At 38.8% G+C, this 71,870-nt stretch overlaps 5 protein-coding genes and 1 pseudogene across 10 annotated transcripts; 3 read left to right on the plus strand and 3 right to left on the minus strand.

Moving 5' to 3' along the window:
• Positions 1-1,684: 1,684 nt before the first annotated feature.
• Positions 1,685-5,976, minus strand: LOC121755904 (pectin acetylesterase 10-like). The gene is made up of 12 exons (XM_042151348.1): positions 5,536-5,976; positions 5,036-5,118; positions 4,202-4,331; positions 4,013-4,086; positions 3,789-3,875; positions 3,580-3,704; positions 3,423-3,483; positions 2,867-2,920; positions 2,700-2,777; positions 2,506-2,611; positions 2,274-2,419; positions 1,685-2,020 (listed from the first exon to the last, which is right to left on the minus strand). The coding sequence occupies exons 1-12, from the start codon at positions 5,801-5,803 to the stop codon at positions 1,913-1,915; spliced, it is 1,320 nt and encodes a 439-aa protein (XP_042007282.1). The 5' UTR covers positions 5,804-5,976; the 3' UTR covers positions 1,685-1,912.
• Positions 5,977-11,245: 5,269 nt separating this feature from the next.
• Positions 11,246-15,401, plus strand: LOC121756143. Of its 6 annotated transcripts, none has more exons than XM_042151610.1 (6): positions 11,246-13,191; positions 13,279-13,336; positions 13,957-14,056; positions 14,159-14,264; positions 14,371-14,478; positions 14,637-15,401. In XM_042151610.1, exons 1-5 carry the CDS (start codon positions 13,068-13,070, stop codon positions 14,442-14,444), a joined length of 462 nt encoding a protein of 153 aa, XP_042007544.1. In that variant the 5' UTR covers positions 11,246-13,067; the 3' UTR covers positions 14,445-14,478; positions 14,637-15,401. The 6 variants fall into 6 exon arrangements, with proteins under 6 accessions (XP_042007544.1, XP_042007541.1, XP_042007540.1 ...); XM_042151607.1 differs by lacking the exon at positions 14,371-14,478 and having other exon boundaries at positions 11,247-11,529; positions 12,862-13,191; XM_042151606.1 differs by lacking the exon at positions 14,371-14,478 and having other exon boundaries at positions 11,247-11,529; positions 13,042-13,191.
• Positions 15,402-16,471: 1,070 nt separating this feature from the next.
• LOC121756142 (germin-like protein subfamily 2 member 1) lies at positions 16,472-18,243 on the plus strand. Its single transcript, XM_042151604.1, has 2 exons — positions 16,472-16,762; positions 17,502-18,243. Exons 1-2 carry the CDS (start codon positions 16,654-16,656, stop codon positions 18,038-18,040), a joined length of 648 nt encoding a protein of 215 aa, XP_042007538.1. The 5' UTR covers positions 16,472-16,653; the 3' UTR covers positions 18,041-18,243.
• A 13,706-nt stretch (positions 18,244-31,949) lies between these two features.
• LOC121753653 (glutamate--tRNA ligase, cytoplasmic-like) lies at positions 31,950-35,675 on the minus strand. The gene is made up of 6 exons (XM_042148886.1): positions 35,454-35,675; positions 34,813-34,909; positions 34,473-34,626; positions 33,128-34,248; positions 32,482-32,949; positions 31,950-32,378 (listed from the first exon to the last, which is right to left on the minus strand). The coding sequence occupies exons 1-6, from the start codon at positions 35,582-35,584 to the stop codon at positions 32,160-32,162; spliced, it is 2,190 nt and encodes a 729-aa protein (XP_042004820.1). The 5' UTR covers positions 35,585-35,675; the 3' UTR covers positions 31,950-32,159.
• Positions 35,676-48,808: 13,133 nt separating this feature from the next.
• Positions 48,809-51,738, plus strand: LOC121755073 (serine/arginine-rich splicing factor SC35-like). The gene is made up of 8 exons (XM_042150352.1): positions 48,809-48,964; positions 49,044-49,122; positions 49,468-49,547; positions 49,638-49,704; positions 49,909-49,986; positions 50,904-51,137; positions 51,228-51,441; positions 51,528-51,738. Exons 1-8 carry the CDS (start codon positions 48,889-48,891, stop codon positions 51,531-51,533), a joined length of 834 nt encoding a protein of 277 aa, XP_042006286.1. The 5' UTR covers positions 48,809-48,888; the 3' UTR covers positions 51,534-51,738.
• Positions 51,739-67,432: 15,694 nt separating this feature from the next.
• The window catches only part of LOC121754952, a 6,229-nt pseudogene continuing 1,791 nt past the window's right edge, over positions 67,433-71,870 (minus strand).

A 71,870-nucleotide genomic window follows, 5' to 3' on the forward strand; every position in this document is an offset into this window, starting at 1 on the left:
ATTTCGAAATAAATATTCTTCTTTCCTTCTTGAAATTTCCCTTTATGATATCAACAGTTTCCGGGCCACCAAATATTCATTTTATAGACATGGATATTGGACTTAGTTTGTTATGCCCCGGCTAATACTCTCTATAATTGGATTATTATTAATTAAATCATTTTTCTCATTCCTTAGGGATATAGTAAGTGTATGTAACTCCAGAGCTATCAAGCGTTACTTGCTTGGATTACTCGTAACTCGCTCAATTTATTCATAGGACATGCTACACCTGTTCATATTTCTCTTTAGCAATTGCCTTATGATCGATGAGTTGTACGTTCAACGTTTTAGCTACTTCACTTATTTCATGGTAATGTTATGTTCCGACTTAGGATGAGTTTTGGATATTGAAGTCAATTGCAATCTCGCGTTACCAAATGTGAAATATTATAGCATCAATATTTATATCGCCGGTGGAATTGCTAATCCATTCTCTATTTAAAAAAAGTGATTATTGATTATTTCACAATCCAAATTAAGCCTATGACAAAATAACTAATAGAGCTTGTGAATAAATAAGTAAACAAGTATTCATAAGATTCTCGTTATCTTTTTGTCTGATATTTCAACTTTAGTTTATGAGTTTGTGTATGGGAAGAGACAATTATTCCTCAAAGAAAATTTGGCAATAAAAGATTTGACTTTTTGGAAACAATTCATGAACAACATTTTTTAATAGGACCATGATTGGAATCAAATTAATTTGATCCTGTTGTCTGCTACGAAATTATATTCTTAATTAAACGTATATAGAACCGCCATATATGACTTATCTATCCACATACATTTTCTTTACACCACTTGTAGAGATGCTACAAAATTATTCACAATTAACGACAAATTAAGTTTTATTCTATTTAGATATTTGACTATTATTGTCACATTTATAGAGAGCCACAATAGGTTTTAGTGAAATCAAAATCCAAGATAATGAGAAAATAAATTTAAATTGTTTAATACAATGAGGATGAAGTATTAAGCGGATTCCCAACCTGTTATTATAAAATAGAGAATCAAAATTCTGAATATATGACATGTCAAAAAGTATCACAATCACAGCAAGAAAATAGAGTAAAAAGAGAGTGAATCCACAAAGTGAGACAAGTCATCTACCAAAACTACATATGTGAATACCAAAACAAGAAAGAGAATATCCAAGAGTAGCCGGTTCCCCTCAAAAGTAAGATCATGACCGATAAGATGAATATGAAAACTAGTTCATCTTGTCGGGCCGGAGTGTGGGGGCCGCCAAGGCGACGGAATCGCCTTTTTTACTACAATGAAAACTAGTTCATCTTAACCAACGCCTTCAAAATATAATCATAAAGAACATGGTCAGAGGGTTGTTGGTGTTGATACTAGCTTATCGACAACATCTTGATTGTAGGCTCATTTTTGTACATGTAACGATCCAACATGTCTTAACCATATGTAACAATTCCACTCTTAACCATAACATATATCAAACCTCCAATGCTAATATCTATTTTTAAATAAATAGGATTCCAGAATATGATCATATCAAATTGAAACTGTGAATGTGATTGTGAAGCTATAATGTCATGTCTATAAATTTTACAAAAACATTGATGAGGATATTAAGCATCACTTGTGCAAATTCCACAAACAGAATAACAATGAATAAAACAAAATTTCAAGATGAGATATCTTGATATCCTTTTGTTTCTGGGAGTTACAAATACATCTGAGACTTGAGATCACTATAATTGGTAGACCAATTCTTCCTTTCTACTCAGGCATTGTCTTATTGCCTTTGAATGAGTATTTTCTAAATATAAATGGGACTTGAGATCACTATATATATATCATATGTGACACAAAAAATGTAGGAGGAACATCACATTATTGTTCAATGGAATTGGAGGTTTTGACAAGTTCTATCACATGGATAGGGACAGTCGATCAACTTCACATATGCTCGATCAAAGTACCAATCCCCGACAGATTTCCCAATAGCCTGCAAATTACAGCACAAGACTTATAACTTCTTTCAAGAACAAACAAAATCAAATAATAAGAGAATTCACAAACATTTCCTGTATAGGCATATCTGTTTATGCTAAAGGCGGTATCGTAGTATATGTTTGTTCATGATTTATCAAGCGTTACTCGAGAAAATGTATGCACAAGTTATGGATGAGAAAGAAGCATGAAAAACAACAGAAGCCGCCTACTTTTAGCTGAATAATATGGTGGAATATGGTGCATACCTTGTTTCCGAGTTTAGGAGAATAATTAGAATACCACGTATCCTGCCTCTCGGATTGACAGTGAGTGAAACAAGAATTTAAGAATATCCCACTTTGTCGTGATGCTGCAAAGCCTTTTATTTGGTTCAGTATGTGATTCCTAAAACCTGCTCAGGAGTAGATACAATCTGTGGCATCAGACAAGCTCTATTGATTCGGAAGCAGCTAAGGAAACCTAAAGTATAATTAGCACCTTGCAAGAATTGGATCTGTGAAGCTGAACATTGACCGATATTGTTTCTACAAAGATGCCAGTTGCCATGGGGATCAGCTGACGGAGGAGCCAAGCTTTCTTGGACCTAAACACGTAAAAGAAAATATGCTCACATATTATAAAAAAAATGTCCGGGCGTTGAGAGATTTTACTGTAAAGAATTCCTTGCTTACCTGCCATGCATCATAGGCAGCATTTAGAATGAAGAGAGGGGTTCTTATGTTGTTTATTACATTCTGAGGAAAGAAACACTGCAAGGGGAAGTATAGATGTTGATTCAGATATATTAGTATTACCCAAATCATGAATCCGTGCAGAAATGACTGAGCAAGAGACTTACTGACGATGGATTGCGGTTGTTGGTACAAGTGCCTGGTAGGTTCCTTCTAGCACCCTGTTTTAATTTTATACTATTGTTTAGTCATTGCATCATCCAAGAACAAATATGAGATCACTACTTGGAATTCTCTACAAATATGGAAATGAGAACATCCCTTCGGATGCAAAGCAAATTTAGGCCAGGCTTCAAATTGTGCAAGCACACAGAAGGAGTCAATAAATGGCTCCTAAACGACATAATATGATCACGTACAATTTTCAAGAATGGAAGGATGCGATTAATGAAAACCATAAAGCTATCGATGTATGATAAGAGAAAATAGCTCTATGCTCTTGTCAGTTAGAGGTCAGGTGAAAAAGATGATGAACCTCAATAGTAAAAAGTATCGACATTTCGGCTAATTTAACAGATGCTCATACTTCACATGGAAAGGTCATGGAAGAGACAGCAAGTGGACCAAAGTCTAGTAGAAATCGAAGATTTGTTTGAGGCTAAGCACCTTTCAACTGATAAATATTTCCAGAGTCTAGATTTCAGGTGAAGGTAAGAATAATACCTGTAAGTTAACAACACCATTGAAGAAATTCCTCAAAGTGTGTCCACCGGAAACATCTGGACTGCAGAGAACGAATATATTGCAAAAGAGGACTTAGAAATATATGCATGCAGACATCTAGAAGTGTACAAAAGTATTAAGGATTTTTGGAAGTTACACATCCATAAACAGTCCACCGTCACTCAGGCACTTCACTTTTGTACTTGAGGGAAATAAACCTCTAAATCTGTCGCAGTGCAAAATAACAGCTAGACCACCAGCAGAGCAACCGGCCAGAAGTACCTGAACCACAAGTCGCATACAATCATTTACTGAGAGAGAATGCAATGAGAAAGGAACTGAAAACCACCAAGAAATCGTGATTACTTGGTTAGCATTGCGCATTCCTTTGGACATCAGTTCATCCATTGCAGCGTGATAGATGCGTTGCCCTCTAAAATGCAATCCCGCAGCCTGAATTAAAAAAGCGTTAAAGTTATATGGTCGAGATCTATGCATATGTAGTTCATATTCTAGTCGTGATTTGCACTTTCAGAAGTAACAATAGATGACATAGAAAATAGCAGTAGATAATGGTTTGGTATACATACCCTATTTTCACCATCCCCTGAAAACGAGGCTCCATCACAGTATCGTACCTTTACTCTGTTCCAGTTATAAAAATCTGTGTGGTAGACATAATAAAACTTATCAAACTGCAAGCTGAAGCAGGGAAAGATTTACAGATTTTACATGTCGATGTGATTGAAAAAATCAAGTAAGCTTAATCATATTTGTACCTGGATTTTCCCAAGCCTTATCACTAAGTATCCCAGTGAATGCAATTTGCCTTTCAAAATAATTTGATGACCCTCGGCGTGTCTTCTTGCGATAAACACACGTCCTAACATTGTTGCACCACCCTCCACCCTGTAGCAAATTTCAGAATATGAAACAGTAATAAATAAGGCATCTTCACTAGTTAATCTAGAGGAGTGGGATGATTGAGTGTGTATGCAATCAACGTCAGCAAAAGGAACCCGAATTTCATCAACTAGATGTACCTAAATCCTGGTGATGGTTCACTTTTTCAAGAAACATGGGACAACTAAGAAAAAAGGTAAAAACGTGAATGTAGATGCATCGATGATAAAATAGAATCCTCTTATGATGATTGATGGATGACCGAAAAAAGGGACTGATCAAATTCGATTTAGTCCGACTCATAATGAATTATCAAAGAATGACTGGTTATCAAATGAGTGAAAAACCAGAGACCTAAAACATCAGCAGTTTTTCCTCTAGAAGTAGAATAACGACAAGTGCTAACTGAACTTACGGCTAGTGTTTTCCTTTTAACTAAATTATACGAACTGACTAAACAAAATCTCAAAAGCAACTTGGTACCCCCAAGACATACGAATCAAAGAGTTATGACAACAAGATGACCAAGAAAGTAGTGTGTTGGCACCGCTAAGTGTCCAAGGCCAAAGATCTTAGATTCAAGTCCATCGTAGTGAGATCTTTAAACTTAATATTGCCATTAAAAAAAGATGACCAAGAAGATCAATCTAGCTTGCAGCAAAAAAAAAAGAAACAGATTAAAAAAGTGCAGCATTGTTACAGTTACAAACCTCTAAATTAACAATCCAACTATTTGCTCCGGACCCCCATCCACGATGATAGTGATAACCGGGTAATGTTCCATCTAGACACACTGCAAAGCCATTCAAGAAAGAAAGATGTCAGATTAGAAGCCTCAAGTTCTTGAATCTAGATTGCAAAAAAGGCCAACATATTCACTCAATAATGTAACCACACCAATATAGATTTTTTAAACATCGAGTTATTTGCTTAGCAAATCATACAGAAATCTGTTGGTGGCTATTGTTCTTGCCTCCAAAAAGGACCGGCAGAATCTATGCTAAAAAATGGCCCCTAAAGTTAGCAAAGATTTCTCATTTATCAAATTACACAACCCAAATTGCACACCAAATCAGTAATTAAAATGCCAATCTCAATCTAAACATATATATAACTGTAGCCTAAAACACAATTTCATTACAAGGGCTTTTCAAGACCAAGAAATAAATCCCAGATTTTGTAACACACACTGAGAGAGAGAGAGAGATACCAGCTCCTTTAGCAGCAGCTCCATGGATGAGAGTAAGGCCCACCATAAGAGCATTGGGAGGGGCAGCAGCATTAGCTATTCCATACACAGATTCCAAATAATGAAGAGATTCCAACAAGGAAGCATTTGTTTCATGCTGAGGTTGGAAGGCAGCTGCTGCAACTCCGCATTTGCAGAGTGAAAAAGCAGCAGAAGAAACCACAAGGAAAAAGGCGGTAAGCCTCTCCATCACCTCGATACAAGAAGACAAAGCAGCAGCAGCTAACATATATATACACACATGAATTGAATCCTCACCTCAACTCACTTTATGCGAAAAGATATTATTTTGGAAATGTGGGTATTTTGTTTCTGGCTAACAAAATTCATGTAACGAATCTGGTTTTGTGGGTGTGGAAATTGACATTGGTGTTTTCTTGGACTCCCAATTTAAATTCTTTTTTTTTTCATTTTTTCACTTGTCATTAATTTTGTCCATGTCTTATACGTCTACTTTTTTGGTATTGCAGATCTATTGAGTGTGGACAGTTGGATTGCATATTTCATTGCAAAAAATATTATATTTGCATGTAAACACATGTAGGAAAACAGTGACGCCATTTTTAGAATGTTGTTGGATTTAAGGCAAAGAATGTTGACGAAAGAGTCAAAAAGGGTCAATTGTGTTTGTATTTTAATTCATGTATCGTGTAAATAAAGATTCTTGTAAATAAATATTTAGTGGAGTGTATATTTAATTTATGTTAATTTCCTGAATTTGCTGAAGTAGGGATTCAGATTTGCTCATTTAGGTTTGGACTTTGGAGTTGAATGAATGGAATAAATGTTTCCATTTGAAATTTGTGGATTCCATAGCCATTGTCATTGAATTATTCTAGAATTTCAAATCTTGAATTACTTCAGAAATATTAAATGCCCAGATTTAATATATTCTAGCATTTATTTCACAACATCACATTATGCTGTCCAGGCAAGGTTTTTAAAATTATTACTATTAAAAAAAGTCACTAAAATGTAAACATAAAATTATTAATAAATATCAAAATATATTTGAGCTTTATTATAATTATTAAAGTATTATATCTACTGAAAGAGAACAGTCTTATTCCCGAATCAGAACTTCATCAATTAATGCCTTTAATCTAGAAACAAGCAAAGTATAGTAAAATTATCACACAGAATAATTATTAGAAGTGGTGCTTGTTTATATATAATCCATTAATTGCGGCTGATAATTTTTTGAATAATTTTAATAGGAATCCAAAGATGGTCTTCCCCAAACAGGTTCCCAGCTGTAAAATTAAATTCTCCTTTTTGTCCCAAACAGTCGGTGCTCTCACCACCGCCTAGGGCTTGTTTGAATTGTGCGTAACAACTTGGTATATCACACTATCTACAATAGCTGCAATATTTCTCTATAATAGTATCAATAATACCTGCAATATTTCCTAAAGAGTAAAAAAAACCTTTTAAATTCTTCTTGTTCATATTTAATTAAAATTCATGTTCAAAAAATAAAACTTTTATTAGTGGATGAAGAGTCTATAATAGCCATCCCCAAACAAGTAACTAGAGGAACTTATTTAGAAGACCGCATTCTTTATTTTATTTTTAATTTTTTTATATTATTTGTATGCATTCCAAAATTAAGTTACCAGTCATAATTTTATTTTATTTTTATTTTATTTTTTTAAATTAACACTAGAGAATAATAATAATAATAATAATAATAATAATAATAATAATAATAATAATAATAATAGTAATAATAATAATAAAGTGTAGCACTAGATTATGAAGTGAATGTCTTTTGCGGATCAAAGTTGACAGAAATAAAAACAGTAGAATACATAGTGTTCGAATCTAAGTTGAAAACTGTATCATATACCGTAGTAGTAGCTTAGAATCAGTATAATTACCAGTCATAATAATTATTGTTTCATTTTCTCATCTTTACTAACCTTTTTTATCTTCTTGTTTTTTGGATGTTTTGTATCAACATGTGAAATAATTTACTTGAATGTTCAGTGATGTTTAATTTTATAATTAGAAATATTTGTTATGAAGTATTGATACAGGCTCAGCTTAATTATATGCATCAAAATCTTTTAAGGCACAATTTATAAAACATGAAAATATTTTTATATCGTGTAAAATATAATACTATATCGAAACACTATATTTTTCAGTTCACACCATTATGCTATCTTATTTTAAAATTTCGTGCTGCAGACAAAAATATAAACTTTTTTCAACCTTTTCGTCTAAAAGTAATCATTGCAATATTGCTATCAACCATAGAAAAATATCCAAATAATATGTCGTAGTAATGTTAGTAATGATTCAATTTGTCAAATGATGATCATTGAAATTTGGGTTTTTAACGTGTTCTTTCAAATTATCTTTTCATTAGTTAGTGAAAATACATAACTTGATTTTGCAAAAATTTACTTGAATGTTCGACAGATATATTTTTTTCTAAATCATTTTAGTAATGAGCAATAAACAACTGTTACGGACTCAATTCCTATATCGGTTGTGAGAACAACTGATGTGGGGTATATAAACTAAACGAGCTCTCTCCTAATAGGCTAGTCTTTTGGGATGAGTTCTCATGTTTGGTCTGTATCAATAACACATCCGTGTCCACTTTTATACCGGATCGGGCTACTATTTAGGCCCGATATAATTCAAATCATTAGGCTCATAACCTCTGGCCGCTCCAAGAATTTGCTTATGCCAAATTGAATGAAACAAACCAACAAAATTATTATCCCCATTGTGTTATGTAATTTTTTAATCAAAATCTCGTATCACCAAGAATCATGGAAAAAAAATACTATCATACTTGAATTCAAAACTTAAAACAGAAAATAAAAACAGGCTCGTGTGAAGAAGTTTTTTATGCTCCCCCAATAGTTTGTCAATAGTAATAAGAAGTAGCACTGTTGTTGACAAATGGAAACAATAATTGTAAGGGGACATGCATGTGTATAGCTGCGTTTAACATCATTGTCAGTGTTAACTGGAAAAAAATAAATTATGATCAAGGACCAGCTAATTTTAATTAGTTGGGAATGAAATATCCAATTAAGGACCAATGAAATTCATCCACCTATGAACCACTTTGTGATGATGTTCTTTTATATCCAGCACAGACCAGATGTGGATATTTATGGCATCATTATTCATCATCAACAAAATTGACATTAGTCATGGACGCATCAATATCATCACATGCTCAGCGAAAATTATGGTCAGATAATCGGTCTTTAAAATAATTAGAATTCATATTAGATTATTAGATAATGACATTTGTAGTTCTTTTAATTGGGATATACATTTTTTTGTTAAGTTATATAGTTGAGCCAACCATTAACTCGATTGTGGACTAGACAAAATCTCATAGTCTAGACTCTAAATCTCAGGTAGTCAATATTAATTCGATTGTGGTCTCAAATATATAACCCTAAAACTATTGTATTTGTATGCAAACGGAGACGGGCCTATTAAATCTAATGCAGCCCACTTATTCATTTTCTAAGACCAGACCCTCGAGGCCCACCTATTTTTACATCTTTTTAGTTTGCTCATTTTAGCCTAATTTACTCTTCTCATCCTACAAAGTTGGTCATATTTTGACTTTTAACACAAATTTTAAGATACGTACAAAAATTAGTTATAAAATTTAGTAAAATTATGTTCTACTTTTAGAATATATTAAGAGTAAAGGCCAAATATGGTTCTAAACATATGTCGTTTTTATGATTTTGGTCCTAGGCATTATGTTTTGAATTATTGCATCTCATACATTTAAATTTAGGCCAGAATCAGTCCATTTTGGATGGCTCCGTTAGAAGTAATGGTCAAAAGCTATTTAGCAATTTTTGACCAGATTAAGCATTTTTATTGATTTTTTTAATTATTTCATAAAATAAAAATTATTATTCTAAAAATTGAAAAGTAAAAATTCAAAACCTTTCTCCCCTGCCGGCCATCCTGCCCCAAATTCATTGCCCAATGGGTACTCAACCGCCGCCCGACACCGTTTATCCTTACGGAACAGAAATATAATCTCCACTCATCTCTCTCACCTACAACCACTACACGGATCAATTCACCACATATCTAAGTCCCAAGCTCAGAATAAAGAACATGAACGCACAAAAAAAGATAAGTAAGCTTTTTCAAATTGTTTTTTCATTTCCTTTATGTTCCCTTTCATTCAAGTACTATTTAAGTGTATGCTCCTTTCAAATCCTAATTCAGTGGAGTAATTGGGGATTTAGCACAAACCCTAATTTAAACCCAAATTCAGTTGAAATGCTGGAAATTAATTAATGCGTATTGGAATTGTAATTGACAAGTGTCGTCGTCGCCGATGGAGCTGGGGGTGGTGCCAGGGGCGGATGGGAACGGGAGCGCGGCGGTGGCAGTAGCAGTGGGACGGACAGAGAAGCAGAGAAGCGAGGGTGATAAGGTACATGAGAAGAGAAAGAACAAGAGGTTCGAGAAGACGATCTGACACAGTAGAGGAAGGCGTACGCGGAGACGAGGCCGAGAATCAAGGGGAGATTCGCGAAGCGGTCAGAGCTAGAGGTGGAGTTTGTGACCTACGACGTTGTTCAGAGCTCCTAGTGAGATTCAATCAGATGATCTTCAACAAGGTATTTTTGGACCATTGATGATGATGATGATGATGATGATGATGATGATGAAGAAGAATATTTGTGTTTGTAAATATTGTATTCCTATTTTGTGAAGTTTTCTAGTATTTCTCTGAAGAAATGTTCGGAAGATGATGATGATGATGAAGGTTTTTTTTTGCATTTTACGTTTTGATTTATTTTTATGTATTTTAATTTCACTATTTAGCTAATAAAAATTAATGAAATAATTAGGGAGCTAATAATCGCACGTAATAATTTAATTGGGTCAAAATTGGTTTAAAAGACGTTGACCGTCTGCTTTTAACGGTTCTGTCCATTTTGGACTGATTCCGACCCGAGTTTAAATGTGTAGGATGTAATAATTCAAAACGTAATGTTAGGACCAAAATCATAAAAACACCATTTGTTTAGGACCATGTTTGACCTTTACTCATATATTAATTATATAATAAAATATGAGTAAGAATATGTTAGTGGAATATGAGATCTACAGAAATAATAAAAATAAAATTTGCTAAACTTTTTGGGAGAACGGAAATAGTATGTTACAAATTTTCTAGGACATATTGAATATATATTTTCGTTTTTTATCAAATCATTGATACATGAAAATGAATCGAAATTCTATATACTTGAATTTAAAAAAATTAAATTGTAAATTAATTCTAAATTCTGTATATAAAACAATTGATATGAGATTAATTTGAAGTTATAAATACACATACGCAATAAGCATACTATTCATACACAACACATACACATTTATTTAAAGTTATAGAGAAAATGAACAAACCTAGCTTTAATTTTTATAAATTTTATAAATATTAAAATATTTTTTCAATGTATTAAATTCAAAATAAATATACTGTAATAAATAAAACTAAGAACACTAAATGTGTATCTAATGCTGATAATGCTTATGAAATACATCTATCATTTCCGTATAATAATTATGTTCATAATATTTATAGTGAGCTAAGAAAATTACAATTATTATTGTTTCAAACTATGTGGTAAATATTCTTGAATGAAAGTGAATTTTATGCAAGTTTTCATAATTTCCAATCGGTCTAAGAAGGAAAATTGAAAAACAGAAAATGGGGTGAAATCCAATTCCTCTCTCCCATACTGTTCCCACTTCCCGCCGGCCACCAGTCTCCGGTCGCCTCGCCGCCGTTCGGCCGCTGAGTTGCCATTGCTGAGGCCGTCGTTGACTTAATTCTTCCATCGTCGTCACGCCGACCCAAGTCCTCCTTCCTATTCAATTTCAAAATCCCAATTTCAACTTCAAACTCAACCATTTCGCAAAATCTTGAAATTGGAGGTACGATTCTTCTCCTAACATGTCATTCGTGATTCTAATCCAGTATTGATGAATTATTTAGACGATTTTCGCCGTAAATTTTGAGATTTGGCGAGTCAAATTTGGGCGGGAAATGGCATTCCGGTATAGATTTGATGGCGATCGCGGAAGATAGAAGAGCAATTCAAACAGGGAATGGCTGTATTGTTGTAAAATCTGCTTCGATCGATGAAGAAGAAAGCTGCAATCTATACTAAATCTGAAAAACCAGATTACTTCAGCATCACTGAGTGTTACCGTGTTCCAAATGTTAACCCAATGCAATGATGTTCACACACTTCACACAATACACGCACACATCCTCACCCACGGCTGTTTCACCATTCCCGCCTTTTCAAACAAACTTATCAACTCCTACGCCCACTTCAACTCTCTACCTTCATCTCAAATCCTCTTTCACCAAATCAGGAACCCCTTGACCATTCACTGGAACTCTATAATCAAAGCATTTTCTCTGGGCTCCAATGCTATGCAAGTTATCAATTATTACAATGGCATGGTTACTTCTCACTCTTCTCGCCCCAATAGTATCACTTTCTCCTCTGTGCTTAAAGCATGTGGAGCAATTAATGCTGGAAATAAGTGTATGGAGATTCATGGCTCAATGATACGGTCTGGATTAAGTTCGGATACGCATGTATCGACCGATCTGATTCGGTCTTATGCTGCTTTTGGGGGATTGGTTAGCATGAGGAAGGTGTTCGATGAAATGACTGAAAGGGAGTTGGTCACTTGGAATCCACTGATTGGTCAAAGTATTTGCCAGTGCCCCGATATATCAACAACATTCACTAGTGTATCCGCCGTTCACTGTCAATTCTCCCTTCCAACTGTTAAACCATGTTTCTCTGAACTTAAGACAGAAAACTTCATAACTCCAAAAGTTTCTTCCACCGTGTTTTTCTTCAGTTGAACCGATGTTTACGGTTCTGCTCAATCACAAGCTTTACCCGTGTCCCGCACTGCAACTTCTTTGGGCAATTTATCTCAAACCTGAATATACCTTCTTTAATCCCTTATACTTAGCTAATGCTTAAGAATAGTTGTGAATGCCCCATAGAATCAATAACATTTACCAGTTCATCTTTTGGAACTTTTTCCCTTCACAAAATATTCTGTAACAACCTTATCATCCATAAAGCTGCACCAGTAACCTCATCAACTCTTGGTCCTGTAAAAAGTTGGAGGGGTCGGGGCTTTCTTTCTTGTTTTCTTGCTGAGATAAGGATATTATATGTCGTGGTTCAGTGTTGCAATATTTATGCATTATTTATGGTTGTATATGATCTGTAGATTGCGCATCTCTGTTGAAATTGTTGTGATCTATTATGAGAAACAAAACCTTGGGGGCTACTGGAACAGGATGTCAGGGAAGTAGAGAAGCACTTTACTCTGAGACACCAGAATAAATTAGTTGTGAATGCCTAGTAACGAGATTAACTAGTTCATCTGTTGGAACAATTTCCTTCACAGAATCTTTGGTCATCGCCTCATCATTCATGAAGTCTACCCCAGTAACATCGTCAGATCCTTGCTCTTCTTTCGTGAATGCATCACAGCCTCAACAGACTGCTGAAAAAAGTAGGCCCATTTCAACTAATGACCTGAATACACCATCTCAAGGTAAGTGAACTTTATCATTTACTTTATCTGGGTATTGACCTAAACTCCAGCCATGCAAAAGATTTATTCTTTTCTTCCATTTCAAAGCTTCAAGTGGCCTGCCAATAGTGACCGAGTTTACCAGTCAAAATATCAATGGACCACAGTAAGTTTGACTGACTTCACCACTACGGCTTTCAGTTTTCTATTTATTTCTATAATTTTGTAAAGAGTGAAGCTTGATGGTAAAAAAACAGGGCAATGAAAGAAAATGTGAGGGAAAAGAAAAATAAAGTAGCAGTGAGAATATTTACATGATTGGCATAAGCAGTGACTCGATAGTACACAAGCAAATGCAAGCTAATGATTATGTCCTATAGAATTTATTGTCATAGTCTGCAAGAAACACCAATAATATGTCACTACATATATGTTTTAGTCTCTATCCAGCTCTTAAGATAGACAGAAAGAAATAGTCGTTAGCATGAAAGTATCTGATTTTTCACTTGTAACGTTTTAAAATTTTGAGTTGTAAAATTTTGGCAATAACTGAAGAAGCTAAACATGATGAGTAATTATTATTCCCTGTAACATAAAAGTGGTATACTGATGTTCTTTATTTGTTTAGTTAAGAAAACAAAAAAAAATTGGATGATGTAATGGTGAGAAGATGGCAAGTAATGTATCAGCGACTTTTCAAATGATGAAAACTTCATTCAAAACACAATATGCCTTTGAATTGCCGTCTTTACCTTTCTCTTGATATTCCTGAATTGATGCTGATAGGTACACTCCTTCAAGCAATTCACTTGTGCAGTCCGCGACATCAATACTTCATGGAATACCCACTCAGGAGGAGCCTAATGGTAGAAGCAGTGAGACTAAGGCGAGTCCCCAATTTTCTTATATTTATGCATTGAGGTGCCCAAACCATTGAACTATCTCAAGAACAAAAAGATTGAATCGTGTATATCACAATTCTTGACAGTTGCAGGTTGAAGAAGCTAATGGTTCAGTAGCCCCTTTGCTGCCACGGAAGAACCCCAGGGATTGGGTCAATATCACCTCACTGTCACTTCATACGGCTCAAGGCAGTAAGCCTAAATCTAACTATCTTATTTCATGATGTTCATTATTTTGCCTTGCTGGAAAGGAACTTGATCTTCTAGGTAGAGACTAGAGAGTAGCTTTTTCTTTCAGCTGCTGAGATGTTTTCTGTGGTGAGTTATTGCTCTTTGGTGGTTCTGTATCAAAACATCGCACTGGAGCTATGAAGCTTATGTAAAACACTAGAAATCATACATAGGAGTAAGTACTTATGCTGCTCATCATTAGATTTACAAGACTGCTTCATAACAACTCAAAATAAGATTTTTGATCATCATCCATCAATGTAAAAGCATGAAAATTAACTTGTTATCTTCAACTCCGAAATATCTAAGATCCCGAAAATGCTTAATTTGCAGGCAAAGGTGATGAGGTCAAAGACAGTTGTAGTTCTGTACAAATTATGGAAATAAATGAAGACATGCATGCCCTGCTGAATCAGCACGAAGTTGAAGTCACTCCAACAACTGAAAGACGCAATGCTGATGTTTTAGCACTACTGCCAAAGCTTCCTCTGCTGGAGTTGAATATTACACAGAACCTTCACTGCGCGAGCTGGCAGCTAAGGAAATGGCAGAAGCAGGATTCTGCAGGCATGTGAAGGACTTTGTTGTGGGAAGGCAGGGTCATGGAAGCATCAAGTTTCTTGGAGAAACAGATGTCTGTTAGGAGTGAAGGGCGGAAGAGAGGCAGAGAGCACGGGATATGCTCTCCAATCACACTTAATAATTTGTAAATGCAGAATAGAGAGGAACGATCACTTGATTGAATGGAATGTAAAGAAATATCAATCCTCCGCAGAGATGGGGCACAGGTTAACAAGACGGCTGAGGTCACTCTGCTCAATGTCAAATGCATCAGCAAAAAGACAGGAAAGAAGTATGTCGAAGGGCCGCCAGTTGAGAGTTACAAAGAGATCTTGGTCAAAATGATTCGAGAACGTGGAGCGGAGTTTGATTCATACGATCCAGTTGAAGGGGAACTGAAATTTAGGGTTAAACTCTTTTAACTAGACTAATCTGAATTAGGATCATGTGGTTTCTTGGCTTAGTTTTGTCTACTAGTTAAACTAGTACTACTTGTTTTATAAATATATATTCTTATTAATCTTTGAGTTGCAAAAATGTGAAGGTTGTGAATACATTTGTTTCAACTTTCAGCTATAATTTCTAAATAGTTAGAAAATTAAAAGACAAACTTTTATCAAGACTCGACTTAAGAAGAAATGGGAATAGATGTAAACTTAATTCCATTTTAAAGAAAAATGATGCAGCATGTTTGACAATGGATCAATATAGGCAAGAATTGTGCAATATTTTGAAAATAACAGATGATGGTTAGTATGCATTGTACATTTCACGACGTGTGCATTCGTCCTCGAATGTATTCAATTAAAATTTGAGAAAACTTCTTTGGAAGACATTTTCATTTCGTTAAGTTTATTTCAAATTGAGAAGGCAAGAAGGCATGGATCAGATCAGGCTTTGATGTGCAACTCTGTTTCTAATTAAGTTTGTTAATTACACATTACACAAACATGAAAAGTCGTCGGGATGAGTTTGAGGCAATATATTATTATACTACGTCATTCAAATTTTATCTATCCAAATTCTCATTCACATCCAATTTATTTTCTTAATCACATTCTCAACTTCTTATGTTTTGTAAAAAATCACAATAAACTGGGATGAATTATTCTCTTTAGCTATTGTTATTCTTGTCTTTGTATGCTTTAATTTCATTTATTTTTGAATCTGTTTGGACAGGAATAGGTTTGGACAAAGATAAAGGCTTGGCATCATATATAATAAGCGAGATGTCTGCTTTTGATCACTTATGATTACTGTGATATTATCAATCTTCAAGTTAGTTTTCAACAAAAATCTAGAGAAATGAAAAACCAAAAAATAATATGAGCCTCAATTTGGTAATGAAGAATAATAAATCTGACTAATACAAAATGGGGTGGAAAAACTAGGTTTGAATGAAATACATACTAATACAAAATGGGGTAGAAAAACTGGGTTTGCCTTTTTCATGGTCAAAATACCCCAGAGTAAAAGGACTTGCATCTATCTGAGTCCTGCAATAAATTACAAACAAAAAATAAGTAAACATATAGTAATATAATTAATTATGATATATATATATATATATTCCATTGACCTCTATCCATTCTGTCTACAAAGGCAAGTTTCATGCTTTAGCAAACACCCTACCCCCTACCCACCTCTCCCAGTAAATCAAGTTTCTAGAAAAAATTTGAGTATAAATATAGCACCCATTTTGAGCTAAACCCTCAACTCAACCTCTTAGTCTTACTCATCATTACATACTTTTCAAGCATACATAAATTTAATTTTAAAATTCTCAGCTATGGGTGTTTGCAGGCTGCTTCTACTCACGGCTCTCTTCTTACTCACCTACACAGTTTCTGCTGATCCTGATATGCTTCAAGATCTTTGTGTTGCTGATCTCTCATCTCGTAATTCTCTCTCTCTCTCTCTCTACTTTTTTATGCGTTGTTGCAGTCACTAAGATATATTTACAATTAAGATGAATTAGTAGTAATCTATTAGGATTACTTCCTCAGATTTGTCAATTTCATCAGTTAAGCTGCCAATTGATTTAGATTAGTTGTCATTTAGGGTGCAAATTGCAATAAGTAATATATTTTTTTTGTGGTCTACTAATTAGCAATCAATAATAACGATATGTGTTGTTTGAAATTAATAAGACGCCATTAAAAGTTCAGTAGCTATAGTTGATCGGAAAATTATTGATTTGCATTAATTAAGGCTACAAGTAGCACCACCTTCTTTTGTCTAACTATAATTCAATCTTCTCACCAAATACAACCCAAGTCTGTAATCTCTCCTTAGCTCATTTATTATTGTGATTATTAGTATATAATTATTGATAAAAATACAGTTATAATGATGAAAAGTAGGAGTATAAAAGTTGCAACAACTTTATCAAAATGTACTATAAAAGTTACTCCATTTAATAAGCTATTTTTATAAGTTATGGAATTAACTAGAAGTCAACCAAAAGTTGCGATTTAAATGACAATGCTCTCTTATTCAACTCATAATCTCAATTTTCAACTCTTCCAACATTTCCATAAAAAATAATCTTAGTCTCCCAAAATTAGCTAGTATAGTAATAATAGTCCATTTGATCTGTCCTGCAAAATTAATCCACTTTTCATGTTCGAAAAATAGCGGTGAGAGTGAACGGGTTCACTTGCAAAGCAAACATAACGGCGGATGACTTCTTCTTTGCCGGAATCGGGAATCCGGGCCTCACCAACAACTCGATGGGGGCACTGGTGACCGGCGCCAACGTCCAGAGGATCCCAGGCCTCAACACGCTAGGCGTGTCCCTGGCGCGTATTGACTACGCGCCAGGGGGCCTGAACCCACCCCACACCCACCCACGCGCCACGGAGGTGGTGTTCGTGCTGGAGGGACAGCTGGACGTTGGATTCATCACCACGGCCAACGTGCTCATCTCCAAGACCATCAAGCAGGGGGACGTGTTCGCCTTCCCGAAGGGGCTCGTCCACTTCCAGAAGAACAACGGGATGGTCCCGGCCGCCGTCATCTCGGCCTTCAACAGCCAGCTCCCCGGCACGCAGTCCATCGCCACCACGCTCTTCGCTGCAACGCCGCCGGTGCCAGACAATGTCTTGGCCAAGGCCTTCATGGTTGGGACCGAGGAAGTGCAGGAAGTCAAATCCAGGTTTGCTCCTAAGAGCTAATCGACCAACTTCTACTGATTTGTGGATGGAATTATTTCCATTTTCAACCTTCTTTCATATTTTCATGTTTATGTTCTTGTTTTTTTTTATTTTGTTCTGTTTTTCTGGTTTTTGGTGGGTTTAATTGCAATGGCATTCGATACTTTGCTTTATGTTGTTAATTTGATGTAACGATGAATAATAAAACTTGCATTGTTGGTATATTTTAGGGATAAATTGTCATTCAAGTATATACATATATTAGTACAATTTTTGATTGAGCTTATAAGTTTTATCAGATGATAAGCAATACTCTCTCAGTTCCACCATAAATATTTAATAATTAAAATAAGAGAGAAAATAATATAGAGAAAATAATTATAGGATTGATCAGGAATTAACGAAAAAATATGATCTAAATAACAATTAACCCTAAAAATATCACAATCACTGATTGGTTAAGATATATCTATTTAATGTAATGATATACAAATCATTTGTGCATGATATCAGAAAATATAATGTGGCAAGTTGAATTATAAAATGAAATTATGATGGTCAAGAACTAGATGGTAAGAAATTAAAGTATCTCTAAAGATGTAGTACTAGCAAAGTAAGATAAATAATTGGCCTGCTGAGTTGAGCCTTTGAGGTGCTCTGTGGGGAGACAAAGATATGCTAATTTTATGGTGATTAAATTTCTATTATATAGTACTCCATGCCAAGTAACAAATAGAAACATTGCATGCTTTAATAATTGTCTTATTTCGGAGTAACTAATTTACGAATAATGATAATTATTAAATGATGATACATGCCTACTGTTAAACTTATATATAATCAAACAAGAATTCGTAACTAGAATCGAAAATTAAAACAAACACGTATTGGAACTCATTTCATACCTTCGCACTTATTACAAGTATTTCCTGCTAATTAACAACCTATTTCATACATAAACATATTAAGTGCCAATTAATTAAGCAAATATGAAACATGTTAATCCACTACAACTCTACTCTATTAAGGTACCTGTTGGGTATCGGTGGTGCACACCCGAACTCTACATTAGTATGATATTGTCCGCTTTGGGCAAAAGCCCTCACGGTTTTGCTCTTGGGGTACTCCCCAAAAGGCCTCATACTCTCCCCAATAGCCCATTTATATGCTTGCAACTCTTGTTCATTATCCGATGTGGGGTATGGTTTGCTTCACCACAATCTGAACCTCAAACCAAGACCACCAGACCAAGACCACATGTTTGTGCCCCATGTTACAGGTCACCAGGTCACCACAGGTCTTGGTCGAGCTCACACACCACATCGGAGAACTTGCAAGCGCAACCCACCGAACCCCGAGCCACACAGGCCCAGCCCCTGAACCAGGGCTCTGATACCACTGTTGGGTATCGGTGGTGCACACCCGAACTCTACATTAGTATGATATTGTCCGCTTTGGGCAAAAGCCCTCACGGTTTTGCTCTTGGGGTACTCCCCAAAAGGCCTCATTCTAATGGAGTTGGGATAGCCCATTTATATGCTTGCAACTCTTGTTCATTCTCCGATGTGGGATATGGTTTGCTTCACCACAATCCTCCCCTCAAACCAAGACCATCAGACCAAGACCACATGTTTGTGCCCCATGTTACAGGTCATCAGGTCACCACAGGTCTTGGTCGAGCTCACACACCACATCGGAGAACTTGCAAGCGCAACCCACCGAACCCCGAGCCACACAGGCCCAGCCCCTGAACCAGGGCTCTGATACCACTGTTGGGTATCGGTGGTGCACACCCGAACTCTACATTAGTATGATATTGTCCGCTTTGGACAAAAGCCCTCACGGTTTTGCTCTTGGGGTACTTCCCAAAAGGCCTCATACTAATGGAGTTGGGATAGTCCATTTATATGCTTGCAACTCTTGTTCATTCTCCGATGTGGGATATGGTTTGCTTCACCACAATCCTCCCCTCAAACCAAGACCACCAGACCAAGACCACATGTCTGTGCCCCCATGTTACAGGTCACCACAAGTCTTGGTCGAGCTCACGCAGAGACATCGGAGAACTTGCAAGCGCAACCCACCAAACCCCCAGCCACACAGGCCCAGCCCCTGAACCAGGGCTCTGATACCACTGTTGGGTATCGGTGGTGCACACCCGAACTCTACATTAGTATGATATTGTCCGCTTTGGGCAAAAGTCCTCACGGTTTTGCTCTTGGGGTACTCCCCAAAAGGCCTCATACTAATGGAGTTGGGATAGCCCATTTATATGCTTGCAACTCTTGTTCATTCTCCGATGTGGGATATGGTTTGCTTCACCACAATCCTCCCCTCAAACCAAGACCACCAGACCAAGACCACATGTTTGTGCCCCATGTTATAGGTCACCAGGTCACCACAGGTCTTGGTCGAGCTCACACACCACATCGGAGAACTTGCAAGCGCAACCCACCGAACCCCGAGCCACACAGGCCCAGCCCCTGAACTAAGGCTCTGATACCACTGTTGGGTATCGGTGGTGCACACCCGAACTCTACATTAGTATGATATTGTCCGCTTTGGACAAAAGCCCTCACGGTTTTGCTCTTGGGGTACTTCCCAAAAGGCCTCATACTAATGGAGTTGGGATAGTCCATTTATATGCTTGCAACTCTTGTTCATTCTCCGATGTGGGATATGGTTTGCTTCACCACAATCCTCCACTCAAACCAAGACCACCAGACCAAGACCACATGTCTGTGCCCCCATGTTACAGGTCACCACAAGTCTTGGTCGAGCTCACGCAGAGACATCAGAGAACTTGCAAGCGCAACCCACCGAACCCCGAGCCACACAGGCCCAGCCCCTGAACCAGGGCTCTGATACCACTGTTGGGTATCGGTGGTGCACACCCGAACTCTACATTAGTATGATATTGTCCGCTTTGGGCAAAAGTCCTCACGGTTTTGCTCTTGGGGTACTCCCCAAAAGGCCTCATACTAATGGAGTTGGGATAGCCCATTTATATGCTTGCAACTCTTGTTCATTCTCCGATGTGGGATATGGTTTGCTTCACCACAATCCTCCCCTCAAACCAAGACCACCAGACCAAGACCACATGTTTGTGCCCCATGTTATAGGTCACCAGGTCACCACAGGTCTTGGTCGAGCTCACACACCACATCGGAGAACTTGCAAGCGCAACCCACCGAACCCCGAGCCACACAGGCCCAGCCCCTGAACCAAGGCTCTGATACCACTGTTGGGTATCGGTGGTGCACACCCGAACTCTACATTAGTATGATATTGTCCGCTTTGGGCAAAAGCCCTCACGGTTTTGCTCTTGGGGTACTCCCCAAAAGGCCTCATACTAATGGAGTTGGGATAGCCCATTTATATGCTTGCAACTCTTGTTCATTCTCCGATGTGGGATATGGTTTGCTTCACCACAATCCTCCCCTCAAACCAAGACTACCAGACCAAGACCACATGTTTGTGCCCCATGTTACAGGTCACCAGGTCACCACAGGTCTTGGTCGAGCTCACGCAGAGACATCGGAGAACTTGCAAGCGCAACCCACCGAACCCCGAGCCACACAGGCCCAGCCCCTGAACCAGGGCTCTGATACCACTGTAGGGATCCGGTGGTGCACACCCGAACTCCACATTAGTATGATATTGGCCGCTTTGGGCAAAGCCCTCACGGTTTTGCTCTTGGGGTACTCCCCAAAAGGCCTCATACTAATGGAGTTGGGGTAGCTCATTTATATGCTTGCAACTCTTGTTCATTCTCCGATGTGGGATATGGTTTGCTACACCACAAACCTCCCCTCAAACCAAGACCACCAGACCAAAACAACATGTCTGTGCCCCATGTTACAGGTCACCAGGTCACCACAAGTCTTGGTCGAGCTCACGCAGAGGCATCGGAGAACTTGCAAGCGCAACCCACCGAACCCCGAGCCACACAGGCCCAGCCCCTGAACCAGGGCTCTGATACCACTGTTGGGTATCGGTGGTGCACACCCGAACTCTACATTAGTATGATATTGTCCGCTTTGGGCAAAAGCTCTCACGGTTTTGCTCTTGGGGTACTTCCCAAAAGGCCTCATACTAATGGAGTTTGGATAGTCCATTTATATGCTTGCAACTCTTGTTCATTCTCCGATATGGGATATGGTTTGCTTCACCACAGTACCGATTTTAGTGAATTGTTTCTCGTACACTAAAACACAATATCTAGCATTATCATCTACTCCAAATATTGAATAATCTCCCACCATTTAATTAACCCCTCAAAACTAAATACTACTACTACTACTTAATTACAAGAAACCGTCAAACAAGGAGCAATTCACTTTAACTGATAGATTTAGGAGTCAAATACAATCTTTTGCCTACTCTAATTAAGTACAAAAAATTCTTACACTGTATGATCAGTATAAAAACAACTCACAAGAAAGAATGTTTATTGTTTCAATCAAAATGATATAAAACGAGGATAACTCATTTCAAAACTTGAAATTAGTAAATTGCAAAAATGATACTCCATAAACGAGGATAAGAAACAACGTGCAAATATAATTTCAAATATATATACAAGGCTCTGCAAGCAAAATGTCGAAACATGATTTGTTAATTTAAAAATATTTGGGATTTAGAATATTACATGTATATGGATTAAGAAAAGGAGAGGCCATGCTGAGTTGCAGAATGGCATTTGGTTTTTGCAGTTACCAACAATCGGAGTGCGGACAAGTAATCCGTAATTAGGTGAGCTAAATACTAGTGGACAAACTTTGAGTGCTACTAAGCTGTATATAATTAACCTTAAATGATAGAACAAGGTGTGGGAATATTAGTAATTTATTTAATCAAATCCATTTGATTGAAAACAACAAATTAGTGGGTGTAATGTGGCCCATAACCCACCAACTTTTTTTGTAAGCATGCAGGAAAAACTACATACAAGTAAGGGTTCTTTCTTTTTTAAAGTTGCGATATGAATTTAACTTAAAGATGTTGCGTTACAAATTTTTAATTTTATCTTGTAGAATAGTACAATACATGTTGTTAATGAGAATATAAAAGATTTAAATAAATTAGAGATTGATTGAATGTTTTTGTAATATCCGAGATTTTGTGGTTTTTGGTTCTTTAAATTAATGAATGTCTTATGTGTTGTGCTTAATATATGGTGTGGAAATATTAATTGCTTTACACTATTGTTGCGGATGGGGTGTTTTTACCTAGCATTAAAAGTGATTAACTAATTAAGCTAGAATTAAAATCCTATATAACAAATTAAATCCCTCCCTCCCTAATTCTCTCGCCTTTTCAAAAAAAAAAAAACCCCTCCCCCTCTCCCCACTAATTTCTCAACCTCCCCCACTCCCTCTTAACCGATTCTTTTCCCCTTTTCCAATCTCTTTCCCTCTTCGGTCTCTCTCATTCTCTCGCTCGCTCTCTCTCTCGCAAAGTTACTCTCGCTCTGGTAAGTCTCCCTTCTTCTCCCTCTCGGTTTTTACCTTCCCTCTTACTCCCTCTCATTGATTCCTGATTTCATTAAGGTAGCAAACTCTCGCGTACCGTTTTGAAATCGGAATAGGGAAGCTTTGACCTACGTTTCGAACTATTCGGAGAAAGGTAACCCCTAACCCTTGTTAATTTCGAAACCTCATGCATATAGGACGTTTTGGAGGGTTTAGGTGCTGAATAGGTTGTGGGATGATGTGTCTGTGTGAAGCATGTCTTTGTTGGTAACTGACAGTGGGTTCCGACCCCTTTTTGACTGAGCAAACGATCTCCTTTCGGTACGATTTTTTTTTAACTGTATAATCTTGGATGTGTTTTCTGTGTGGTGTGTAATTTTCAGCCCCTTTGGATGTCGTATGAATTTATTATGATTTTTGCAAGTAATCTGCGCAGCTTCGCGAGTTGTATGTTTTTGGGAGATGTTTTCTTGTGCTTTTGGCGTGTTTCTGAATGCTATGTTTTTGTGATGTATGTGGGCGTGTTTGGCCAAGAGATGGCTCGGGGAAATCTGTGTTTGGCTCAAGGGTTTTGTGTGGGTTGGCCGAGAGATCTAGGGTCCTGATGGAGTACGTACTAAACAAGCCCATCAGCCTAAAGCCCAAGAAAGAGTATCAGTTCGGCATGACTAAAGAGTTCAGTTCGGCACAACCAAAGAGTTCGGCCCCAGCCTACAGCTCGGTAAAAGCCAACCAATCAAACTCTGCTCTCAGGTCGGCATCAAGCTCTACTCTCAGATCGGCAAAAGCTGCTCGGCAATAATTCAGCAGTTCGGTCTCAGTATTCGACCGAACTAGGAGATAGTGGACTCATGCAGGATTTCCACCTCCACTACACCCACGATCTATTTAGTGGTGTCAAGCAGTCATTAACTCATGCAGGATAGTGGACCCATGCAAGATCGCCACGATCTCCACGACATCCACTGCCTAGTAAATAGTGCTGCATGCCACGATCTTGGTTCAATGTATAAATAGAACCTAGATCAGATAGATAAAGTTAAGTTCTGTTAAGCTCTCTAGAGAAAAAGATCAAATAGCAAGTTTGTATTGTAAGCTGTAGAAAACAGATCAAGCAATACAACTCTGCCCTCTTTTCTTCCCGTGGACGTAGATTTACCTCAGTAAATCGAACCACGTAAATCTCTGTGTCGTGATCTGCATTTTCCTGCATTCATCACCATCAAAAATTCGCGGATTCATCACTGGCGCCGTCTGTGGGAAACAGAGAACCAAATTTGTGATAAAGCGAATTTTTGACCCTTTTTCCACCCCAAAAAAAAATGCATACCAGATCACACACTACCCGTAATACCGTTCGTGATAACCGTGAGGAAGCTAGTCCAGCTCGCAGGTCTGAAAAACGGCCTCGGGAGACATCTACTTCCGGTTCTCACGAAGAAGGAACAAGCCACTCCAGGAGAGATCGCACCGAGTCTTCCCAGCAGCCCGATTTAAATGAAGCTGTCAAGCTGTTCTTGGCCGAGAAGCAGGAGGAGTTCTTAACCTTCCTGCAGAAGAGCCAACAGCCGGAGAAGACAACGGCGGATTCTCCCTCCTCATCCAGACATGAAAGTCACTACCGCAGTAGTGACGTGTCTTCCAGGAGAAAGAATCCTCAACCCCGACATGTTCCTGTTCCTCCTCGGTACCGGAACCACAGGAGAACTCCCTCTCCTCCGTACCGAAGAGATGTCGGGTTCGCCATGTACGGAGCATTAAAGACTCCGTTCTCGGACGATATCACCCGAACTCCTTTGCCGCGGAACTACCGGACACCGTCAATGACTTATGACGGGCTAGTGGATCCTCATGACTTCTTGGGACGCTATCAGTATAATATGGCGAACCAGGGTCTCAATGAGGTCCATATGTGCAAGCTGTTCCCCGAGCTGCTTATCGGGAACGCGAGAAGGTGGTTCGATAGCCTCCCCCAAGGCAGCATTAGATCTTACCGAGATCTAATGGATGCTTTCCACAGGAGGTTCTTTCAGAAAGCGGAAGCCCGGATCACTTCGGCTCAGCTGCTTTCTATACGTCAAGATCGCGACGAAAAGATCAGCGACTTTTTGACGAGATTCCACAAGGAATGCCTACAAGTAGATGATCTCAATGATCTACTTGTCATTTCAGCATTCCAAAATGGAATCCAGCCCGGAGCTCTCTACAGAAAGCTCGTGGAATGCAGTCCGCAAACAGCTCAAGAGATGTGGGACATTGCGGACCAGTTCTCCCGTGCCGATGAGGCAGACCGTCGCAAACGGTCTTTAGACAGCTCATCCCGAGGAGACAGGAGGAAGCCCGATCATAGCGATCAGGGACATCCTCGCCGAACTCCTTTTGGCGATCAGGGACACCCTCGCCGAACTCCTTTCGAAAGGATTCAAAGGACTCCGGTGCAAGACCGATTGGGGCCACGTCTCAATCCTGAGAAGCCGCCCGCTCAGTTCGTACCATTGAACAAGTCAAGAGCGGAAATTTTCGAACTGCATTCCGATATGTTCGAAAAGCCAAGGCGGACGACGAAATCGGCCGCGCGCCGACCTCAGGATCAATATTGCTCCTTCCATCAAGACTACGGTCACGATACCGAGGAGTGCCGACATTTGGCTGCAGGTATTGATGCCCTTGTGAAAGCAGGGACGTTAAAAAAATACCAAAGCAAGCAGCCGAAAAAGAACAAAAAGCAGGGAGGTGCGAACTGCGCTCCTCAGGATCCGAAAAGGCAACAGGATCCCGAAGACGACAACGAGCCGCAATATGATGGAGTAATCCTAACTATTGACGCTCTCCCTGCCGGGAAGACTAAATCGTCTCTGAAGTCATAGAGCAGAAAAAGGCCTTTGACGAGCTCAAAAGTTATCTAGCCGAGCTTCCTATTCTCTCTGCTCCAACAGATGCCGAAGTGATTTTCTTATACTTAGCGGCATCCGATCAAACCATTAGCGCGGTGCTTGTACGAGAAGAAGGCATAAAGCAGTTTCCCATCTACTTTACAAGCCGAGCATTAAGAGGTCCAGAAACAAGGTATCAACCTCTGGAAAAAATTGCTCTGGCGTTAGTAAATGCAGCAAGGAGACTGCGGCCATACTTCTATGCTCACAAGGTATGCGTCTTAACCGATCTGCCTCTTCGGCAAGTTTTGACCAAACCAGAAGCATCAGGCAGAATCGCCAAATGGGCCATAGAGCTGGGAGAACACTCAATCGAGTACCTACCTCGAAAAGCCATCAAGGGACAAGCCTTGGCAGATTTTCTTGCAGAGGCCAAGTTCGATCAAGCAATCCCTGTCATTGCCGAACAGAAAAATTCTGCCAATGCCGAACTAGCACAGCCCTTGGAATCCGAAGAAGAGCCGCCGAACTGCTGGAGCGGATTCGTAGATGGAGCTTCAAATAAAACGGGAAGTGGAGCTGGTATTCTGCTTATCGCTCCCGACGGACACGAAGTAACCTACTCACTTCGGTTCCTATTCCCCACTACTAATAATGAAGCCGAGTACGAAGCCCTCCTGGCCGGACTCCAGTTAGCGCAAAGTCTGCTCGTCAAATCTCTCAAAGTCCATTGTGATTCACAAGTCATAGTAAATCACATGTTGGGTACAAGTGAAGCTCGTGACGAGAGAATGAAGAAGTATTTGGACAAAGCGCAAAGCATCAGCCGAAGTTTCTCCTATTTTCGGATAATCCGCATTCCCAGAGCGGAAAATAGCCGAGCAGATACCTTAAGTAAGTTGGCCTCAGATCCGAGCTCAAAGGCGGAAGAATTAATGCATCGAAGCATTGATGAAGCCGAGGTACATTCAGTATCCAGCTCGCCGAACTGGATGACGCCGATCTTGCAGTATCTGGATCAAGGACAATTGCCCGAGGATAAGAGAGAAGCTCGGAAGATCACGTGCCGAGCACTTCGGTACGAACTTCATGAAGGAGTCCTCTTTAGAAAGTCTTACCTCCAACCGTTATTGCGATGCGTAGGACCAGAAGAGACGGACTATATCCTCAGAGAAGTCCATGAAGGATCGTGCGGCAGCCACATCGGAGCTAGAGCTTTAGCTAAAAAAGTTCTAAGATGGGGATATTATTGGCCAACCTTGGTACAAGAAGCAGTGCAGCTCGTCAAGACATGCCCGAAGTGCCAAATCCATGCAAATATCCCAAGGATGCCGCAGACCGATCTATCCACTATGCAAAGCCCTTGGCCTTTTATGCAATGGGGTATAGACATAGTAGGACCACTACCACAAGCTCCTCGGCAAATAAAATTCCTAATCGTTGCCGTGGACTACTTTACAAAGTGGGTGGAAGCTGAACCATTAGCTACGATAACGAGCTCGAAGGCATTGGATTTCGTCTGGAAGAACATAGTGTGCCGATTTGGCATACCCCACATCCTCATCTCGGATAACGGGACTCAGTTCACCGACAAGACGTTCAAGAATTGGTGCCAAGAGCTGAATATTCAACAGCGGTTCACTTCGGTCTCTCATCCACAAGCAAACGGACAAACGGAGGTAACAAATCGTATCCTGGTGAAAGGGTTAAAAGCTCGGTTAGAACAAGCCAAAGGACAATGGGTAGAAAATCTCCCTCAAGTCCTATGGTCCTACCGAACTACACCCACAACCTCCAACGGTGAAACTCCGTACAGTCTTGTGTACGGCACTGAAGCCGTGATTCCGGTGGAGATCGGCATACCCAGTCCCCGAACTCTAAATTTCTCAGCAGAAATGAATGACGACGGACTGAGAGCCGAGCTAGATCTTGCCGAAGAAAGAAGAGAATTGGCATGCATAAAAGCAGCCAAGTACAAGGAGCAAGTAGCCCGGTATTACAACCAAAGGGTGAAGAAGCTGCAATTTCAAGTGGGAGATCTCGTCTTGAGAAACAACGAAGTAAGCCGAGCAGAAAAGCTGGGCAAGCTCGAACCCACATGGGAAGGTCCGTATCGGGTGTCAGAAGTCCTCGGCAAAGGGTCTTACAAATTGGCTCACATGTCAGGAGAACAGGTACCCCGAACATGGCACATTTCCAACCTCAAGAAGTTCCATCTGTAAGAGACAGTCCGGTCAGTCAGTCTTGAGTCCTGTTCGGTCAATGTGCTTTCTTTGGTTTGCTTGGTCTTTGTTTGTCTCTGTGCGTTTTTGTCTCTATGTGCTTTTTGTTTGTCTCTGTGCGTTTTGTCTAGGTGTGTTTTGTCTGTCTATGTGCGTGTCGTCTCTTACAAATGTTACTGAGGTATCTTGTTCTTCGAAGGCTGATCCCCTTCTTAGAACATATACAAGCCAACGATTGTGAGTCAAAGCTTCTAAAGAGGATACAAGACCACAATTCAGCTTAAACAAGCAGTTCGTCTAAAACGAGCTGCAATAAGCCAACGATTGTGAGTCAAAGCTTCTAAAGAGGATACAAGACCACAATTCAGCTTAAACAAGCAGTTCGTCTAAAACGAGCTGCAATAAGCCAACGATTGTGAGTCAAAGCTTCTAAAGAGGATACAAGACCACAATTCCGCTTAAGAAACAAGCACTTCGTCTGAAACGAACTGCAATAAGCCAACGATTGTGAAGTCCAAGCTTCTAAAGAGGATACAAGACCACAATTCGGCTTAAAAATCAAGCACTTCGTCTGAAACGAACTGCAACAAAAGTCTGATTCACGCGATAAAACTTGCCTGAATTAGGACAAGGGAAAGTCCGATCCACGCGATAAAACTCGCCGAATTAGGACAAGGGAAAGTCCGATCCCCAAATTAGGACAACGGAAAGTCCGATCCGAGCGATAAAACTCGCCAAATTAGGACACAAACCAAGTCCGGTCAAAGAAGAGTTTACTTCATAAGACCGAGGACAAACATCAACTTACCCTGTACCTTTATCCAGAATGCCGAAGTGATTCACTTCGCTTTTCGGGGGGGGTAGTGATGGAGTACGTACTAAACAAGCCCATCAGCCTAAAGCCCAAGAAAGAGTATCAGTTCGGCATGACTAAAGAGTTCAGTTCGGCACAACCAAAGAGTTCGGCCCCAGCCTACAGCTCGGTAAAAGCCAACCAATCAAACTCTGCTCTCAGGTCGGCATCAAGCTCTACTCTCAGATCGGCAAAAGCTGCTCGGCAATAATTCAGCAGTTCGGTCTCAGTATTCGACCGAACTAGGAGATAGTGGACTCATGCAGGATTTCCACCTCCACTACACCCACGATCTATTTAGTGGTGTCAAGCAGTCATTAACTCATGCAGGATAGTGGACCCATGCAAGATCGCCACGATCTCCACGACATCCACTACCTAAGTAAATGGTGCTGCATGCCACGATCTTGGTTCAATGTATAAATAGAACCTAGATCAGATAGATAGGGTTAAGTTCTGTTAAGCTCTCTAGAGAAAAAGATCAAATAGCAAGTCTGTATTGTAAGCTGTAGAAAACAGATCAAGCAATACAACTCTGCCCTCTTTTCTTCCCGTGGACGTAGATTTACCTCAGTAAATCGAACCACGTAAATCTCTGTGTCGTGATCTGCATTTTCCTGCATTCATCACCATCAGAAATTCGCGGATTCATCAGGTCCGGCCTAGGGCAGGCTGGTGGGAAGTTTTGAAGGGATGATCCCAGGTGTTTGGGTGTGTTTTGGGACGTAGAATGCGTGGTGGGAATGTCGTATAGGGTTTGAGAATCGGAAGTTGAAGGAAAGTGAGTGTACACGGGACCGCGCCAGGCGCCGCACCACAGCTGAGACGGTACCGTGCCGAGGTGCCGAACCAGCGGCCGAGGTGCCGAACAGATGGCCGAGATGCCGAGTAGACGGCCGAGGTGCCGAGCATAAGATGCCGAGGAGCCGAGCCAACGGCCGAGGTGCCGAGCATAAGATGCCGAGGAGCCGAGTCAACGGCCGAGGCGCCGAGCATAAGATGCCGAGGAGCCGAGCCAACGACCGAGGTGCCGAACCAGTGGCCGAGGTGCCGAACCAGCGGCCGAGGTGCCGAACAGACGGCCGAGGTGCCGAACCAGCGGCCGAGGTGCCGAACCGACGGCCGAGATGTCGAGTAGGCGGCCGAGGTGCCGAGCCAGCGGCCGAGGTACCGAGCCAGGTGGCCGAGGTGCCGAGCCAGGCGGCCGAGGCACCGAGCCATGTCAAGACGCCGATCCTTTTTTCCGAGTTGTTCCGAACCTTGTCCGAGCCAAGTGAGCCGTTTGCACAGTAAGGGTATGCCAGGACTTGGAGTGCTATGTTCGTGTGTCGTGTGCGCGTTTTGGGTACGTCGTTTGCGAGCGGGGTGTGTTTCGAACGTGTGACTTTGTGTGTTTGTTTTGTAACATGTGGTTAAGTGTATGTACGTGTAACGTGCTAGATGTTGAAGTCGTCCACGTAGGAATCATGCATTGTCGTTTAAACTCTCGTTTACCCTGACTCTAATCATGATACTATTTATCTTTCAAAAGGGTGATCGTTTACGAGGAAAGTGTGGTTGAAGAGAGTTATTTTAAAAGCTAAGCAATCGAGGTGGGCTTTCCTATCCTAATATACTGTGGGATATCTTTAATACGGACTTTGTTCCGGAAATGTTTTTATGGAGGTGAACTGTTTGTCTTGCCAACTGTTTTACTTTGAAACCTATCTGAAGTGGTTTACCACATATGTTTAATCGAATTCGGGTCAGTTGGGCTGCGAACCCTCAGGCTAGTGTACACGAGACTGGGTGCCATCTGAGAGCAAGTTGGCCGGTCTAGATGACCTGGGGTGTGGCCACGCCCCTTGTCATGGTTTGGATCAGATAGTGTATGATTGAGGGAATAAGGGTGGCAATATCGGAAAATGACTGCGCAGTCGAATTTATGAAATGTATTTTGTGTACTTGGGTTATTTTCATTATACTCAAAACCCCAACGTTACACTGTTATGGCATGACAAACTATGTTTTTGGCGTGTGTCCACTGAGTGCAATAAGTACTCAGCCCTGCATGTTGTTTTCTTAATGTGCAGGTTGAGCGGCGATGGGGAGGACGGATGTTGAGCAGTTAAAGCCAAAGTGTGTATTTATCTTTTGGATGGTGTCGTGTCGTCATACCCGGCATCATCTGTCTTTTGGTCTTTTCCGCTGCTTGTAAACCGTCACGATGTTTTCATTTAAAACTCTGAATACTTTAACTCAAGAATGTCGTCACAGTACTTTGTTTTGAATTGAATTTCCTTTTATTAAATGTTTTCGGGTCAAATATTCTCGTTCCCCCTTTCTTCCCCGCTTCTTTACTCCTCCCCTAGTCGCGGTCCACCGTACTTCCTATCCTTAGGAAATGCGGGCGTGACAGTTTTTGAGTGAATGATTGTTCTCACTTGAACTAAAAATTCTGCTTCCGTATACACTAACTTCCAATTGTTATGATAATCAAAATCGCCCACCAAATTGAAACAAGATGGATGACTGAAATGTCTACATAGCCAATTAAATACACAAAAAAATGCATGCTTAGGCAGGCACCATCCATACAAACACATGAGACCAGATTAAGAAAAATGATAACTTAAAAAGTTCATCAGACATAGGTAAAATATCAAGTAACTTCAGTGTGTTTGAACCTCTTTCCAAAAAGATTTTCTTCATACCCAGAGATATATTTCTGTTGAATTCTTACTTCGCTACCGTTTGTTGCTTCCCATCTGGAATGGCAAAGAGGACTATAGGCTTTGAAGGTCGAATTAGAGGAACATCACATCTGTAATAACCTTTCCTCTCCAGCTGTATAACGTCACCACGCTTCAAGTTCCGCATATCAGACTCTCCAAGAGCTGATGTCTCAGTTCTCGTACAGGGATTGACCACATCGGTGAAATCTTCATCTTCCTCAAGCTGTATGCATCAAACAAGTCAAATAAGATTAGAACAAATCGGCTGAAAGATAGCTTAACTAGCTAGTGAAGTGAAAAGTCAAATTAAACAGCGAAAGTATCACCTTCTTCTTTGTAATAAGATAATCAAAGTCAACCAACGTCAGTCTAACTAGCTCGTTGCCATCGGAAAGCCAGGTGAGCTTCAACTTTGTCTTCTTAACATTTCCTTCAAGATGCAAGACTCCTACCAGCTGAGTGACAACCCCATTTTCATCTTTCTTAATTTCCTTCACAATTGCATTACCCCAATCTTTTAGAGTTACTTCCTCATTGACAGAGATTGATTCAGCATCAGCATAATCTATCCATAACCTATTTGAATAAGTCACACCTTTCTCTCCAGCACCTTCATACTTTTTATGTTTTGGTAAAATGCGGACAAAAGGATCATTGGGTCCATCAGTTAGGATCAGTAATACACGCCGTTCCTCAATAACAGCTGTATGCCTGGGGCACACAGGATCAATTATCTTCTTGTTGATTGCCCAGAGTTTGTCCCACTCCATAAGATTCAGATTCTTTGATGCACCCTAATCAGTTCAGCAAGGCCAAAATTTAGACTATACATCACAGAAAATTATGGAAGAGGAAACAAAAACTTGTGCATTATAAATAAATCAAAATACGAATTTAGGATAAAATAGTTAGGATCCCCTATTGATAAAACTGTGTGCATCAGAAATTAAGATGGTACAAATTGCAGCTTACTTGTTCCAGAATAAACTGTATCAGTGCTTCAATCTTCAGACCTCTTCGCACTATTCCTTGAACAGTAGGAAAACGAGGATCATCCCAACTTTCAACCTTTCCATTTTGGACAAACCATAGAAGCTTGCGCTTGCTAAGAAGTGTATAAACCATATTCAGTCGACTAAATTCATAGATATGGACCTTTCTGAATCCCATATCTGTCTGAATTCTGTAATATTGATCATTACGGTCATGGTACTCACTTGATCTAAGAGCATGTGTGATACCTTCCACAGCATCAACAAATGGACAGCAGAAATCATATGTTGGATATACCTTATATTTAGCTCCAATCCTATGGTGAGGGGTCAAATTGCAGCGGTAATACACAGGATCCCTAAGTGATTTGTTTGGGTCCTGCATGTCCAATTTCCCACGGAGACAACATACCAAACCCCTCTCTGAACCGGCAATCATTTCCTTCCACAAATTTAAGTTCTCCTCCACACTGTTAATTCTGCACCTCGACTCTATGCCATCCATCCTTTCCTGCTGCATTTTCTCACGAGGAGTATCATCAACATAGGCTTTACCTTCACGAATCAATTTCTCAGCCATTTCCATGATCTGGGGGAAGTGATCTGATGTGTATGTTATAGCACTGAACTTGATCCCTAGAGTCTCAATATCTTTGAGCAGATTATCAACAAACTCACTACTTTCTTTGTCTGGATTCGTGTCATCAAAACGTATAATAACCTGTCCTTTGTAGCGCTCTGCAAAATACTGGTTTAACAATGCAGCTTTCGAATGACCGATATGGAGATAACCACTGGGTTCTGGTGCAAACCGCAATTTCACCTTTCCTACCTCAGCATCTGGAAGATCTACCTCAAAGGTCCGTGTACCAGCAGTTTCAGTGGTATGGACACCATTCTCCACAGTGTTGGACCGAGAATTAGAAGTTTGAGGTTCCTTCAACTTGGAAGCTGCTACCTTTGCGGGGCCTCTCTTCCCAAGAAATGTAGAGGCAAGTTCACTCAACTGTGCATCATATTCAGTAGATATTGAGTTAAACCACCGTACCAAATTTTGGTACTTCTTAGATTTCCTTAAACTTTCCCATCTCAGACCAGCTCCTGTAATGGACAAACAAGAACTTCAAATTTTTTATGATTTTAAGACATAAGCGCTTGTGTGCCATGATGCTACTATATAAAAATAGCAATCAGAGGCAAGATATATTATAAACTGAAAACATTTGTAATCAATTTCAACAAACATTGTAAAAACAAAATTTCAGATCATCTATATAAAACTGAAGAGACTCAAAAATAGTCTAATAGAAATGCAAAAACTTTACCAGCAAGACCAATCCAGACTGCAACATCTGCAATTGACAAGCTATAACCAGCGAGAAAGGTATTCAGCAGTAGATACTCATCCACAAAGCTGCATGCACCCTCGAACTCGGATCCAGATGCAAAAATGGGTGCATAATCTAGCCATTCATCGATCTACAAGACCCAAAATACAATTAAAAAGGCATCATGGAGATCTATATTCTATTATAACACAGAAAATCAGCAATTAAGATAATTGAAACAAGTAATATCATCGTGAAAAAAATGATATCAAGTATAATTAGAAAAAGAAAAGAAAAACAAAAGCTAGTAGTCAAGATAAGAATGCAGAAAACGCACCTGGCTTGCCTGATAAGCATCCCTTCCATAGAAACCAGGCAAACTTGATATTCTACCAATATACCTCAGAATCACATTAGTTCCATACAGCCTCTTCCTGGAGATAGAATTTCCACAGGAAATAGCAACAAAAATGTAAGTGCTAAAAGTGAGAGATGAGATTCATCCATATGCATAGAAATCAATCTTTCACAGTATTCAAAATCCAAATTGCAACCATCACTTATAATATCGTCATTATATCTGACGCTGCAGCTGGAATATTCTAACTCAAACCCTAACTTCACCAAATTAAAAAAAGGTGGTTTTCCTCTTCAATGCTACTCTTCTTCTATGAGGATGACGTGCATATGGTAACGCCACTTGTTCAATTTTCCAGATCCTCGACACACACACACACACACACACACACATAATTACTAAAATCTCAAAACCTAGATTCTATAAAGCGCAGTTCAGCCAATTGTTCATACCCCTCCCAACATAAAAAAAACAGCTCAACTAGCAGTCGATGTATGATGGATACTTCTTCATTTTTAACAAATTCCAACACTAGATTAAAAGACACAATGTAAGCTGAATAACAACAAAGGAATAGAAGAAAAAACAGCTGGATTTTCAGAGGAAGTCGGGAGAAATACCCGGCCTCTAGTAATAGAGTTGGCGGCGAGCCAGAGGGTAGGGATGGTTTAGAGTTGAGAGAGAAGCCGGAAATTTTGGCAGCAGCGATCGCATGGAGCGGTGGAGAATCGGCCGCAAACAGGAGCTCCATGGGTGGAGTAGTCGAGCCGCCGAAATTACCAAATGTAGACTTTTCAGAATTGTGAATTAGGGATTTTTACTTCGAAAGACTTTACGTTTTCCAAATTAAACTCACACTTATTTATATACTTTGCCTAAAGCTAATTGAGTCATAAATTACTGAGTATAATAAAAAAATGTAAATTTGTTGATATTATCCATTTATACTCCATAGTCCATACAGTACTATATTTCTTTGTTCAATTTATATTATCATAGTTTCCTTCATCGAGATTTGATCTCTTGACCGCCACCATGTAAGCGATAGATAGGCGACCACTTACGTGGCAGTGGAATAATTAATTTTCTTATTATTATTATTTTAATTAATTATCCTTAATATTCACTGTCTACTATAATGCACTTCATCTCTACCAAGTACCCACTACATCACTAAGTTTATCTAGCCGAGTTATGTTCAATATCCAGCGAAAAACTTTTTTTTTCCAGTTGCGTCGACCACTGCAAATGGAATTTTGTACTGGGTCTTCTCTCTTCGTCTCAATCTTTCATTCGTTCTTGCCAAATTTCTTCCTTCTTGGCATGCAATACTCCCAAAATTTCTCCCAAACTTCATCCCTGTGGATTTTATAACAACCGCATCAATTTTTTTTGATTGATTTCAAGCTTTGGCGAAGCTCAACAAAAATTAAGAAAGTGGGTTTCATATTTCATTAACATTTTTTTACATTTCTTAAAACATGTACTCACAATAAGATACTCTTATTATAGTATGGGGAGAGTATTTTCACAAAATTTGAAAAAAAAATTGCTTGGAGTGTTCACCTTTGCGTCGCATGAATTGATAGAAAATTTACATCTATAAACTACTACTATTAGACTATTACTAGAATTCATTCTACATCACGTGGAACAATTTTCATCGACTATACAGAGCATCCACAACCGTGCTCTTGCCAGCGGCACGGTTGTGGGCCCGGGCGGTACTATTCATGCATGCTCTCTGGCAAGAGCACAACACTCACAATTGTGCTCTTCCGCAAGGACGAGCACAATTAATATAAAATTCAATTAAACAAAAACATTTCCATAATATTAAAATCCATTTAAAAACCACAATAAATATTACAAATTACAAATAAAATTAAAAAATACATAATTAAAATCCTAAAAATTAAAAATTACATAATTAAACTCCTTAAAATTAAAAATTACATAATTAAAATCCTAAAAATTAAAAATTACATAATTAAACTCCTAATAAAACTACGCATCCGGCGGGATCAACCCCAATTGTTTTTGGAGACCTTTTATCATGGTCTCGTGTGTTTCAAGTTGCGTGGGGGTCATAGATGAAAATGGATATGAGAGAATGGAGATGAGAATGGATATTGGAGAATGATGATGAGAGTTGTGTAGTTTGATGTGAATTTTTGGGGTGAAATTGAGGGTATTTATAGATGAAAGTGTGTATTTTTGAGGTAAAAAATGAAAAAAATTAAAAAGGTGTAAAAAACGGTTATAAACGGATATATTTTTTTGGGAAGTGAATTTTTTTTTTATCGGTTTTTTTAATAAAAACCCGATTTTTTTAAAAAAAATAAAAAATGTTTAAACACAACGGCTATGCCGTTGATGAATGGGAGCACGCCACGTGTGCGTCCGCTGGCATGGACGTGCTCGATACATCGAGCAGCGCCGTGCCAGCGGCGCGAGCGCAGCGGCGGCGGATGGCGTTCGTGCCAGCGGCGCGGACGGCGGTGGCGACGGACGCCACCGCTGCGCATGCTCACAGAACTACGAATACGATGATGTCAATATTTTATATAACTAAAAACTTAGTAAAATAGTTAGTTAGTAAACATAATATATTTTGCAAAAAAAGAGAATACAATGCTCCGTATTTTAAAATAGGATTTACTCTTGATCTAGAATTTAAGTAATGATTTTGAACTATTTAGAAATCGACAAATTAAACTCGTAACCCGAGACTTTCGCTAGATCGATCCAGACAAAATAATTTTATTTATTTATTGTTGTTATGGAAATTTGATAAAAATGGTTATTTCAATTTGTACTAATTTATGTTGGGGAAGACTTCTTCCACCTCATAATCATACACAAAAACTAGCCAGCATGTGAATTCTTTTACAATACAAAATTCTTGAAAGAAGACTACATAGAAAACTTCAATAATATAAAAATCGTATATAATTAATTCATAATCCACAATTTTGATGACCATTTTTATTTCTTTTGAGAACCCTCAACTTTACTGTTTTTTGGATCATAGCCGAATATCTCATGAGCATCTAATGAATTAAACATACACAATCGAAAATGGTAGAGACTCCAAACTCCATTTTTTTCCATAAGGCACCATATTATAACATGAAAAAGGTTAATTTTGACCACATTATGAATAAGAACAATATATATTATAAAGAGAAATTCAAGAATTAAATCATGACTATAACCATGTCAAGCTCCTTCTTGAACGAGAGATGGAAGATGAGTGCGAAAGGACCGGAATACCCCACTGGTAGGAGAAGGCGATGGTGGGACACGCCTCGTCCATCTTCATCCTCTTCACGAACCCGCCATAAAACCTAGCAATCCTTCTCGACAGCGTGAGCACGATCGAGAATGGTTTCCAGTTCAGCCTTCTCGACCGCGACAGCTTCACGCCCTTGCGCCCCACCTTCTTCACCCTCTTCGCATCCTCGCTCTTAACCACATGTAGCCTATGGTATCCGCCACTTCTCCGACGATCACAACTCCAATATTCAAAATCCATTGTATATTTGCTGTTTGGATGAGGAAGAAGTAGTTTATTTAGATAAATGATCAACTTATATATATATATAGAAGAGTGGTGAGAGATATGAATGGAATCAAAATATGATTGGAAATAGCATATCCAAATGGAAGCACATGGTGAAGCCCTTTCGCCATATTATTTTGGAGCACATACTATTTTGTGGTAAAGATTGATAAAAATGTGACAGGTTTGATTCCTCAAACACATGGCTACCATCATATATTATTTGCATTATACATTGCATTTCGATTGAGTAATTAATAGTGCCGAAAATAGCAAGTATTATCAAATTGGATTTTAGCTTATTGATGTAGTGTAGTGTAGCTACCTATGATTTTTACCAGCTCACTATACTCAATATGTCAAAGTTTCCAGCTAGTCCATCTTTGAATAATTTCTCATGCCGTTAAAACACACATATATAAAGCAAAATAAACCATCACACTAAAAGTTAGTTTGGTACATGACATATATCCTCGATCCCACCCTAATTTTTGGTCACATATGATATATACACACACTCCATTTTTTTCTTCACGAATTTCAGTTAATTGTGTAATTATTCCATTATCAAGGTATATAGTTTTCCACATTTCCATCTATAGTAATAAACGCTAAATTTAACTAAGGTTTATTATATTGTTATTTAAAAAAATCTTATATTAATGAATGTTGGGACTTGGAATCCAACCCGATTTGTTGAGATAATGTAATGATTAATTGGTGGGTGGATGAATATATTATATGTAAAAGACATGTGAAATGATTGAAAGAGAGATTAATTAGTAATTGGATGGTTAGTCTTAGTCGGTAAATTATGGTGAAGATGAGGAATATCTGCACTAGTTTGTTTACTATGAAGAAGACAGTAGCTAAGTCTAAATTAATACGACTTGTGACGCCTGCGTTAGATCTATCTTTTGTTCGGCACCCTCATTTTATTTCACATGATCCCTGATGGGGTACGGACTAAACAAGCCCAACAGCAGTGACGGCCCATCAGCCCAAAGCCCAAGGAAGAGTATGAGTTCGGCATTACCAAAGAGTTCGGCCTCAGCCTACAGCTCGGTAAAAGCCAACCAATCAAGCTCTGCTCTCAAGTCGGCACCAAGCTCTCAGATCGGCAACCAAAGCAGTTCGGTCTCAGTAAGAGTTCGGCCTCAGCCTACAGCTCGGCAAAAGCCAACCAATCAAGCTCTGCTCTTAGGTCGGCATCAAGCTCTACTCTCAGATCGGCAACCAAAGCAGTTCGGTCTCAGTTTTCGACCGAACAAGGAGTTAGTGGACCCATACAGGATTTCCACAACTTCCAACATACCCACTACCACGTGGTGTCAACTCAGGCCACGATCGTAGGCCATGACCTACACGACATCCACGACTTAGTGGTGATGCAAGCCACGATCTTAGTTCATTGTATAAATAGAACTTAGATCAGATAGAAAAGGGTTAAGCTCTCTAGAGATAAAATACCACATAGCAAGTCTGTGTTGTAAGCTGTAATCCCAGATCAAGCAATACAATCTTGCCCTCCCTTCTTCCCGTGGACGTAGATTTACTTCAGTAAATCGAACCACGTAAATTCTTTGTGTCGTGATCTGTATTCTCATTCTCTACCAGCATTTACAAACATCAGAAATTCGCCGACTCATCACTGGCGCCGTCTGTGGGAACATAGAGAACAAAATTTGTGATAAAGCGAATTTTTGATCCATTTTTTCCACCCAAAAAATGCATACCAGATCGCAGAGTACCCGTATTCCCGCCCGTGAGAACCAGGAGGAAGCCAATCCATCCCACAGGTCTGGAAAACAGCCTAGGGATAAATCCACCACCAGTTCTCATGGCGAAGGAACAAGCCGCTCCAAAAATCGTCCCACCGAGTCTTCCCAGCAGCCTGATTTGAATGAGGCTGTCAAGCTGTTCTTGGCTGAGAAGCAGGATGAGTTCTTAGCCTTCCTGCAAAAGAGCCAACAGCCGAAGACGAAAACGGTAGATTCTCCTTCCTCGTCCAGACATGAAAGTCACTACCGCAGTAGTACCGTGTCTTCCAGGAAGAAGAATCCTCAACCCCGACATGTTCCTGTTCCTCCTCGGTACCGGAATCACAGGAGACCTCGATCTCCTCCATACCGAAGAGATGTCGGGTTCGCCATGTACGGAGCATTGAAGACTCCGTTCTCGGACGATATCACCCGAACTCCCCTTCCACAGAACTACCGAACTCCGTCGATGACTTATGACGGGTTGGTGGATCCTCATGACTTCCTGGGACGCTATCAGTATAATATGGCGAACCAGGGTCTCAATGAGGTCCATATGTGCAAGCTGTTCCCCGAGCTGCTCATCGGGAACGCCAGAAGGTGGTTCGACAGCCTTCCTCAAGGCAGCATTAGATCCTACCGAGATCTGATGGATGCTTTCCACAGGAGGTTCTTTCAGAAAGCGGAAGCCCGGAATACTTCGGCTCAGCTGCTTTCTATACGTCAAGGTCGCGACGAAAAGATCAGCGACTTCCTGACGAGATTCCATAAGGAATGCCTACAAGTAGATAATCTCAATGATCTACTTGTCATTTCGGCATTCCAAAATGGAATCCTGCCCGGAGCTCTCTACAGAAAGCTCGTGGAATGCAGTCCGCAAACAGCTCAAGAGATGTGGGACATTGCGGACCAGTTCTCCCGAGCCGATGAGGCAGACCGTCGAAAACGGTCTTTAGACAGCTCATCTAGAGGAGACGAAAAGAAGCCCGATCATAGCGATCAGAGGCTTCCTCGCCGAACACCTTCCCCACCAAAGGAGGGATAGCGGTCATCCGAGGTGATCGAAAAAGAGCAAGTGTGTTCGCAGATTGCGCTTAAAAGTGTCGAGCAATCAGTTCGGCACCATCAAGCATAGCAATCACAGCAGCCGGAGTCAGAGGCAGGCGAAATGACCGAAGTCACACCGGAGCCGAACTCAATGGTGTACGGCATTGAAGCCGTGATTCCGGTTTAGATCGGCATACCCAGTCCCCGAACTCAATTTCTCCTCAGAAATGAATGGTGACGGACTGAGAGCCGAACTAGATCTTGCCGAAGAAAGAAGAGAATTGGCCTGCATAAAAGCAGCCAAGTACAAGGAGCAAGTAGCCCGGTATTACAACCAAAGGGTGAAGAAGCTGCAATTTCAAGTGGGAGATCTCGTCTTGAGAAACAACGAAGTAAGCCGAGCAGAAAAGCTGGGCGAACTCGAACCCACATGGGAAGGTCCATATCGGGTGTCAGAAGTCCTCGGCAAAGGGTCTTACAAATTGACTCACGTGTCAGGAGCACAAGTACCCCGAACATGGTACGTTTCCAACCTCAAAAAGTTTCATTTGTAAGAGACAGTCCGGTCAGTCAGTCTTGAGTTCTGTTCGGTCAATGTGCTTTCTTTGGTTTGCTTGGTCTTTGTTTGTCTCTGTGCGTTTTATCTGTGCGTTTTGTCTGTCTATGTGCGTGTCGTCTCTTACAAATGTTACTGAGGTATCTTGTTCTTCGAAGGCTGATCCCCTTCTTAGAACATATACAAGCTAAACGATTGTGAGTCAAAGCTTCTAAAGAGGATACAAGACCACAATTCAGCTTAAACAAGCAGTTCGTCTGAAACGAGCTGCAACAAGCCAACGATTGTGAGTCAAAGCTTCTAAAGAGGATACAAGACCACAATTCAGCTTAAACAAGCAGTTCGTCTGAAACGAGCTGCAACAAGCCAACGATTGTGAGTCAAAGCTTCTAAAGAGGATACAAGACCACAATTCAGCTTAAACAAGCACTTCGTCTGAAACGAACTGCAATAAGCCAACGGTTGTGAAGTCCAAGCTTCCAAGGAAGATACAAGACCACAATTCGGCTTAAGAAATAAGCACTTCGTCTGAAACGAACTGCAATAAGGGAAAGTCCGATCCACGCGATAAACCTCGCCGAATTAGGACGACCAAGTTCGGTCAAAGAAGTTTACCTCATAAGACCGAGGACGACCATGTCTAGTCAAAGAGGTTTACTGCATAAGACCACTTCGGTTAACTGGGAAAGTCCGATCCACGCGATAAAACTCGCCGAATTAGGACAAGGGAAAGTTCGATCCCGGCGACAAAAATCGCCAAATTAGAACACAAACCGAGTCCGGTCAAAGATGTTTATTTCATCAGACCAAAGACGAGTCCGGTCAAAGATGTTTATTTCATCAGACCAAAGACGAGTCCGGTCAAAGATGTTTATTTCATCAGACCAAGGACCAAGTCCGGTCAAAGAAGTTTACTTCATAAGACCGAGGACAAGTACGATGAAATTTTTCGCTAAGCTGTAAATACAGTGTTAGAAGCGAAAACAAAATTTCATTTTTCAAATCTTGTTCGGCACACAACTCCGCTACCCTACGAGATGGCGTTACGCTATTACAAAGGACTATTCTACTGTCCAGGGTTGCTAAAGTTGAGCCATCTATTCACAAAATCCTCGTGAAGCTGAGTTCGGGCGTTCCAGGCAGCCGCAGAATAAGCAGGTCGACGAGATGCTCTAATCGACCTGCCACCTCTTCTCTGAGCCCGGGAAGCCCTAGCACCTCGGCGGCGAAGAGTCTCTTCACGAAGCATTTGCCGATCTTGCTCACTCATAACCACAGCTCCTCTGCGAACTTCAGTCCGTCCTCGACTTGACGTCTCCGGTTGTCCCTGAGTTCGTTGCTGACTTGGAGTAGGGTTTTGAGCGAGTGAATCAGAGGTTTGAGCTGGAGTACTAGCATCTGTTGGCGGGAAATGCCGGAGGAATCTCTCAATTGAGGGACGCCGGGCAAGAACTATGTCGTACCGAGAGGCCCAGCGCCGCAATGATGTCACGACTTGTTGGCAAGCCGAGCTCTCCAGCGCATTGTTCCTCCGGAGTACATTATATTCCTCCCACAGTTCGTCAACTCGACTCTGAACATCTGATATGGTCATTCCCCCGCGCACACGGATGTAATCCTCGTACGCAGTCCTCTCAGCAATGGTCGTATTCAGCTCGGCCTCCAGATCATTCTTATCGGACTCTAAGTCCTTATTATCGGCATCCAGCTTCACTAAACGAGCCAGAAGCTCGTCATTCTTCGTCTGATCGGCTATAGCTCTTTTCTCAGCTTCGTCTAAAGCCGAAGAGTACAGCCGTTTCCAGTGAAGTATCTCCATCTCCTTGAGTACAAAGCAGCTATATTAGTTCGGCAGCTGTACCGAGCAGATAGTAAAATACAACAGGAATAAAGGCGAGTACGAAAAGCTATACGAAGACAAGTGTAGAGATTTTTTCATTCACAAGGAAAATTTTTTACACTAAGAGGGCTTCAAGGCCACCGTACAAGGAAGAAACTAGACTAAGAGAAGGGAGACGAAATCATACTCCGCCAGCTTCGTCTCCGGCTCCTTGGTCTGGTTCAGCTTCTTTCTCCTGAGCTACCTCAGCCTCGGCCTCGCATCCTGCCGGCCTCGCCTCCGCCTCCTGATCGGCTTCCTTCTCCGGATGCCCGGCCCGCTCGACTTCGGCCTCCCGCTCCAGCGGCTCGGCCTCACCCTCTCCGTTGTAAGTCGAAGCGGGTGAAACGGGTCCCACGGAGGCAAAGATAGCCTCCAGGTTCTCGTCCCGATCAGCTCGACAACTCCGGACTCGGTCTGCAGAAAGCAGGACCGAGGATGAAGCGAGCTCCTCAAGGAGCGGCAGATTCTGAAGCCGAGCTGCTATCTCTCGGCTGTACAGAGGCAGCACGACGTCGGCCCCCTGCTCGCCCTTATCGGCAATTAGCCTTACCAGACTACCGACAAAGGCCGAGAACTGGCTGCTCAAAAAGAGTTTCTCCGTGTAAACACGGAGAGCCTCCCCTTGGGCAACCACGGCAGCAGCATCCCTCCGTTTCGTCTGCTCTCGCTGGATGACGAGCTGGTTTTTGGCAAACTGAGCTTCATCCTGGGCCGAAATCCTAGCAGCTCTGGCCTTCTCAAAGTTAGCCTCAGCCTGTTCGGCCCGATGACAAGCAGCCGCCAACTTCCTCTGCATCTCAGCATAGTCATTGGACGCTTTGGAGAGTTCGACGGCGACGAGCTTGGAGAGCATATCGTTCCTCTGAAAATGAATAAAGAAAAAAGTCAACAAAGGGGCCACAAAAAATACAGGAAAAAAAAGCAAGGCCAGAAAATCAAGAAGAGAATTCACCTCGGCGAAGTCCGTGGGCCATAAAAACGGCTCACAGATATGTTCCGAAGGAGGCGCCAAGACCACGTCTTTCTCTGGCGCTCTCGGGGGCTTCTGGGCGTTCCCCTTCCCCTTTGCCGAAGTCGACTCCGGCTTCTTCGGATCCGAAGAGGTTTTTTGCCTTTTCGGAGTCCTCTCGGCATCAGACGCCGAGCTGGTGGTTTTCGGCCTCTCCGGCTCCTTGGACTCCGAAGATTTTCGGGTAGCCTTGTTCAGCATGTACACTGCCAAAAAGCAAGAAAGCAAGGTTAGTTTTCTTCGTTAAAGCAGTAGAGCATAAAGATAAAGAGAAATCCTCACCCTCGGCCTCTTCGTCCGAAGACGAGATGTCGAACACGACGTCGCCCTTGACGAGCTCAGACTCCGTGTATCGTTTCCTAACTATGGGAATCTTGTTGAGCTCGCCATCGAGCTCGGCCAATGGTTCTAACCGAGGATGAGGAATCACGGACTTCGGCCCTCTCCATGGGAAGCCCGGAGCCGCTGTCCTATTATAAAAAAAGAAGCGGTTTTGCCATTTCGGCCACTTGGTTTTGCAGAATGCCCTAAAAGACTGTAAGGGGATCAAGTAAAACCAAGATCCCTTCCTTTTAAATTGGAAAAAATTAAGGATTGCCCGCAGAGACAGATCCTTATCTAGCCTACGGAGTTCGGCAGCAAAAGCCGACAAGTGCCTCCAAGAATTCGGAGTCACCTGACCTAAAGGGAGTTGAAAAAAATCAAGAAGCTCTACAAAAGGTGGGGGAAGAGGGAAACGAAGCCCGCATTCTAAGCAGGCTTCGTAAATGGTGGCATAACCCTCCGGCGGGTCGTTAGCCCTATGATCATCGTCGGGAACCACCGCCTTCCCCCCGGGAAGAAGATATTTTTCGTGTAGAGATATCACGGTGTCCTTACTCAAGACGCTGTGAAAGTATTCTACGGTCTTCTCTCCGGACTCTTTCCGGCTAGAAGACCCCTTGCCCCCTTTCCTACCGCTACCTAACTCGGAAGAAGAAGAAGAAGACATGGTTCTTACTCTTTGCAAAATCTGAAGAAATTCTGAAGAAATTCTTGAAAGCGGAAGGAAATTTTTACGCAAAGGAGATAGAGTGCAGAAGAAGCAGTCGCAAAAGTGCTTCAATGATGAAGAAGGGAGGTATTTATCAGATTCGGCGAAGATTTCAAAATCGTCGCACCGTTTCGAATCCCACCTTTTCAGGATTCAACGGCCGGATTTTACTGTCGCATTTAATGCAGTCACGTGCACGGCACGTCCCCTGACGTCAGCCTCCCCCGTACCTTTATCCAGAATGCCGAAGTGACTCGCTTCGCCGAAGTGATTCACTTCGTCTTTCGGGGGGGGTAGTGATGGGGTACGGACTAAACAAGCCCAACAGCAGTGACGGCCCATCAGCCCAAAGCCCAAGGAAGAGTATGAGTTCGGCATTACCAAAGAGTTCGGCCTCAGCCTACAGCTCGGTAAAAGCCAACCAATCAAGCTCTGCTCTCAAGTCGGCACCAAGCTCTCAGATCGGCAACCAAAGCAGTTCGGTCTCAGTAAGAGTTCGGCCTCAGCCTACAGCTCGGCAAAAGCCAACCAATCAAGCTCTGCTCTTAGGTCGGCATCAAGCTCTACTCTCAGATCGGCAACCAAAGCAGTTCGGTCTCAGTTTTCGACCGAACAAGGAGTTAGTGGACCCATACAGGATTTCCACAACTTCCAACATACCCACTACCACGTGGTGTCAACTCAGGCCACGATCGTAGGCCATGACCTACACGACATCCACGACTTAGTGGTGATGCAAGCCACGATCTTAGTTCATTGTATAAATAGAACTTAGATCAGATAGAAAAGGGTTAAGCTCTCTAGAGATAAAATACCACATAGCAAGTCTGTGTTGTAAGCTGTAATCCCAGATCAAGCAATACAATCTTGCCCTCCCTTCTTCCCGTGGACGTAGATTTACTTCAGTAAATCGAACCACGTAAATTCTTTGTGTCGTGATCTGTATTCTCATTCTCTACCAGCATTTACAAATATCAGAAATTCGCCGACTCATCAATCCCCATACTTATATCGCAATAATTTCTTTTAATTTTCGTTTTCTTTTCTAAAATATTTTACATCTAATTAGATGAAATATTCGAGGACAGTGGCGACTACGTACATATTCGAAGAGTGGTGCATATTCTTTTCTGACACCCAGCTTATAAAAAAACTTCAAGATCAAGTGAGTTAAGCCTCAAAAGATTATAAGAAATTTCTTAAGGAACTTGTGAGTTTGGACAAAACATGCTGGAAAAAGTTTTGTTGGTGTGAGCAGAAATGGATGAGCCAAAATACTCCAAAAAGATATATAGAAATTCTGAATATGCATGTATAAGACTCCATGTATAAAAAGTAGACTAGTAGTTTTATAATTTCGGGACGTCCACCAAAATTAGACCAAATCAAAATTTGAAAAGTTTTCCCGAGCGACGAAGCGAACAAGAACATGCAAGTTAGGGGCCCCTAATTTGTAACAGAACATGAGACGATAGATGCGAGTGAGTTCGAGAGGGAACTACGACATCACCATACTACCCTTATGTTCCGACGAAAACGTGTTCTACTATATTTCCATGGGGAATACATAGATTGCACGAACCAAATTATTTATAGATTGTAACCTCCACATAAGAAGCTTCTTATGATCTTTTGACTCGATGATTAGTCATATGCCCTCTACTACATGCATATCATATATTGTACTTTCTTTATATCCTACGGCCTAGTGGGTGATATGCCCGGTTTCTTGGGCGCTATATCAGCCAGGTGCTTTAAGTACCGCGACGGACCGCCACCAGCCTTGGCGGTGCCCAGGAGCGACAGGTTTATGAACCTACCACCATGGGTTGTCCTGAGGCGTAGCGGTGGAGACTATGAGGAGGGGCAGAGAGTGATGGCGCTCACGATCCCGAGGAGGAGGCTGACCCGATGGAGAATGGCTCACGACCCCATCATTTTATTAGTTATATCCTTGTTTATTATAGCCAACCATCAACACTTTTCCTTTGTACATGGTCACACTATAACATGCATATGATTCATCACCAAAATCCTAAATATGACTCGATTACTATACAGAAATAAAATTGCACGCCATGATTATGATTATTTATGAGTCAAATAATTAAATCATGAGGAAAAGCCTCTCATTTATACCTGTACATTTGAATTCATCAAACTTAATTAATACTCAACCCATCATTTTGCAATTTTAGTATTTTCCATAGTAATAGAGTCGTTTCACTTTTTAGTAAAAATCAACACATTTCTTCTCACTTACTATACTCTCTATTCATGTCCCTACCTTTTTTATTTCTTACTTTATTATTCATTTACTTAACTCACTTAACACAGTCTTTTTCTTAAATCGAGTGCTGAAAAGAAATGTCTTCACTATTATAGAACAAAGGGAACAAAGGGAGTAGTAACTTCACCAATATTACCCACTTGCAGGTTGGAGTCAAGCTCTGGGCATGTTTAAACATATTTTTAATAGTATCACATTTAGGAGACGTTCCTCATTATATTATATAGAAGTACAATTTCAATCACTCAAAAATTTATTTGTAAATGTAAAATTGTGATTTTGCCATTCATTTTTAAATTCTAATCTAGTCCAAGCCGATTGAAATGTCAAATATAAATGGATGAATATTCGAATTCCAGATTAAATTTTTAAATAATCCAAATGTTATAAAAAAATCCAAATATTTATAATAAATCCTACCAAACTGAAGATTTAATAAATTTCTAAAAATCCGTAGTAATATTAATCATTATATATTATAGGTTAGAAATATTTAAATAAAATATTATTGAATAAAATGTTATCTTTAAATAATATTTAATTAATTTTTATATTAAATATAATTTGAATATTTCAGATTTGTTTGGTTTCAGAACAACCACTTCACTTATGATAATCAATAATTCAAACCAAAAGAAATTCTATTTGATCCGATTTCGAAATATTCAAATCGAAAATTTTTATTTCGACTCAATTTGGTAATCTAATTCGGATTTACAAATATTTGTTCAGTGTTATTCGTTTATCCTAAGTTTGATTTACTTACTAATTTTATCCAATTTTGGGTAAATGATGACGATGATGATGATGTTAGCGTGCGTGCACAAGCCTACAAAAGTAAATTCTTTTGAAAATAGAAGAAAAATTAGCGAATCCCTAATTTCGAATTTCCCCTTCCGATTGAATCGAAGCCATGTCGCACTTCGGCAGATCTGGGCCGCCGGACATCCGAGACACCTTCTCCCTTCTTGTCCTCAATATCACTTTTCGTATTACATTCATCCCCTTCCTCACTTGCCTTTTGTTGCTAATTCATCTCGTTTTTCTGATATTCGTGGAATTATTCAGGTACTACGGCGGATGATTTGTTTCCACTCTTTGATAAGTATGGAAAAGTGGTGGATGTGTTCATACCCAGGGACCGTAGGTAATGCTTTTGTATGTTTGCATAATCTGTATAAGTTTGGTTGAAGTTTGGTTGGGAATCATTTTTTTTTGTGGTTGTATTAGAACATTGTTTGAGTGATAAATCAAATGGTGTAAAAAAATTTTGCTGGATTATGTAAACGCCTCTAAATGCTTGTATTAATGTAATTGATACATGTGAGTACAGGAACTATTTTTGTGATTTCAAATTGTTCATCTCTGTACAAGTGTAGTTTTACAGTGTCAATTTGTGAGCTGAACTGTTGAACACCTCATACATGTAATGTAATATTCGTGTTGAATGTCTTTAAATATGTTTTGCAAAATGTGTTATTTCTTATATCAGAACGGGGGACTCGAAGGGCTTTGCATTTGTACGATATAAATACCAAGATGAAGCTCAGAAGGCTGTTGAGAAGCTAGATGGTGAGTTGGAATTGTTTTTTGCGATGGTTTGTATGATAGTGTAAATTTCCACTTCTCTGTCATCTGAGAATGATATACTGTGGGGTGCAGGAAGAGTTGTTGATGGGAGAGAAATAATGGTTCAGTTTGCTAAATATGGGCCCAATGCTGAACGGATGTGAGATTTCTTTTCTTCCCTTTTAAAGTTGCAATTTTAAGTTTTGAATATGGGGGTTTGGTTGAATTATCTCTATGATTTCATATTTTGTTTGGTGCGCCTCTCAATGTTGAGAACTTGAGTTACAAGTATTAAACTTTCATTCAGATATCATAGGTTCCTCCAGAATACCCAAGTCTAACAAATATTTCTGATTTTGATCAGTCATAGAGGTAGGATTGAGGAACCTGTTTCCAGGTTGAGGTCCAGAGGGAAGTCAAGAAGCCGCAGTCCTCGCCCGAGGTAGGGAACTTTGGTTTTATGCTTATCTGTGATCATTGGAAATAATAATTTGTTTCATAAGGTGTGTGTGTGTATTGATTTGTCTAAATGGATGTTGATACTTGTTCTACTGGATAATCACTATTGCTTATTTGTTTTAATTTAGTACTCCCTCCGTTCCGGCATTCCCCCATAGTTCAGGTGTTTCTTTTCGCCATAGAGTTTAAGAACAAAAAATGTTTAGTGTTAGGGAGAGAAAAGTAAGACAGAGGAAAAAGTAGATAGAATATAAAGTAGAAAAGTGAATAAAGTAAGAGAGAGAATGAGAATATAAAGTAGAAAAGTGAATAAAGTAAGAGAGAGAATGAAGTAGGAAATGAGAGGTGAGTTAATGATTACCATATAGGGATATGACTCAACTATGAAGGAATTTCTCAAAATGGAAAATGACTCAACTATGGTGGAATGGATGGAGTATTATGAATGCCTACTTTTAATTATTAGTCAAAATCGATAATGACTTTTTCTCTACTGCTGGACAGTTAGCAGTGATTATCTAAGCTTATTGTAGACATCTTATATGCCCCAACATCTTTATAAGATGTTTCAAGAGCTTATAAGTTAGAGAGATAGAGAGAAAGAATCATGAATGAGGGCGAGATGAAATGGGAAGGTTATATGATAGACATAACAAGAATAATGGGGTTATTTTTATAAATTGGTTATTGCTCATAAGATGATGCAAAAAATAAGATGCGTTGAGAAATTTATCTCTTTAGGAGCTGAAGAGCTGTTGGAGCTTATGTTTAGATCTTAATATCTTATAAGCAGTTTAGGAACTTATTTCGGCAAACATTTATCAGGAGCTTATAAGCAGTGTTGTTTCTGACCTAATGTCTTGCATTCCTCAAGAGCTTAATGCACTGGATTCATTACAGGGACAGGGACAGGGATAGGGACAGGGCTCGCAGTAGGAGAAGCGACAGTAGAAGTAGAGATATAAGCGAGCGTGACTATCCTCGTGACAGGCACAGGGATAAGCGATATCGGAGCAGGAGTAGGTCTCGAAGCCGGAGCCTTAGTGGAAGTCCTGGTTATCGTAGAGAACGTGGAAGAGGCAAATATGATAATGAAGATGATGAGAGACGTAGACGAAGTCCGTCTTATAGAAGGTATATCTTTTAACACAATCCAACATCTGAGTTTCATTAGTTTCTACTCTTTAAAATTTATTTTTGATTGTGCTTTGTTGTATATGAAAGTGCTTCTCCTATTCGGCGAAGTCCCAGTCCTCGTAGGAGTCCATCTCCAAACAAAACACCTCCTTCTAGGGATGGAAGTCCTACCTTGGATAAATACAAAAAACAACCTACCACATCGATTAGCCCCCCTCCACGCAGTCGACCTGATTCTCCGAGTCCCCCTCCACGTGGTCATCGTGTTTCTCGGAGCCCCTCTCCACATTCTGACGCTGATGTAAGTATTTTAAACTTCTTCCTATACTGTTTGTCAGAATTGTCTTCCCCAGACATGTTCAACCTTCCCTGCTATGTTTTGGCCAGGAATGAAGGAGCGAACTTCTTCTTGTGGTATCGTTTTCTTGGTGCTGGCGATGCGTAACTTGATCTATCTTGTAATTACCTATGTGTGGCGGTAGTGGACCTATCCTTCTGTCTTATGTTAGATTCTGCGCCTGCTTAAAATAGTAATGTATCAATCTAAACTCAATACCTTTCTGAGGTGGTTTAATTTATGTTTTCAGTAGTTTTATCATTTTATGTGTTTCTAATTAAGTTTCAAATTATGTTCTTACCTAAATAAAAGTTATTGATAACTTCACTTATATAGAACCCTTTTACCAGCCTTGTATAGTTTGTGTTCCTGAGGATAGTTGCTGGTTGACAAGATGATGCTTGCAGCTATCGAAGCTTCATTTAGATGATGCAGTAGATGTTGATGCAGCTTTTGTATTTCTCTTTCCCAGTAACATTTCAGACCACTTGACGCATAGGTATCTCTTTCCCATTAACATGTTTGTCGATGTTCCTATGCTTGAGGGTGGTAAGATGTTGAACCTTTTTGGTGTGTGAGTTGATATGCTTCTTAATTGTGGTTGTTAGTTGGAAAGGTTAGTATTTGAGAGGTGTGAGTAATGCCATTGTTATTCTATATTCGACTCTATTTTCTACGACGCAAGGAATCTAGTATCAAAAGCCTAAAGGAACACATGTAATCATCCAATTAAGTGCTAGTTTGAGAGAGAGAGTGTGTGATTATATAAAATGGAAGTCGGCATCATGTTGCATATCATAATGTAATCCCGTTGATTACTACATTTTCTGTGACGAAGTTGTTTGTGTTACGTCTTACCTAACTTGCATATGTTATCACTGTTATTCTATCCACTAATAAGACAAATCTTGGAAATTTTCCAGTGCCTTGTATCACGTTCCTTATGATAGATACTAGTAGTACAATTTATTTGTTGATGTATTTGATGTGAATCCGGGTGTCCCAAAGAAAAATCAAAGAACCGGATTTGAGGACAAATCCTTTCACAAATGAGAGGATGATGTGAATCCGGGTATTCACAATCATAGAATACAACGATGTCGAGGGTCATGGGTTGATTGAGGTCTGAGAAAAGGGTGGAGACGTGTCAAGGTGCCAAGCCAAATTCAGAGGTATGATTCAAACTGGAATTTTACTGTGAAGATAAAATCCAAATGCACTCCTCAGACCACCATTGTCTTCATCGTCAAAAGAGCTTCGCGTGAGTATCTTGCATGCCTCAATCGTAGCCCGGATGAGGAAGTTATGATTGTTTTAAGAAAGTCGCGCAATGCAGAAAGAAACGCGCGAGCGGGCGTTTTTCTCGAAAGATTAATTTTTGTCCAGAAACTTCACGCGGTCGGGCGAAATGAGCCTAGGGGAAACGCCCGGTCGGGCGTTTTGTCCGGGATGTGTCTTTTGACCGAGAATTATTTTATTTTGCTCCTTTTTTTTCTCTTGTTTAAATACCCATGTCTAGGGTTTTTGTGAGGGGACTTTGAATGATATTGTAAGAACAAAGACTCTATTTGTGAGCACTCATCTTCATTTTTTAAGATTTATCAAAATCCCTTGTGGTTGCATTTCAATCTATTGTCGGGCTTAGGTTGAATGTTAAGGTATGCTTTACTAGTTCTTGTGTTGCTAGTTTTGTGGAGCCATTAGGTTTTTGTTTGTGAAAGTAGCCATTGGGTTTTCTTTCTTGAGCTTGAATCTAAATCATAACACTTATCATCTTCTTCTTCTTTTCCATCTTTTTATTATCATATTTTTTGTTCGGGTTTTGGATATTATTGCAAGAACAAATCCGGGCAACATATGTTTCTTGAATTCTTAAGATTCACATTAATTTATAAGGTTTATTATACTTTGTACGACAAACACACACCCTATTATCTGATGCGGTACAAGTGTCATTTAATCCACACGCCATCACTAAAATTAACTAAATCAATGACATAATTATTTCTTCATGTCTACGATAGTAGTACTATTTTAATTTCTTGCATCTCTCACTCACGCATATTCAAATTTTTTACTTACTATCTCGTGTAAAGTCAATGCTATAAATTAATTTATTTGAGTTTTAACTTCCTCATTCTTTAGGAAGTTATATTCAAATCAACACACTTAAGTGAGATGAACGCTGTGCGTGTACTCCTAATGTAATCATCGATATACTTACTACACATAGAGCACACTTGATCACGTTGTCTACTTGTTATATCATCATTCAACGGACATCTGTTAAAACATTCTCATAATTGAGATGCGTCTGCCCTCTTTGAAATAGCAATTGTCGCACTATGCATTCACAAATTTGAACCCATTTCTGCTCGTGTATTCAAAAGATATACTTATTTAAATTACTTTTTGTTTATACCTGGATAATATTTTGTAATACTTTAATATATATATTTAATGAAGTTGGCTAAAGTTGTAACCGTGAATAACTAACACAAAAGTTGAATGCAACAAATATACTTTTATTTTAATATATTTGCGACAAATTGAGAAATAAATTTAAAAATAGCATGTCAGTTACAACCATATAAATGGATATGTAGTTCTAAAAATCTAATAATAGAACTTTTGAAGAAAAGACTTACTGATTAAGTTATGCAATTACATATGAAAGTCCTATATTTTCTCCTATATACCCAATATGTAATGTGTAGGAATAGTTCATTTACACAATTGAAGCTACAAAACGGTCAAATGACTTTGGTCTCACTTGCCATTAATTAATGGTGTAGAATAGTAAGAACCAAAACCACATTGAAAATGAAAAAGGTGGTTAAATAGTAGTATTAACTTGATGAAAAATATTAGACCAAATATTTAGGAAATATAAAAGTAGTTGCATACACGGAATTTCTCGTGGGAAACAGTGAATAAGTCACAATTGTAATTAATTATATGAATGGAATGGTGTGAATAAAAATGAATTGACTCACGATTCCTGCCACCTTTACTGCATAATAGAGTATTCCTTTACTTGGATTTCACATTTTTTAGGTTGGACTTTATGCAAAATCCAATGCAAAGTTGAAATTTGGCATGAATCCCTATGTTCTTTCCCCTTACTTTTCTTCTCACCCAAAAAGGAACACCATCAAATCCTTGGGTGTCTTGCACTTTCCCAACTGTTTGCAATTGTATACTTACTCAATTTGCATAATGATTATGAATTCTATTTAAATAATATTACTATCTCCCCTATTGTCAAATTAATTTAATTAATCCTTATTAGTACTTAGGGTCTTGAGCACAACGGACGCATTGTCAGCAAATTTCTGGAGTAAGATCTGAACAGATTAAATGCTACTACTACTACTACTATAAAATAATGGAGCTTTTACTTTGATCATATCTTTAAACATGACTATTAAATTTCATACTACAAAAAATTAAATCAAATTAAATGATGGCTTCCTCATTGCCGTGTACTCTGACGTATGTGGAATCCAAATCATAACCAATAAAAAGAAACAAAAAAAATTTAAAATAAAAATTGTTAGTTTGTTTTCATTGAGGGCTGCATTTCACAATTGTCATTATTTCACACCCTTTTCATTTTCATCCATCCCATCATAATTAACAAAAAAGAATTCAACCATATCCATAATAATCACTTCAACTAATTCTAATAATTGAATACAAGAATACTTATTTCAGCCTCCGATCATGTCAAATTAAATATTAAAAAAAACTAGAATAAACTTAGGATGTAACTTACCTTTACAAGCATAACAAAATAAGAAGAAAATAAAAATAGTGATAAATTAAAATGAAGAAAAGATCAGAAACAAGAAGATTGGCGGGAATTGTAGTAGTAGTAGCAGTAGTTATAGGCGTTTAGGCGGAGGAAGAGCCTCCTTCGCCTAGTGGAGAAGAAGAGGCCGTTTTTGAGCTTGAACCAAATCTTCTTCCTCAGCCTTCTCGCGCTTCTGAAGCGAACGGAGATGGCCTTTTTCACTCTGAAGTAGGATGTTTTGATTCTATCGGAGACGCTCTGCTTCCTTGAAAACGTGTAGCTTCGCAGGAAGAGCTGCCTCTTCTCCAGCTCTCTGTATCCGATCTCGCTCCGAAACACGCAGATTTGCGGCTCCATCTGAATAATTTAGAGAGAGAGAGAGAAGAGAGAGACGGATCTAGGAAGGAGAAGGGTTGATCGGTTTATATATAAAAGGGGGAGATGGGTTTATTTGTTTGTTGGCGGTTTTATTTATTTATTTATTATGCTTCCACTTTAATTTTGGGGGCTGTGTTTATAATTGTGTTTCTTATACAGGTGTGTTTTCCTTTTTTCTGAAATTAGGAAAATCGTATTTTTGAGATAGTATTTTGAATATTTGATTCTTGTGATATTTTAAATTTATTTTTTCATGAAAATCTGAAATATTTTATTGACGGTATTTGGTGAATTAAAGTAACAATTTTTTGTTAGCGGTCGGCTCGATAATTAATTTGACAACTATTTATTAAGGTAAAAAAAGAGAGCTGAGTATCTTATTTAATTCGAAGAATAATTGAAGTATAGTAACCATTTTGATATAAAATTTTACTCCATTTAGCATTTTTTTATTCATGCATACACTATTGTTTGGTAAGGTTTTGGAAATTTAACAATATTTCGTGGTATACTCTCTCCGTCCGCGAATAGGAGTCTCATTTCTTTCCGTCACGAGTTTTAAGAAATGTTAAGAAAAGTGGGTGGAAGAAAAATAATGGAATATGGGTCCTACATGTAAGTATTAGTTGTAAATAATATATGAGTGAAATGACTTAGTAGAATATGGAGGCCTCTTTACCATTTATGGTAATTATGAACCGGGACACTTATTTGTGGACGGACTAAAATGGCAAAACGTGACTCTTATTTGCGGATGGAGGGAGTAAATCACAATCTTTAAAACTTATCAAGTCTCTAGATCATTTTAATTTGTTATGAAGTCTCTAGATCATTTTAATTTGTTATGATATTACCAATTTACCATTAGATCTCCTTTTGCAATTGAATCGTGACGTACGTGTAAAGACGATTTGATGGGCATTTTGGTCCTTCTATTTATGTACAATGTACAATGAATACGTTACATAGTTAGAGTTGGTAAATAGTATATTAATATAGGCAAGAGAAAATCTTGTGCCAAGGATTTAATTTGCTTCCAGTCTTAATAATACTATTAATTAGGATTGGACCACAATCCCCTTAATGTCTTATTCTGTTTCCTAAAGAAGTTTCTGATAAGAAATAAATAAGGGGGAGCAAAAGAAAAAGGTTTTGAATTTTATAAATTTAAGGACTCTTTTATTCAAGAAAATGTACGAAATGTAAAAATATTATCCATTGGAACCTAATTAATCATACAAGAGTTTAGAAAAAAAAATTCATATCTAACGATATGGTTATAGGAATTACTTTATAAAATTTTATTTCGTTTTAATTCGAATTTTCACCTTTGAAACAATCTTAAATAAGATTTTATCCTCTTTATTAGAAAAGCAACACTTTCTATGAAACATCTACTTCTCTATAGTAGTAGTAGTATGAAATTTTATATCATGGGCAAAAGGGAATATTCTCTTTTCTTGGCAGTGAGCGAATTAAAATTCTCCCTATATCTATATGATAGTGTCATGTAAATAAATATGTATATCTAGCATTATTATATTATGATATAATAATTTTAAAATAAGAAACTTAACTTAATATTTTTATGTTAGGCCTAATGGTGATGAATAAATAGCTTTCATGATGGAAGTAGTTAAATAATTTTTGAATATTATATATATTTAAGAAGTTAAAATATGTTAAACAATGTAGTATCATTGAATTATTAAAGAAAGTAAGTGACACACTTGTACTAAACAAAACGCTTCATGGATAAGGATTCGTGAACAAAGATTTCTTTTGCGGGCAAGAAAGAGATTCCCACAAAAAAAGTCAAAAATTAAGTGACATAATTGAAAATGAACATAATAAATGAGAAAAATGTTACAACCTACATAACTCATGTGTCTTCTCAAATTCTATGTCCAATCAAAATTCGTTAATTAAAAAGCTATCTTAATGCTTAGCTTAAACAAATTATCTGACCAACGTTAAAAGTCGTCCAAATCTCCAACTAACAGAGCGTTATGACGCAGTTAACATTGTTTGCTAAGTTACTCTTTTAATAAATACTATACTACTACTATTTTCCAAAGTAAGTTTTGAATATATCTTATGTCAAGTGATTGTAGTATTTTTAATTTTTAGTCCTCAAGAATTTTACCACAAGGTTTCTTTAACAATAGTTTAGAAAAAAATACAAAATGATCCAAACTTTCATATTTATCTAGTTTGCTTAAGTGAGTTTCAATGTAGAGAAATGCACAAAAATATTCTAAATCCACATTTTTTTTCACAATTCTTAATTTTGTTTTTTTATAAACACTTGAATAGGGTAGTAATAAAATACAAACTCTAAATATTGTACAAATTTAAAACTATGATATGGACTGTCAGAAAATGTCATTAGATGACAAAATAATAGCAATAGAAAATTTCAATACAATGTCAACACATCATCAACCGTTGACACCGTGTTGATATTTTTTGTTGTTATTATTTTGTCATCCGTTGACATTTTTTAACAGTTCAGGTCATAATTTGGAGTTTGTACGATATTTAGAGTTTACATTTGATTACATCCGCGCTTAAATATATATATATATATATATATATAAGTGATTTGTATTGGGAGTGAATCATTGACAAAAAAATGTACAAATAATTTGATTGAAGAAAACAAATGAATTCAAAGTCATGACATTCATTTATGGAGCTAACTTGACTGACTAAGAAGGATATTTTTCATGTCACCTACCAATCTTGTTTTACCCCTTTTTTAATCCTTTATGTTTTGCGTATTGACATCATTTCATATAAAGAGTCTACCGAAAGTTAAAGCATAGTAAAATTAATTAATCCAACGTGTTTCAAAGTTCAAACTCCCAAATCACATGGTAAACTGGCGAAGAAGTAATTTTGCAAGAAATGTCAAAATATAAAACAAAATGTCAAACCCCAAAACATCATATTTCAAGCGCCAAATGTAACAATTCACAATAGTTGTACATTAATTATTCAGCACCTAACATTTGGTCAAACTAAGTAGCCTATCCTATAAGTGCAGGCTAATCCTTTTATTTAAACATAATCATTTTGATCCTACCACAACAAGATAGAAATCCTACATTTATTTTCCAAACCAACTAGCATTTAATTTCTATTCATTTCAGAAAACGATTGGGCTTCACCCATGACATCTTCACATGCACATACAATTGACAAATTTTACTCCATTGGTTTCCTTAAAAATAGAATTTTTTTTGGTCCGTTATCTAAAAATCGAAACTTTCAGTTTAAGAAATTTTCTTTCTATCCAAAAAGATAGGATTTATTTTCTACTAACACACTTTTATTTCTATTTCTTTCTTACTTTACTAATTTTGCATTGAAAACCCGTGTTGTTTCAAAAGTTCCTATATTAGGAGACGGAGAGAGTAGGACACTACTTTTAAAATAATTATTATGATAAGCAGGGCTGTCGATTTTCGATATGATACAAAAATCTAAATATTAATAGGTTTGGGTCAAGTCGGGTTTGAGTCTTTATGAGTTTGACCCATTAGGAATTCAGATTCAGTACTATTGTGTTGGGTTCGGATAACCTTAAATAATTAAGTATTATCTTAATCATACTTATATTTTTTTAAATTACTATAATTTAGTTTTATTCTCTAGATTCACGTAAGTTAGGTTTAAATCATGTAATATCAGGTTCAAGTCTTTGTCGTGTTGTGTCAATCCATATTACATTGTGTCGTATTTGGGTTTGAAGGTAGTAGGTCGAGTTTGTGTACAAGTTGAGAATTTGTATAATAAGTTGGATTTGAGTTATGCCTTATTGGGTTGGATTATTATCAATTTGATCCGATAACGACCTAATCCACATGATTTGCCACCACACTAGCTAGAATAAACACCAAAAAATCTCCCACATATATATATCCATGTAGGTGAATCAAACCATCAACTTACTAATTGAAGTAAAAAATGAAAATTTGGAAGATTTTTAGAAACACTACTTATTACATGATATATAGCAGAAAAATCATGAATAGGTGGGAAAACTTAAAATTTGAGTTTAAGTACCAAAAACTCATTTAAAGTAGTAAAGAGATAATCAAGACAGATGCAACCAACCACATCCACGAAGTATGCTTTGTTTATTAATTAAACTTCACCATATTACAATAATTCATTAATCACATTCAAGATAAAATTATAATATATGCATTGTGCATCAAGATTGTTGGGACACAATGTCCGAATTAATAATGCGATTGAAACCGGCCTTAATTATTATGGTGCAAAAAGGTCTATTTAATTTGTAACATGATATTTTTTCTCAATTCTATGGTCACTTGTCACACTTGATCAAGCTAATATAAGCACATTTTCATTGGGGAGCATAGGTCCCAACATTATTAATATTGTTCTTCTTGTTATTATAGTACTACTTCAAATTTTATAAGTTCTCAAAAGTTTCTCAACGTTATTATTTATTACAGGGAAATAAACAATAGTGTTTGCCAGAAATAATAGTTCATTGCAGGATGGTTTCAATTCATATGCTCACTCACTTTATGTATGTATAGTGTTTGGCCAGAAGTAATATATTGTGGGCTGTTTGGTCATTTCCATTTATGAATATGTAAATTTAGTTGAAGATAATCGAGACATAGACGCAAAGTTAATAATCATTACTAAATTATTGCAAGTAAAATGCAATGATTAAATATGGATTTAAATGCTTTTAATTAATTACCGACCCACCTTTCCATGTTGCTTCACATTGAAACATCAATGCATAGGAGCTTTGACAGCTAAAGCAATCAAGAAAGCAAGATATATTCAATCGTCGGAGCATCAATAACCCGGCCTGGTTTCAGGCCCTAAGTCCCCACCACGCATCATTCCTTTATAGTTGCGGCTCAGGCCCCAACTGCTCTAACCCTGCAGACCACAACCCGGGCCGCAACTAATAAATGACACTATTCACAACTTCAACATATTTGACTCGTAAATACAATTCGTTGAACAATTCAAATCGGGAAAATAAATTGTTCATTCGAAAAAAGAAATTACAAATCCTAGAAAAAAAATTACAAATGCAAAAAAACTAAAAATTATAACATAAAAAATGCAAAAAATGCAAAAAAAACTAAAAATTATAACATAAAAAAATGTAAAAAAAAATTAAAAATTAGCAAATTGGATCCGCCGCCCCTATTCTTCATCTTCCTCCCTCTTCTTCCTCTCCCCCTCCCTCTTCTTCCTCTTCCAAATGCAAAAGAAATCAGAATATTGGGCTCTGTCACCCATCTCCCTCTCCCTCTTCTTCCTCCTCTTCCTCTTCCTCCCTCTTCTTCCTCTTCCAATTTTTGGCAAAAATTGCAGCTCCGTCACGTCCCGTCTCCGATTAACGCAGGGTCGGGCCGGACCCCGTGACCGTCACCAGGCCGCAAACGCTGCCCCGGGACCGGCCCAGGCCGCAAGTCGACCCCCTCTTACGCGCAGGACGGGCCGGGACTCGCGATTTGCGGCCCGACGCGTTAACGATGCCCTCAATATGCAGGAATTTTGACAACTTAAGAAATCAAGAATGCAAGTTATAGTCAGATTCCATGAATTATGCCATTTTTTAACATGCAACATTATTTTTGGTACATAATGTTCCTATGGTATGTCCTGCAAAACACAAGAAAAAAGTACTGCAATACTTCGATTTTTAAAGTGCAATATACTCAACCTATAAAAACTTTTATAGTATAAAATTAGTAATAGAAATAGTAGAAGTTAAAAATGTCAATAATTTATGTTTTAGCTAATCATTATCAATATACATACAAAAATGTCATTTTAAAACAAATAAACGTAACAAGTAGACCAACTTTATAAGGTATTCTTATCTTGTACCAATAAATATGTTAAACTAATAGTAGTAATAAATAACAATAATGAATCAAGTTATACAACTGTCCTTAAATTTAGTTAAATATTTGGTATACCAGAAACAAATCATATTTTGAAGGAAAATAAAGTTCTTTTTTAATGTATAAACATGAGTATAATATTCATAGGTCTAGATCTAAATGAACTAGAACCTACGATAAAATGCTTGTAAATAATAATCTCTCTCTCTCACTAACTTAAAGTCCTTAGGTGCTTTACTTGACCTAATATACTCTTTTGACGAAAGAAGTGTCCTAAAATTAAAGGTGACTAAATGCCTAAAATTATACTCCCTCCGTTCCATAGTAATGGAGGCGTTTCTTTTGGCACGGAGATTAAGAAAAATTGTGTTAGGTGAGTTAAGTAAATGGAGAATAAAGTGGAAAATGAAAAAGGTAGAGAGATGAAGAGAGATTAAGTAGGCGTGGAGAAATGTGTTGACTTTTACTAAAAAAAAGTGTTACGATTGGAGCGCGCTTGATCAAGGAGCAAGAAGAGCAACACGAAGAGATTTTACGTGGTTCGGTTTTGACAAACCTACGTCCACGGGCAAGAACTTGCTTCACACTTTATTGATGTATACGTGAGGAAAGATTACAACTCAAGAGCACTTCTATCAAACTCTCCTATCACTTCTAATCTCACTCTGCAACTCAAAGCTAATCAAGTGAAGGTGATACTCTCTTGAATCTATTGTACATGAAGTGAGTGTGTGCACTCTGCATTTGAGCTTATATACGCACAGCTCTTGGCCTCTCGCAGCTCGTGATCCCAGCTCGCGTTCCACACTTCATAACCGAAATATAGTTAGCAGCTTTCGCAACAGCTTCCAACAAACTAACCAACTCCCTCTCTTTCTCGGCCATTGATTTCCTTATTGATATCTAATGGTTCTTAAAGGTGATGCATGGTTATACTTAACAATCTCCACCTTAATCATGACATCAACTTTGTGATTCTTCCCAAAACCTTTTCTGAATCATTCTCGAAGCCCCACCAGCCCTAGACAGTATTTAAACTTCATGGTTGGTAATGGTTTAGTCAACATGTCAGCAACATTGTGATCTGTTGAGACTTTCACCATCCTTATCTCTCCTTTCTGGACCTCATCTCTTACAAAATGCATCCTTACATCAATGTGTTTACTCCTCTCATGAAAAACTTGGTGTTTTGCAAGGGATAATGCACTGCGACTATCACAAAATATGTCCACAGCTTCCTGCCTTTCACCAAAATCTTCCAAAATCCCTTTCAACCACTTGGCTTCTTTTACTGCCTCTGTGATAGCAATATACTCAGCCTCCGTTGTTGATAGTGCTACTACATGCTGGAGTCCTGACTTCCAGCTCACAGCAGTACCAAACAAGTTAAAATCATACCTTGTTTGTGATCTTCGATTATCTCTGTTTGAAGCATAATCTGAATCACAGAAACCTACAAGAGCTCCACCTTGATGATTGCTTTCTGCATTGTAAACCAAACCAAACTTTGATGCACCTTTGAGATATCTTAGCGTCCATTTTAGTGCAACCCAATGTTGCCTCCCATGATCAGCCATGAACCGGCTAGTCACACTGATAGCTTGAGCCAAATCTGGCCTAGTGCACAACATTGTGTACATGACACTGCCTATAATATTTGCATATGGTATCTTGATGAGTTCCATTCTTTCCTCATCAGAAATTGGTCTTTGATCCATACTCAGTTTGAAATGGCTGGCAAGGGGAGTGCTTACTACCTTTGATTCATTCATCTGGAACTTTATCAGCAGCTTCTCAATGTAATCAGCCTGAATCAGCCTAAGCTCTCTTTATCTTCTATTTCTGAATATATCCATCCCGAGTATCCTCATTGCCTCCCTCGGATCTTTCATTTCAAACTTCAACTCCAAACCAGACTTTAGTTTCCTCACTTCATCAATATTAGGTGCTGCCACCAGCATATCATCTACATATAAGAGAAGAAAAGCTATAGTAACCCCTTTACATTTTTTAATGTATACACAACTGTCAAAGTGAGATTTTCTAAAACCCAGTCTGGAGATGTGCTCATCAAACTTAATGTACCATTGCCTACTACTTTGTTTTAATCCATAAAGGCTTTTCTTCAATAAGCATACCATATCTTCACTGCCTGGTGCTATGAAGCCCTCTAGCTGTCTCATATAGATAGTCTCTTCCAAATCTCCATGGAGGAACGCTGTTTTAACATCTAGTTGATGCAGCTCCCAATCATATCTAGCAACCAGAGCCAATAATATCCTTATAGAAGTGTGTTTAACCACATGAGAGAAAACTTCATTGAAATCCACCCCTTCTTCTTGAGTGAAACCTCTTGCTACAAGCCTAGCTTTATATCTGATGCTTTCAATTTCTCCAACCTCAATTTTTCTTTTGAAAATCCACTTGCAGCTAATCAGTTTCTGAGTGCCAGGATTCTTCACTAGAACCCATGTCCAGTTTTTCAACAGAGAGTCAGTCTCCTCTCTCATTGCTTTGATCCACTTTTCTTTATCCCTGCTCTTCATAGCTTCTGAGTAGTTGGCCGGCTCCGAGTGTTCTATAATCTCAGCAACAGATAGGGCAAAGAAACTCATCTCATAATCATTATACTTGGATGGCATCCTTATTTCTCTTCTGGTTCTATCTCTGGCCAGCATGTACTGATTGTTGTTGCCTTGGTTTGTCTCAGATTGTCCATCTCCAGCCACATCATCTAATGATACATTCTCAGATTGATTGTTTCTTTCCTCAGCAGCTGCAGAGGATTCAGCTCCACCTGGATCAGAGTACTCAAATATCACAGACTTCTGATTATCATGGTGTTGTTGTTCATCTTTTAGGTAAGGCATGCTGGATTCATCAAAGGTCACATCTCTGCTGATAATGACCTTCTGATTTCCTTTCTCAGTGCACCATAATCTGTACCCTTTCACCCCATGTTGATATCCAATCATCACACATTTCAAAGCCCTCAGATCCAACTTGCCTTGCTTGCAATGGACATACGCTCTACAACCAAAAACTCTCATCTGATTGTAGCTGGTGTCTTTCCCATACCACCTTGTATTTGGAACTTCATTCCCTATGGCAGAAGAGGGTGAGTTATTGATTAGTGTGGCTGCAGTGGCGACTGTTTCCCCCCCCAGAAAGCCTTAGGCATGACATATGAGAACAACATACACCTGACCTTTTCCAAAAGAGACCTATTCATCCTCTCTGCCACACCGTTCTGTTGAGTAGTAGCTGGCACTATTCTGTGTCTTTGAATACCATTGTCTTTGCAAAAGAGCTCAAATTCTGAAGACAAGAATTCTAATCCATTATCAGTCCTCAAAACCTTAAGAACCATGCCCTGCTTCAGCTTCATTCCTTGGCACCATTCTCTGAATTTCTCAAATGTCTGTGACTTTCCTTCAGAATGTATATCCATACTTTTCTTGAAAAATCATCAATGATGGACAAGAAATACTTCCCTCCACCCATGGTATGTGGTTAACTCAAGATCAGCTTTAATTGCAATATTTAAAGATCCAACAACAGTGTCAGCAAGCAGGTAATAGAGGCTCTTTCTTCTTTCGGCAATCATCATAATTACCCCATCTTTTGATACAGTCATGCATTCATTCTTAGAGCTAAACATGTATCCTTTTGACTCAAGCATGCCTAAAGATATGAGGTTTCTTTTTATGTCAGGGATGTACCTGACTTGAGTGATAATCTTGATGACTCCACCTCCTGTTCTGAGCCTAATGTCCCCAATTCCCTTTATGGAGCACACCTGGTCATTCCCGAGTATCACTGAGCCATCTGCATCTACAAGATTCTCAAACCAGCCTTTGTTGGAGCAGATATGGAAACTGCAGCCTAAGTCCATTATCCATGACTTTTCAATCCCTGACTCCATCACATTCATGACATGTGCTGGCTCATTTTCTTCAGCCAAATCTGCTTGATTTTGGGGGAGTTTTTATTCATTCTGCTTCTTCTTCCATGAGTAGCAATCCTTCTTAAGATGGCCAGGTTTTTTTGCAGTAATGAAAACTCCTTGTTTCCTTCCCAGAGCCATCTGCTTGCTTCTGAAATTGAGGCTTGCTGCTTTGGAAGGTTTTCTTCTTCTTTCATTTATTATGCATCTTCACATTCAGAGCTTGGCTGGATGAAGGATCTTGACTTGAGCTTGCTTTCCTAAGCTCCTTAGACTTGAGTGCACATTGGACTTCCTCAAGGGTGATGGTCCTTTCTCTGCCATAGAGCATAGCATCCCTCAAATGATCAAAGCTCCTAGGCAAGACACTCAATAGGATGATAGCCTTGTCTTCATCCTCTAACTTGACATCAATGTTTTCCAAGTCATCCACAGATTTGTTAAACTCATCCAATTGTTCTGCAATGGACTTCTCTTCCACGAACTTGAAAGAGTACAGCTTCTGCTTCATGTACAGCCTGTTTGCTAAAGATTTGGTCATGTACAAGGACCCAAGTCTTGACCAGATGCCAGCCGCGGTGGTCTCCTTGGACACTTCTCGGAGCACATTATTAGCAAGAGAAAGGATGAGGATGCTATGAGCTTTCTCCATCATTTCTTACCTTTTCAACACCGCTTTCTCATCGGCATCTTCAACCTGCTTCTCCTTATCCGCACCATTTTTGATCGCATCACCCAAGTCTTGTTGGATGAGCATTGCACGCATCTTGATGCGCCATAATCCAAAGTCATTCTTCCCTGAGAATTTCTCAACGTCGAGCCTTACTGAACTCATCTTCTTCGATCTGCAATTCGCCCCAAACGATTGATGCAGAAAACGATCCACAAAAAAGGAACTCCGATCCAGAAAAGCTTCGATCAAGAAACGCGATCAACCGTTCCTTCAGACGATGCCACTTGTTATAATTGGAGCGCGCTTGATCAAGGAACAAGAAGAGTAACACGAAGAGATTTTACGTGGTTCGATTTTGACAAACCTACGTCCACGGGCAAGAACTTGTTTCACACTTTATTGATGTATATGTGAGGGAAGATTACAACTCAAGAGCACTTGTATCAAACTCTCCTATCACTTCTAATCTCACTCTGCAACTCAAAGCTAATCAAGTGAAAGTGATATTCTCTTGAATCTATTGTACATGAAGTGAGTGTGTGCACTCTGCATTTGAGCTTATATATGCACAGCTCTTGGCCTCTCGCAGCTCGTGATCCCAGCTCGCGTTCCACACTTCATAACCGAAATATAGTTAGTAGTTTTCGCAACAGCTTCCAACAAACTAACCAACTCCCTCTCTGTCTCGGCCATTGATTTCCTTATTGATATCCAACGGCTCTCAAAGGTGATGCATGGTTATATTTAACAAAAAGAAATGACTATATTACTATGGAACGTACCAAAATGGCAAAATGGCTCTATTACTATGGAATGGAGGGAGTACTACCACAAGACACCAAAATGTAGATAAATAGGGTTTACCTATGATTCTTGAATATATATATATATATATATATATATATATATATATATATATATATATATATATAACGTCGGCAATTGAAGTAGTAGTGGCTATAATTCTTGCATCATTACTAAGCCACCTACTCATAGCTGGCTGAGGTCTTCATCTCATTCACCAAATTAATTCTTTTCTTCCCCTTGCCCTCTCACTTCATTACACAAATTTAATTGCCACTATATCCACACAATACTCATATGTCTAAAGTTGCAAGGTACACTTAAACCTTCAAATATATTGAAGCTAAATGCCCACATATAGAGAATCTAAAGAACACCCTTTAAAGATATTCACCCTTTTAAGTATATGTCAATCGACCAACGCCCCCTTGCTGAACAGAAAGTTGAAGCAATGCAAACCTCAGATACTATACGACATGCCAACAACAGAACACGTTTCGATCAGTATAACTGTGTAAAGCTTGACCCAATACATACTAGTGCTAACCTAAATGTACATTTTCTGTAGTCAAAAGCAAACTAGTCAAACAAGCACTTGGATCACAACGTCATACATGTCATCGTTTCCCAGCTTCATTAGCAGAAGGTACTACTTTTTTGGATAATTAGAAAGGTCTACATCCATAAGGGAAAGGTCATAAGGCAAATTAGCAGAATTTGCTTCGCTCCTGAGCAACGATGAGGAACCTAAGGCGTCTGAGTTCGGAGTCTCCTGATTCCCGCCAAAGTTTTGAGTAGTACCGCCTAAAGATGGTGAATTTAGCTCGTCTTTGTTCCCAAGGTTGCCTTTGTTTCTTCTGACTGTATCCATTTCTGGGCCAGTTGGAACAAAAGTGCGAGCCCTGTACTTTGTAGTTCCTTCGTCACCATCACCGTGGTTGTAGAGCACATAATCATGATAGGTAGGAGCAAACTGAATGAAGTTAAGAACAAACATAATGAGATTATCCCCATAAAGTTTTTGAGAACTCAGGAGAAAACCACACCCATAATAAACATAAACATGATCGAAAAGCATTGATACGGCTAGGAAGAAGCCCATCCAGATAATTTAAAATGCTTTGAATCTTTTACCTGGTGTACTGTATCATGGTAAAAGTCACTGATGTTCAAAGCATGTGCAAAGCTTGCTGCAAAGCCACGATTACCACCAATGTTGGCACCAGCGTATTCTTTGTAAGGAAAGGCGTAAAGATGGCCAACTGCAGCAATTAGCATTTCAACACAAATTATGAAATTTTGAAATTCTGCAGCATCCTCTGTATCTTTGATTAACTTGGATTTGGCTGCAAGAAAAACCAACACACCCTGCAAGAGAAATACAATTAACTTGGTTAAACTTCTCATCAAAAGTTAGTTCATAAGCATAGGAAACTAAACATAGCCAATAATTCTGACTACAGTAACAAAAGATTTCGAGAAAAATTTAGAAGTTCTACATTGTCCTACTAGTCTAACATGGCTGATAACCAACATGGAAAAAATTACTATTCGGTTGATCATAGCTATTATAGATACATCAAAAAGGCTCGGGACATACAAAAAATTTGGCAGTCAATTAACGACATAATAGTGGGAGACAGGACAGGGAGGGGATTTTTTTCAAGGTAACATAAGGGTTATTAACCTCTCTTACCTGCCAATATGTAAGAAATACGACAGATTTGATAATGATAAACTTGGGCACTGGATTGAAAGGCTTCAGCAAATCTTTGCATGCCACATAAAACAAGGCCAAGGCATAAAGTGCCACAGAGTATGATATCGTGTAGATTATGGTGAGGTAGAGATAGGATTGCCTTGGATTGAAATTCCCGTCTTCATACTTCCCTTTTGCATATAGTATCAAAGTAATTGTGACAAGGATGGGTTTAAGGATCACAAACTGCAAACCCCCTTGTTTGCACCTTCGTATAAAGCGCCTGCATGTGCGAATAAACTTAAGCACCAAAAGTAGAAGTACAAGCATGAAATTAACAAATTTATGCCAACCGAAAAAACTAAAGAAGATTTAAATGTGAAAACTCAAGTAGAATATTTACTCAGAACTATTACGACAATGATTTTGACACAGCCTAAATAAGACACAAAAGCAGACAAGATGCAGTGACAAAATGTAACAGTTTCTGAATAGCACCAATAGTGCAGTACCCAAACCTTCCTTCATGGTCAAACAGCCTACAATGATATCATTGAACCAAGCAAACTGTCTATAACTATAAGCTCTCACAAATACGAAATGAATGCTTAACAAACTTCAAGACCTTAAATGACACCAAACTGCTAATCACCTGAGCAAAGAAATAGGAGCATTGCAGTGAATTGAAGAATACAAGTATAACCACTGTCACCCTTCTAGAAAATTTTTAAAATGTAAATTGGGACTCTAAATAGATGGAAAAGAGTATAGAACAATACTTTAACTAGAATTAGATGTGAGTGCATCTTGAATGAGTAAAAGATGTTACCCATAATAGCCAATAAACAAAACTGAAACCAAAGAGTTTGAAGAATCTAATATTTTTATACGCATCTGGTCCCTCCAGCAACCCAAATATACATATAATACCTCAACCCAAACAAAGTGTTAAGTTTTCTGATTGACTAGATTCTAGAACTAAAACAAAGATTCTGAAATATATAATATACATAGACATGAATCTGATTATTGTTACCTGCTATGCATATGGTTTCCCACACCAAATCCTAACAACGACAGCAATATACATATGATGTTTAAAAATTAAAAAAATAGCCACCATATGTATAATCCTGTGATCAGCCAAAAAAATGGTAGTTCATGCAGAGAAGGCTCACCCATCCAATGCCATAGGGGGGAAGCAGCATGTCATTAGACACCAGTTCGGTTTCAGAACTTTCCCAGTTAAACTTAGCACAACAGCACCTGGACCACCTACCCACGCTAAGCATAGTGAAAGGAAATTATAAATGACCCAAGCTTCATATCTGTAGGAAAAAATTATTAGAAAAACATCTAATTGTCTGAATGAAATGAAATAAGCTATAAAAGCTCAAACATCATCGAAAATAATCTAAGCAGTTATAAACAAAAAATCAAGAAATCTAAGAAAAGAACAGTATATGCAACCAAGAGACCAAGACATACAAACATAAGAGGCAGGTGTATGCAATGGTTCTTGTGTGGTAAACACTGGTATTGTTTTGATTCCAAATATTCTACGATTCACTATATACTCAGTTCTCTATGAAATCCGGAACCATGTTATGTATGAAGTAAACATGAGCACACATGTCATGGATGCCCTGCTCTCAAATTCTTGTTGCACTACGTTTACAGAAAAATGTATAATGCACATGCAACTCCTTTTTTACCTCAGAAAACATAAATCAATAAAAATCTTATGTTTCAGGAAAATCATGTTGCAACTTGCAAGCAACCAAAAGTACTGAGGGGCAGCTGGTACAAAATAGTTTATGGAACTAAAATAAATTTTTTGGGTTATATGAAAAATAAGTTAAAAAGTGTGAACTCCAGGATCTTAGCCCTATCATGGAGTTAGTAGTTCCATAAATACAATGACACCCAGATGAACTTTTACCAGTTATTCACATACCTATAACCTACGGCATTAACACTATCAAGTGCCAGCACTCAAACCGAACATACCTATTACCTACAGCATCAACACTATCAAGCGCCAGAACTCAAACTGTTAATTCATTTGAGTGATGCATAATTTGTTTATCGTTTGTCAAAAGCTTATTCATTGTCATACAGAGGATGGATGATTTCACATGTTGATAAAGACTAAAATAGATTAAATCTTCTTAATTACGAACGGTCGAACACTAAGAATGAATTCATGAAATGAAACAACAGGTCTACCACACAGGTACACGAGAAAATGATACTTGATTAAGCTACAATAAGTATAAGAGTTCAAATTAAAATTTTAGAGGCTTAAATATATCAATACGATTTTCTCCATCACATTTGGGAACCAAAATAGATCATAACTGCAGAAAAGCAGCATTGTCAGAAAGTTAGAAGCAGCATCACGTTATTTCATTACTCCAAGATTGAGGGATATCTCATATTTGTAAACCTTTTCATCATAGTACATTATTTTTGTCTAGGAGTAACATTGATACTTGTAAACCCAATCAACCACATAATCAAAAAGTCAGGAGTGCCATTGAGGTCTATTCCTTACTTAAACTCGTTCAAAACAAAATATGAAAATGTGATGAGCATACTTACATTTCTCGGATTGAATTGAAGTAAATTGCATGTTTATTCACGATTAAGGACAAGAAAGACATCAATGCGTATACCTGTTAGAGATAGACACTAAAGATGATTAGAACCCACTCACGAGTAGATTGAAGAAAATTATAGCATAAAGATCCCAATATCCCATAGTGAATGCTTGGTTTGGATTATAAGCTTGTATAATCAACCATATAGACAGACAATGATTAAGATTAGTAATGCACATGCCTAACTCAAATTCCAGAAACTGGGACATCACTTTAAAGTATTATTCGACTAACAAGATTGATCGTGTGAAATCTAGCAAGACAATATTATCATCATAGTAGAAAATCAGATACCAATAGGAGGCTCTCCACCAAAATTCATGGAAATGTTGGCTAGATTAGTTCCCTTAGTTAAAGAGAGAAATCTTCTCAACATTCATACATACTGTAACAAAAAAAATCCAACTAGTTCCTTTTCATACAAGCATAATGGTATGCACATTTTCCAATAACAATCTCCCAATAATAACGAAATATAAAAGTTCAGAGCATCCACAGTGGTTATAGCCCAGCAATAGC

The sequence above is a fragment of the Salvia splendens genome, chromosome 11 (assembly GCF_004379255.2).
Source record: "Salvia splendens isolate huo1 chromosome 11, SspV2, whole genome shotgun sequence".
NCBI classification, from domain to species: Eukaryota; Viridiplantae; Streptophyta; class Magnoliopsida; order Lamiales; family Lamiaceae; genus Salvia; species Salvia splendens.

Coding starts and splice junctions, on each gene's coding strand:
- LOC121755904 (XM_042151348.1), bottom strand. CDS start 5,803: ATGTTAGCTGCTGCTGCTTTGTCTTCTTGTATCGAGGTGATGGAGAGG. Junction 5,119..5,535: donor AGCTGCTGCTAAAGGAGCTG/GTATCTCTCTCT, acceptor ATGGCTTTGCAG/TGTGTCTAGATGGAACATTA. Junction 3,484..3,579: donor GGTGGACTGTTTATGGATGT/GTAACTTCCAAA, acceptor CGTTCTCTGCAG/TCCAGATGTTTCCGGTGGAC.
- LOC121756143 (XM_042151605.1), top strand. CDS start 13,068: ATGAAGTCTACCCCAGTAACATCGTCAGATCCTTGCTCTTCTTTCGTG. Junction 13,337..13,956: donor CAAAATATCAATGGACCACA/GTAAGTTTGACT, acceptor TGATGCTGATAG/GTACACTCCTTCAAGCAATT. Junction 14,057..14,158: donor GTAGAAGCAGTGAGACTAAG/GCGAGTCCCCAA, acceptor AATTCTTGACAG/TTGCAGGTTGAAGAAGCTAA.
- LOC121756142 (XM_042151604.1), top strand. CDS start 16,654: ATGGGTGTTTGCAGGCTGCTTCTACTCACGGCTCTCTTCTTACTCACC. Junction 16,763..17,501: donor TGTTGCTGATCTCTCATCTC/GTAATTCTCTCT, acceptor TTCGAAAAATAG/CGGTGAGAGTGAACGGGTTC.
- LOC121753653 (XM_042148886.1), bottom strand. CDS start 35,584: ATGGAGCTCCTGTTTGCGGCCGATTCTCCACCGCTCCATGCGATCGCT. Junction 34,910..35,453: donor ACTCTATTACTAGAGGCCGG/GTATTTCTCCCG, acceptor TTCTATCTCCAG/GAAGAGGCTGTATGGAACTA. Junction 32,379..32,481: donor ATCTTATTACAAAGAAGAAG/GTGATACTTTCG, acceptor TGATGCATACAG/CTTGAGGAAGATGAAGATTT.
- LOC121755073 (XM_042150352.1), top strand. CDS start 48,889: ATGTCGCACTTCGGCAGATCTGGGCCGCCGGACATCCGAGACACCTTC. Junction 49,123..49,467: donor TTCATACCCAGGGACCGTAG/GTAATGCTTTTG, acceptor TTCTTATATCAG/AACGGGGGACTCGAAGGGCT. Junction 51,138..51,227: donor CGAAGTCCGTCTTATAGAAG/GTATATCTTTTA, acceptor TGTATATGAAAG/TGCTTCTCCTATTCGGCGAA.